The 72,089-nt window shown below is 45.6% G+C and overlaps 1 protein-coding gene across 1 annotated transcript; it reads left to right on the top strand.

Moving 5' to 3' along the window:
• Window positions 1-47,536: 47,536 nt before the first annotated feature.
• Window positions 47,537-54,091, top strand: LOC123137451 (neurofilament heavy polypeptide). Its single transcript, XM_044557212.1, has 14 exons — window positions 47,537-47,949; window positions 48,342-48,545; window positions 48,622-48,803; window positions 49,369-49,495; window positions 49,597-49,797; window positions 50,140-50,190; window positions 50,266-51,000; window positions 51,401-51,505; window positions 51,624-51,706; window positions 52,107-52,158; window positions 52,290-52,358; window positions 52,440-52,471; window positions 53,137-53,208; window positions 53,293-54,091. The coding sequence occupies exons 1-14, from the start codon at window positions 47,842-47,844 to the stop codon at window positions 53,750-53,752; spliced, it is 2,481 nt and encodes an 826-aa protein (XP_044413147.1). The 5' UTR covers window positions 47,537-47,841; the 3' UTR covers window positions 53,753-54,091.
• The last annotated feature ends 17,998 nt before the right edge of the window (window positions 54,092-72,089 follow it).

Here is a 72,089-nt window from a genome sequence, read left to right as displayed (position 1 = left end):
AGGAAAGAGGGTATTGCCTTTGAGAGGAAACTTAATGCTGATGGAACATATTGGAAGCCTGAGCAGTACCCCAAAACCTCATGGGTTGCTGCAAAGGGACCTCCAGTTGATCCATCCAAGTTATCTGGCTTTACATGTGAATCTCCTCATTCTTCTGATGAGTCATTTGACTCCAACTATAAACTGTTCAAAAATCAGAATGGTGAAGTATTTGCTAGATATGTTGGGACTAACTGCAGGAACGGTTCCCCTATGAAGAAAATCTGGGTTCCCAAAAGTTATGTTGAAAGTCTTCAGGTGAATGTCCTCATGACACCACCTGTGAAGAATAGGAACCCCAGAACAAACTCTTCATATGGACCTAATTCTTCATATGGATCCAAGTCCTCATATGGACCAAATTCCTCACGTGGATCAAATTCCTCAAATGGATCAAAGTCCTCATATGATTATCATCGTGCTAACAACTCTGTTTCGCAGGGTAGAGCTAAGGGCTACGAATATGCACATTATTCTTCAAATCATTATGTTCATAAGTCCTCGAAGAATTTCTCTGCTTATTCATATGCTTACCCTAACCCCTCTTATGTGAAACGAAATGGTTTGGCTTCTATGCCACCATTCTCGTATGGTGCTCGCAGAGTGATGAACTCTTTGCCACCCCTTCAGATGTGGGTGGTGAAGAAAAAGAACTAATCTCTTATGCAGGGTCAGGTCTCCAGACGTGCCTTAACGTCTGAAGAATTTGCTGGGGACCTGACAAAATTGCCTGAAAGGACGCAGGCTAACCATGATGAAATGAACTTTCATTTCACACGTCCTCATACTGCTATATCTGTTTACCGCTTGATGAAATTCATCTGATGAACTTGATATCATATTCTTCACTGATGAAGCATATGAGATTGTAAGTTACACTAATTCATCTGCAGGATGATCAACCCAAAACCACTGAATGGGTCCTCGATAGTGGATGTACAAATCACATGACTGGTGACAAGAATCTTTTGATGGATGCTCCCTTATCACCGTCACATCTGAAGCATATCATCTTTGCTGACAAAGGCAAAAGTCAGGTATTGGGTCTTGGTAAGGTTGCGATCTCTAAGGATAAACACATGGACAAAGTCATGCTTGTTGAGTCCTTAGGATACAACCTCATGTCAGTCTCAATGCTTTGTGATCTTGATATGGTTGTTGTCTTTGGCAAGTATCGCTGTGTTGTGATTATGGAAGCTGACAATTCCAAAGTCTTCGAAGGCTTTAGGAGAGGAGATTTGTATATTGTTGATTTCTCTACAGGACCACAACCAGCCGTGTGTCTACTTGCAAAAGCTTCAGAAGGCTGGCTATGGCATCGACGACTTGGTCACGCAGGCATGAGGAATTTGCACACGCTTGCGAAGAAGAAGCATGTCATTGGCATTGAGAATGTCAAATTCCTCAAGGATCACTTATGCGGAGCCTGTGAAGCTGGAAAAATGACCAAGGCCAAGCATCCAGCGAAGACTATCATGACCACTACTCGTCCATTCGAATTGCTTCACATGGACCTCTTCGGACCTAATCATTACTCAGCAGTCTCTAATGCTGCATCTCTATATGGTTTTGTCATTGTTGATGATTACTCTCGATATACATGGGTACACATTGTTACTTACAAACATGAAGTGCAGGAAGTCTTCAAACGATTTTCCTCGAGGGCTTCAACCAACTTTGGTGTGAAGATCAAGCACATCAGAAGTGACAATGGAACTGAGTTCAAGAATTCCGGTCTTGATGACTATCTTGATGAACTTGGTATTACTCATGAGTTATCTGCTCCTTATACTCCTCAGCAAAATGGCGTCGTGGAGCGCAAGAACAGAACTCTTGTTGAGATGGCTCGCACTATGCTTGATGAATACAAAACGCCTCATCGTTTTTGGATTGATGCAATTGATACTGCGTGCCACATCATCAACAGAGTATATCTTCACAAATTCTTCAAGAAGACGGCCTATGAACTCCTCACTGACAAGAAACCCAATGTGAGTTATTTCAAAGTCTTCGGTGCTAAATGTTGGATTAGAGATCCTCACCACAATTCTAAATTTGCACCGAAAGCACATGAAGGTTTTATGCTTGGTTACGGAAAGGACTCGCACACCTACAGAGTCTTCAACATCGCTCTTCACAAGATTGTTGAAACTGTAGATGTGCGGTTCGATGAAACTAATGGCTCGCAAAGAGAGCACCTACCTTCTGTGTTAGATGAACCAGCACCTGAGGATTCTATCAAGTTCAAGGCAACTGAGGATGTCATTCCTACTGAAGAATTTGCTGAAGAATTCATTCCAGTACGCGAAGAACGTCGAGCTGACGCACCTGAAGATAATGCTGAAGACAATGGTGCTGAGGAAAATGATCAAATACCTCGACGACAACCAGCTCATCCTCGCGTTGCAAAAGAAGTACAAGTTGACAAGATCATCGATGACATTGAAGCGCCAGGTCCTCTCACACGCTCAAAAGCTTCACATTTATCTAACTTTTGTGGGCACTATGCTTTTGTCTCTATCACAGAGCCCACTAAGGTAGATGAAGCATTTTTGGAGCCGGAGTGGATTCAGGCTATGCAAGAAGAATTACATCAGTTCGAGCTCAACAATGTCTGGGAACTGGTCAAACGTCCAGATCCTCGCAAGCATAATATCATTGGCACAAAGTGGATCTACCGCAACAAGCAAGATGAAAATGGCCTTGTGGTAAGGAATAAGGCACGACTGGTAGCTCAAGGCTACACACAGGTTGAAGGAATTGATTTCGATGAAACTTTTGCACCTGTTGCTAGACTTGAGGCTATTCGCATATTACTTGCTTATGCTAATCATCATGATATCATCTTATATCAAATGGATGTGAAAAGTGCATTCCTCAATGGTAAGCTTGAGGAAGAAGTATATGTTGCTCAACCCCCAGGTTTTGAAGATCCAAAGAATCCTGACAAAGTCTTCAGACTTAATAAGGCCCTCTATGGCCTCAAGCAAGCCCCTCGGGCGTGGTATGATACATTGAAGGAATTCTTCGTGAAGAATGGCTTCACACCCGGTTCACTCGACCCTACTCTCTTTACTAAATCTTATGATGGTGAACTGTTTGTGTGCCAAATATATGTTGATGATATTATCTTTGGCTGTACTGACCAACGTTATAGTGATGAATTTGCCTATATGATGAGTGAAGAATATCAAATGTCTATGATGGGAGAGTTGAAATTCTTCTTAGGTCTTCAAATTCGTCAACAGCGCAATGGCATATTCATATCTCAGGAGAAATACCTCAAAGATGTACTGAGGAAATTCGGCATGCAAGATTGCAAAGGCGTCAAAATTCCTATGCCCACAAAAGGCCATCTATGCACTGATGAAAATGGTATTGACTTCGATCACAAGGTATACCGCTCCATGATTGGTTCTTTATTGTACTTATGTGCATCTAGGCCAGATATAATGCTTAGTGTTTGCATGTGTGCCCGATTTCAAGCTGCACCGAAGGAATCACACCATAAGGCTGTGAAGCATATTCTTCGATATCTAGCTCACACACCAACACTAGGATTATGGTACCCCAAGGGCTCTGCTTTTGATCTCATTGGATATTCTGACTCTGACTATGCTGGTGATCGTGTGGACCGCAAGTCAACTTCTGGCACTTGTCATTTCCTCGGACGATCTTTGGTCTGTTGGTCCTCGAAGAAACAGAACTGCGTATCACTGTCTACTGCGGAAGCTGAATACATTGCTGCTGGCTCTTGCTGTGCTCAACTGCTTTGGATGAAGCAAACACTCAAGGACTATGGCGTCAACGTGAAGAATGTGCCTCTCCTCTGCGACAATGAGAGTGCCATCAAGATTGCTCACAACCCAGTTCAGCACTCGAAGACAAAGCACATTCAGATTCGTCATCATTTTCTTCGTGATCATGTGTTGAAGGGTGACATCTCCATCGAGCACGTGAAGACTGAAGAACAGCTAGCTGATATCTTCACTAAGCCCTTGGATGAGAAGAGATTTAGCAAGTTGCGGTGTGAGCTAAATATCTTAGAATCTTCGAATGTTCTTTGAAAAGGACACACATCCTAACACTTATGCAAAATTGATGACTTAGATGTGCAACACATGAAGAAACATTTTTCTTCAATCAATGAAGAATAACACTCTAAGTGTGAAGAAATTAATGAAAAAATTGATTCTCAGAACCCTACAACAATTGTACGCGGTGTCTGAAATCATCATTCTTATACGGTGGTTCACGCCACCACAAAAAGTTGAAAATCTTCAATTTGAGTTTTTTTTCAGTTTTGAAGTTCTTCGGTTTTTGAAATTCTTCAACTTTGCAAAATCTTCACTGTTCCCTTCGTTTTTCTTCATTGGCTATATATATATATATATATATATATATATATATATATATATATATATATATATGAGTTTATATCCTCTACAGCATTCACTTATAGCTATTTCTTCAAGTAGTTTTTTCTGCTAAGTGAATGTGATCGGACCCTTCCCCCTCTATGCTATACTCAACCCAGTCTATTCACAAATTCTTCATATGCGTTCTATTTGAAACTCGTTCAAAATCTTCACTGTGTCCTTGTCAGCTGAAGAAATTGCGAACGAAACTTTAAAACAAATCTTATCCAAATTTTCGATTTTGCCGCTCAAACTATTCCGCATCCCACGATGCATTATTCTATTCACCCACGATCGTACACGATCTCCACTACACAGTACGTGGGTGACACATGTCGCGTGAAGGAGAAAGGGCAGGGGCATGTTCGTCCCAAATCTTCGGGCGAACAGTTTTTCACCGTGTCTATAAATACCCCTCTCCCCTTCCTCACTTCATTTACTCCGCTCGATCGCTACTCTCTCACTCGAGCTCCTCAAACCTTAGCGCCGCCGCTACTCCATCGTCGCCGGTGAGGAAGAGCTTCGCTGCCTCGACCTCGTCGCCGTCGTACTCACGCCGACCGCGGAAATCTTCACTCCGCCGCCGCGTAGCTGTCTTCCTCCGCCGAGTTAGGGCAAGGAAGATCTAACCTGACGAACTTCCCATCTGTTCTTCTCAGTTCGTCGTGTTCTTCACTTCGGGTAATTAAAAGTTACTTTTATTACTCACTTTGATTCTCAAGCTTTCTTGAAAATCTTCAAAGGTGTTTATTCTTCAAATCTTCACACATATGAACACCACACACATCATATGATCTTGAACTGTTTCTCTAAGCAATCATTTTCTTCAAGATTCCCTAATTGTGTGGATCTTCGATCTGTACAACTCTGGAACCTAAGACAAGAACGCTTAGTGAAATTCCTCAAGGTTCATCTGGTCAAATTCCTCAAAACTTGTTCTTTTCGAAAAACCTTCTCAGAACGCATATGACCTCTCCGAATTCCTCGCACCTGTACTCTGTTCACAGGTACTCATGTCTGCTGCTGAATCACTAGGTTCTCATCAACTTAACTCATTTGCAGCGTTCCTCGAAGAAAAACTGCATACTTCTTCAGAGAACTCAATTGTTCAAATTCCTCAACTGAAGAATATGGCAGACGGTAAGAAGCCGCAGAAAGGAGGAAAGAAACCTGAGGTTATGACTGCGTTTGAAATCCCTGAGGAAATTTATGCTGACTACTGCACACCTGATGAAGCAAAATTTGGCAAAGAAAACAAAAATCAGCGCAAGGTGCGCATTCAGAAGATTGAACGGAGATGGGCAAGGGAATGGAGGGAATACAGATATGTGACTCCAAAGTACATGAAGAAATTCGCCCTCAATCCTCCATGCCCAAGAGCTCCATTGGCACCTGGCCAAGTAGCTGATCCCACAAGCATCAAACGTGGTGAGGACTTTCCTGAAGAATGGGCTAAGCGCCAAGCTAAATTGGCAAGGCAAGCCAAGGAGGCAGTGAAGAAATTCAATGAGGATTCTGCCACTGCTACTGCTACTGAGGCCTCAGTCAAACCGAGGAAATCCATGCCAAAGAAGCCTGCTCGTAAGCCAAGTGCTTCACCAACAGCGCCCTCACGGCCAAGTTCCTCAGCAGCGCCCCCACGGCAAATTCCTCACACTGCTACTGCTCCACCAAAGTCCTCAGCTCCTGTGCATCTGGCTACATGTCAAAGGACTGCTGGTTTCTCAATTGCCTCTGGTGTTTCAGCAAGTTCCTCAGCTACACCAAAGTCATCATCTGGCCCGACTCTGCTGAAGACCAAAGCAACAGCTGGACGAGGTCCTCGGCCAAGTCCAAAGAAGAAACAGGTCGCATTCCATGTGCCTTCTGATGATGAACTTGCAGAAATCATCAGAGACAGACAGGTGAAGGCCGCTAGAGCCAAAGGCACATCTGTGCCACTGCTGTTGGATCCGAGGAAAATCCTCGATTATATTGATCTCTGGCATAAGGATCCAAACACCCCAAAGCCTGATTTTCATCTGACCCCTGGACAAAGTCATATGTTGACCCATTTCATCACTGAAGAGAAATGGAAGTGTGAAAAGGCAAGAGAGATTAAGAAAGCTCAATACAAAAAGGAGAAGCTCCTGAAGAAAAACGTTGTCAGAATGACACCTGAGGAACTTCTCCAGGCTCAGTCTGAAATTCAAGCCCTCAGCAATGACTTTGATGCCTACTATGCTGATTAGCAAGGAGCCAAAGTCAGATTCGTCAACCTGACGAAGAAATTCACCAATGTTACTGCCCCAACGCAACATGAAATTCCTCAGGCTGGAGTCTCAGCTCAGCCGACTGAAGAACATGCCAGCACCGCTGATGAAGTTCAGGCTGCTGATGAAAATGCTAGTTCCAGGGCTGATGATCCCATTCCAGCCGCTGAAGAAATTGCCAGGGCATCCACTAGTGGTGCTCCTGAAGAAACTGAAGAAGTCAGGGCAACTGCATCAGTTGCGCCTGAAGAAAATCAACCAGATTCCTCAGCTCCATCTTCACCTACACCAACTCCAATTCTTCCATGTGCATTCGATGTGAAGAAGACCAAGGCTGCAGAGCGAGCTGCAGTGAAGAAGAGGAAGGCATCAGCTGCGTCAAACTCTTCGGCTGCGAAGAAAATGAAGCCAACGACCAGCTCACTCAAAAATCCAATTGATGTTGTTCCAATTTCCTCCATGCCATCAAAGGACCTTGTTCCTTTTGGAGAAGACTATGAGATCCCAAGCGGATGTGATGAAGAAAATCATTCTGGTGCTTCGTCAGAGCAGATTGATGAAGAAACTGAAGTGGAAGCAATCCCTTTAACCCCAATCATTTACTCGCCTATGCCTCAGTTCACAACTGAAGAGGCCCGTGTTGAGGAACTTGAAGAAGATGTGGATATTGGAAGCACGACACCAGTAATGAACGATGACTTTTGGGAAAGTCAACATCCAAATTCTCCACTCTTCACCCCACTCCAACAAATACCTCAGCCAAGCAAAATCCTCAAGCCACGGCACCCAGGGTGATGACTGACCATGAGTTACTCCTCAGTCTTCATCAGAAGGTTGATCGCAATCACAAATGGGTCAAGCGTCAGTTTGGTTCAATTCTTCACAACATGACCTCAACACACAATGTAGTGAAGAAAAACCAATACTACCTCCATGAAACCTTCAACCGTACCTGGGCTGTTCTCTCTCATGTCTGCAGCGCTGCAGATCTGAAGAATATGGGTCTCAAGGAAGAATTTGACTGGTCTGCACCTCCACCGAAGAAATTCAAGAAGGTCAAAGTTCCTTCCTTGGTGGCCAGCTCTTATTCTTCATTGCGTGACACTGATGAGTATGAAAATTTGGACGACACTGCGGCAGGCCCTGCTACAACAAACAACCCCGACAACGCTGGCGCTCCTCCATCGACTTGAAATTCTTCAGGGGCGTTAGTCCTCAGTTTCAATCCTTTTGGTCATTTGATGACAAAGGGGGAGAAATCTGAGTTAGTCTTCAAGCGGGTCTATATTAAGGGCATTTTTTTAAGTTACAACTCTCGTTCTTCTGAAACTTTTATTGGGTCGAGTTGTAATCTTAAACCCGATGGTGCGCTGATACTTTTGTTGCATTATGCTTTGCATGCTTATTCCTCGTTAATGACATTGCACGCATGCTGAATCACATCAGGCACCATATTTCATCATGCATTTCAAATTCTTCATATTATATATCAAATGCGTGTATGAATTACAAGATATAGGGGGAGATCTCCATGATTCAACTCTTCAAATGTGCATTGCCTCAAAAGAAAATTCCTCACTATGCACATCTTCAGGGGGAGTTCTACTATATCTTGTAATCAAATTCCTCAATATCAGTGTATACACTTCATATGTTTATCCCCATTGAAAACTTAACCTATGTTGTCATCAATCACCAAAAAGGGGGAGATTATAAGTGCATCTAGTGCCCCTTAGTGATTTTGGTGTATTGAAGACTTATAGGTTAAGGGACCAATGCGTTTGTGAGTGTACATAGGTCTATAAGTCTATGAGGAGTTTGAAATTTACAGAGAAAGTCGAGCCCTAAAAATGAAGTTCTTCAACTGAAGACTTTGATATTCTGAAGACTTTCTGAAGACTTTGAAAGTGAAGAAATTGGTGTGACCTTGAAGACTTGGTATTCATTTGTGGAACATGAAGTGTGAAGACTATTATTTTCGTAGTTTCATTTTCTCTTTCTTGAGTCATAGGAAACACCGTACTGTTAAAGGGGGTCGAGGAAATACTAAGGAAAAATTTCCATGTGATGCTCAACTCAAAATCCTACACCTACCAATCCCTTCGAGTGAAGCCTTTGGAAATCTCATACAGTTCAGTCACTTTCTTCAGTGACAGAGACGAAGTTCTTCTGGTCACTAATGAATTTGTTCTGACTGAGGAGTTAGGAATTCATCAGTACGAATTACCTACACAGTGAGGAACATGATAGCCTTGAGGAATTTGAGAGTCAAATTTCCGACCGTTGCTGTGCTGCGCGCCAGCTGTCCCAAAATATCTTATCCACCTAACGGTCATATCATTGAGGGGCATTTATGTCTTATCATGTCGGGCTGCTCCCTAGGCTATAAATAGCCGCCCCCTACAACCACTAGCTGGTTGGCTGCTCCGAGAGAACTTGACACTTGTCATTTGAGAGCAACCCATCCTCCGAGGACTTTGAGCGAAAATCATCGAGTGAGGAAAACCCAAAACCAAACCCCTACAAACCCAAAGTGATTGAGCATCACTGAAGAAATTGATCCTGCGTGGATCCGACGCTTGTTACCTTTGAAGACTGTGCTTCTTCCAGACGGTTAGGCCTCAAGGTCTAGAGCATCCAAGAGGAATTGTGGATCGCCGAGTGACCAAGTCTGTGAAGGTTTGGAAGTCGCTTGAAGACTTACCACGAGTGATTGGACGAGGTCTGTGTGACCTTAGTTCAAGGAGAATACGGTGAGGACTGGGTGTCCTGAGCTGCGTGCTCAGTGACTGGGTGTCCTCGAGTTTAAATACTCAGCCGCTCCAACCAGACGTACAACTGAGATAGCAGTTGGAACTGGTCTACCAAATCATTGTCTTCACCAACCTACTAGTTCTATTTCCTCAACCCTTTCATTTCCTCTTTACTGTGTTGAGTGTTTGTTCATATCTGTGTTTGAAGACTTTGACTGAAGACTTCCTCAATTTCCTCAGTTCAATTTCTTCAGTTTGTTTGTCTTCATCTTGTGTTATCATGTGATTACGCTTTCTGTACTCTGGGCTAGTCTTCATTTCATCATGATGACCATGCTTGTATTCTGTTATGTTTACTTCCGAGTACTTATTCCGCTGCTAATAGTTCTTCGCTAAGGAATTTCCTCACCGGCAAATTCCTCAGTGAAGAATTCATAAAAATCGCCTATTCACCCCCCCTCTAGTCGACATAACGCACTTTCAAGTCCAAGTCAGTTTTATCTAGCCGGTGTCGCCGCCCACGTAACTCGGAGGGGTAGTAACAGTGAGAACGCACCCGTACATCGGCCTCGTGTCAGTGTCAGCGTCAGCAGTGTCGCCCCTGACGCACACTACAAAGAAGGGGCGGTGGCCTGCGCGGGCGTCGCTGGTGCCCACGATCAAGAGGAAGACACTATCGTCCTCCTCCGAGACTAGCAGGCGGCGGTGATCCTCCAGCGACTCCGGCATGGTGAACATGTAGCACGTCTCGTACTTGATCTTCTCTGCCAAGGGCCAATAGTGACTGATGCACGCATCCGTGAGGTGATGCATGATGTCTACCGGCGAGCCCCAAAACGGCATGGGGCACTCATAGCAGTAGACGAAGGGCTCCTTAGAGGCATCGACCAGGCCGTCCATGAAACGGGAGTGGCTGTAGGGGACGTTGCGTTAGTTGAATATATGAGCAAGTTACTACGATATTTAATCCGAATAAGCACAAAATAAATCATGACGGCTATAATAGAGATGAAACTAATCATGTGGACTAGCATAGTAGTAGGATACAGAGTAGAAACATGAATTCTACCACGATTTCGAACAGGAAGGACAGAAACACATACGGTGCAACGGGAGCAGCGCCGCTGGCGTGAGGTTGTCGCCCATGTCGTTGAGGAAGAGGTTGTCGAGGTCGGGGAAGAAGTCGTCGTCGGTGAAGTCGTGGCTGCCAACAGTCGCGAGAGTGTGCTCCCCAAATTTCAACAGCGCCCGCCGAATGGAGCGCATGAGGGAGTGGCTGTAGGGGATGTTGCGGCCGCCGAATTGGAGCACAGGAGTAGCACACGAAGCAGTAGATGGTGTCCTTACTAGTACTCCCTAGTCTCTACTCTTATAGAAAACCGAGTTGGTGATGATGGTGTGCCTTCCATCTTCTAATATAGAGCGTCCGATCTATATCTGACGGATAGAAAGCCAACTATGACAATTTTACAAAAGATACCCGCACCTCTCTCCACATTTACAGATAAGGCCCTGCCTCGTTCATCCTAATCTCCCACAACCTCGTGCTCCTCCCTAAGTCTCTATCTCTACTCTTATCTCTATCTCTACTACTCTTCTTTGTTTTTATAACAAATCAAATAGTACTGCGCCGTCCGCTGCACGCCCGGCTGAACATGCCTCCTCGCCCCCATCATCACCAACTAAGTCTTTTATAGGAGTAGGAGTAGAGAAAAAAAACGAGTTGGTGATGATGGTGTGTTGTGCAATGCACGGGCATCTTGCTAATTTTTTGCATATAATTCCAAACACCACGTAGACACGGTCTTTGACCATTTTACAACTATGTTAGTATCATTGTTTTTTTTGCAGGATGCTAGTATCATTGTTAGTGGTCAGCCGGTGCAAGTTATAGCCCCGGGTGTTTTAACCTTTTTTTTAGTAATGATATCTGGCGATTGTTCGGCACGAGCTCAATCCTGGCGAATCCCACATAATCGTCAGATTTCCATCTGACGGTGGCCTATTTTTAAGCCATGGTATTTTACAAAACCGCCACCCTTACACACGTACTGTAACTGCGTCGCGGGTGTTTGCAACTGCCATGTCTCCCAGCGAACGTTTGCTGGGGATTGGAGTTAGCACCGATGGTGGTTCGTAGTCGTTCCACGCTCGGGCATTAAAGTTTGTAACTATTTTAGATTAGAATATACTACTCCTTCAGTGCTAGTAGTAGAGCAGAGTCCTACTCTACTACTCTACTCAAGCAAGTTAGGGCATAGTAGTAGGTAATGTAGGGAGTAACAGTACTGTGATCACTCAAGCAAGATGTCTGGCATTGATATGACCCTACGCTGCTGGTATGTGTCTCGTAAGTCAAGTGGCGTGTTGTAGTCATCATCACCTATCTACTTCCCGCAGCACATATTCGCTTCTCCATCTTTGTTCGCACATAATCTCATCCAATCTTCCATCCCTGCTAAGGCGCCTCCCCCCCTCGTCCAAAACCCAAGCACTAACAATGGCAGAACCGAGCAGCATCCGCCGAAAGAGTGGCTGGAATTCGCTCCCCATGGAGGTAATCAAGCTCATTGTTTTGCGTGTGGACAATCTCAGTACCATGCCGCTCGCCGCGTGCTCATCGGGGCTATACCTTTTACTCAAATCCCTCAGTTCGGAGCTTTTTAAGCCAGCTCCTTGCTTGCTGATGCCGCCTGATCTTCAGAAACGGTGTGTCATGCAGCATAACAATCGTAGGGTGGTGAGCATCAACCCCCTTGAATGCGATCCGATCCCTGTCACCCTCAACTACATTAACGGTATGTACTGGGTCGGCATGAACACGTCTTGGATGGTGCTCGTCGACGGTCGTGGTAGCTAGATGCTCGTGGAGGTCTACACCCGGCGATTGATCCCCCTTCCTTCGATTAACACTTCACTGCTTTGGCACCGCGTCCTAGAATACTCGGAATCTTACAGTAGCCAACATGATACCAAGTTTGATTTGCTCAAGGTTGTAATCTGCCAAGTGCCCACAAGATCTGCGAATTATAAAGACTTCAGGCTAATTGCGTTCTTCAACTACGGTCTCGCCTATCTGATAGGTCACTGCGGTAAATGGATAAATCTGCACGTCCATCGCAGGATCATACATCCTCCATGGTTCTCTAATGCCATTGAACACAAGGGCTTCATTTACGCCATCGACTCCTTCTATAGCTGGACATATTGCTGTCCTACTCCAGTCATCGCTACAAACGGCTGTTACAGCAGTATGTTACTTTCCTATGATATCATGATGGCATGCTTATATTACTGTCAACATTTACTAAAAGAATATTCATGCTCATAACATGTTGTTCTTAAGATTGACTACATCAAGAGCCCTTTTTTATTTGACTCCAACTTGATATGATGTTGTAGGCCGCCTGGTGTCCCTACCCTTCCTAATCCCAGAACATTTCAAAGAAAAGCGGCATGGCAGTTGCAGGTGGTTCCTGGCTCGATCAGACGACGATGAATGATTGATGATCGTTCACACGTACCGGACGTGTTGTTTCGCTGAATACAATCACAGTCACTGCAAGGTCTTTGAGCAGGATCCCAGCTTCTCTGGGCCTTCAGGAATTTTTGACTGGAGGCTGGTAAGTAGCCTTGGTACATGCTCTCTGTTTGTCGGACTGAATTACCCGATTAACCAGGAGATAACTGACGGCAAGGATCATGATGGCAGCGTGGTTTCGTTCATCAGGCAAAACTGTGTGTACACAGCATACCATGCGTCTCTGCATGCACCATACCTTGATATGTGCTGCCATGCTCTGCAGCTTAAAGTAGGAGAGAGGGTCGCAAGTATCAGACTTCGACCTGCTGGCTGGAGTTTCCCCCATCAGGCACCCATCTGGTTCAAGCCGCCAGCCAATCTCCACAGCTTAATAAATAGCAACATCTAACTGAGCCAGTTAGTTAGATGCGTACACTTGGTGTAGTAGGATCTTTATTTAGCTTGATGCATACACTTGTTCTTTTTTGGTAGCCCTTTTGTAATAATGGCTGATGTTTGGTTTGGAAGAGAGAGCTGCATCTTCACTCTCCTGGCCTGCTTACTGCTTCTGTTGCACCCCCAGCCCTGGTTGCTGCTGCTGTTGTTTTCAATGTACAATCAGCAGTATATTTCGTCCGTTTGTTGAATAAATGTGTTGTTAGAACGACAAACACAATATTTTGGAAGTCGTTGCATGGTTCGATCCTTAGTGCCCCGTATCGTACGTAACGCATACTATTTTTTGTATGGAACACATTTTCCACTTGTTGATAACATGCAGCCCACTGATGCAGACCCAATAGAGGAGCCCATAATTAACTGGAAGGGAGGCTCTCACATGAATCTGACCCAGGTACATGCTCACGGTCCCCTAAACATAACTAAGTAAATAAATAAACAAAGCTAAATGCTCATGCACCAGTTCTTTAAATTCATGATTTAATAGGAGGATATTATTTCCTATGATAGTGTCATTACATTCAGACGATATTATTCTTACGCAAAGATAGCGACCAATCTTCTTTCTCCCAGCATTTTCTTTCTGCAACGAGCGGACCCATGCAAATCGTAGTCAACGTCGTAAATAGTTCCGGTCCATTTTTATTTTTCAATAAGAATGTCCAACCCAGCCTAGCACATTGGCGACAACACTTTATCCTCCGCCTTGGTGCGCTCGCCGCGGCGCCGCTCTCCGGCCCTGTCAACATAGTTTTTTTTGAAGCGGTCCGTGTCAGCATAGTGAATCAGGAGAGAACTGTAGTTGTGAGTATGACAGTACGTACCCACCAGGTCCACTCCCGAACACAAGCAACCGCCTCTTTTACTACTCAGATGCACCCCTCGTTTTTTTACTCTAATCCACCCTGCTGATATCTGGGACCCACATCATTTTCAATGTATAGTCAATTAACGACAGAATTGCACAACTTTTTTTTGAGTAGTAATTTGGAGGAGCAGGCTATAAACTGGGTTGTGCGGTCTCTGTGGCCCGTCTAACAACATGACCAGCCCAGCAGGTTTTTCTTTGGGAAAATAGGTAGCCCAGTATTTCCTTTTGAAGAATACCCAAGCTAGGCCTATTTGTTTTCTCTGACTTACTGGGCTGAAAATCTTTCAAGACGAGGAGGGATGCATTCCGGCCTGGCCAAAGAGTATAATCAGTGTCTGTTAAAAGCAACACAAAGGGTTGAAAATTCCAAAAAAATATAGCAAATGGGATATTAGTTTCTTTTTTTGTTTTTGTTCTTCATTAATATTTTATAGTATCTCATTGGATTTAACATGACATAGTACTAATTTATTTTTAAATTTGTTTTAGTATGGCTACTAATTTTTGGATTAAGAATATTTTGTTCCCCAGCAAAAAATTGCGAATTTTTAAAATTTCGCACATATTTAGTTGAATTTTTTAACCCTGGTACTAACCAAAAAATGGGCAGCAATTCTAAAAATGGAAAACGGACTGCAATAAATTCCATATGAATTAGAAAATGAGTAAAAGTTATAAAAATAATAGCAAATGGGTTGTAGACGCCATAGATTTCGAGGCTGACTAGTTTACGCAAGGCTTTGTCAGTCAACACATGATTCTATCAGCAGTGACTATTGGATGTCCATCCAACGGCCGACGTGCTTCTTCAATCTCTGATCTTCCTGCTCCAGCCGCCTAAACTAGCACCGGCGGGACTGCCTGTTCCCTCCTCTTGTGGCCCACTATGATGCTGCGCAGGCTTCCCTAGCCCACCCTACTCCATCCGCTGGCCTGGCCGCACGCAATCAACTGCCTCCTTATTACGCAAAAAAAAATTCCTCCAACTGACATCTGGGCCACACTGGTTGGGAGGCCGACATGTGGGCCTACTAAGTTAACGCGTACGCAGGGCTTGTCAACTTAGTCAATAAACGATTCTAGCAGAAGTAACCGTTGGATTTGAATCAAACGGTCCTGCTGCTTCTTCAAGTGTTGCTCTTCTTGCACCAGCCGCCCAAACCAGCACCAGCGAGACCGCCTGCTCCTGCCTCCAGTGGCCGGTTGTGCTACCGTTGAGGCCTCATCGCCCCCTATTACTCCCACTGCTAGCCAGGCCCTATGGCGATGGCAGCCTCACACCGCAGCAAAACCAGTGAACCCTCGTACTCCTCTCCGCATGGGCATGCACTGCCACGTCTTCCCCGGCTCCGTGTCATCCCCTTCCTAGGCCTCACCATCGTCCACCACCCTGGTGCTCTCGGCACAGCGTGGTCAACGTGGTCATGGAGTGACTTTCATCGGACGTGGACTGTATGTGGAGAGGCTGACAGCTGGGTCCATGGCCGCACACAAGGAAATGCCTCCTTATTACGCGCAAAATAATGATTCCTCCAGCTGACATCTGGGACCCACCGGAAGGGACTTTGTATTTCGTGAAAAAAACATTACCCCGCTGACAGGTCGGACCCACCAGCTATATCCTCGCACGCAAGGAAGTGCCTCCTTATCATGGACAAAAAAATGAATACCCCCTGTTAGCTGGGACCCACCATAGTGGGTGGCTGACTTGTGGGCCTACTAAGTTGACGGGGACGGAGGGCTTTGTCAACTTAGTCAATATGAACGATTCTAGCTCCAGTGACCGTATGATGTCCATCCAACGGTCGTAGTGCTTCTTCAACCTCTGGTCTTCTTGCTCCAGCCGCCCAAAGCAGCGGCGGTCGTGCCGCATGCTCCTGCCTCCCGTGGTCTGCTGTGCTGCCGCGGAGGCCTCATCGCCCCCTTCTATTCCCACCACTGGCCAGGCCCTACGGCGACGGCAGCCTCACACCGCAGCCGAACCAGTGAACCCTCGTACTCCTCTCCGCGCGGGCTTCCACTGTCGTGTCTTCCCCGGCTCTGCGTCGTCCCCTTCCTAGGCCTCGTCGTCGTCCACCGCCCTGGTGCTCTTCATGCAGCGTGGTCAACGTGGTCAAGGAACGACTTCCATAGGAAGAGTACTATATGTGGATAGGCTGACAGCTGGGTCCATGGCGGCTGCAAGGAAGTGCCTCCTTATTACGCGTAAAATAATTATTCCTCCACCTGACAGCAGGGACCCACCGGATGGGCCATCGTATTTCGTGGAAAAAACTTTCCCCCCTAACTGTTGGGACCCACCAACTACATCTTCACACGCAAGGAAGTGCGTCTGGGCAAAAAAATGATTGGCCCTCCTGACTGCTAGGACCCACCAGCTACATCTTCACATGCAAGGAAGTGCCTGACAGTCAGGACCCACCTGGTCGAAGCGTACGTAGTGTTGTCATTCTAGTCGCGAACATGTACGTACATACTGGTCGATGTAGAGGCGCACACGTGTCGTAGTAGAGGCGCGCACGTAGCATGTACACGTATGTACAGCGGCCAGTGTGCAAGAAAGAAAATACGGCCACGTACATACATACGGGCGGGGTCTCGAACGCCTACTCGCGCATACATACGGCCAGGGCTCGTGTACATGGCTGGGTCAGAACGGAGAAACTGCGTCGTCATCGTGTTCATGGGGAGGCAAGGGAATGCGTCGTGTTCATTGGGAGGCAACGCAACGCATGGGAGCCAATCGGCTTGGATGGAACAGGCGATGGAAATGAGGCCTGGCGTACCGCAGAACGGAGGAAACGGCCTTGTGTTCGATCGACCATGTTTGAAACAGGATCCTGTTCATCGGGAGGGGTCTGGCGTACCACAAAATGGAGGAAACGGACTTGTGTTGGACTTCCTACGGTCGAAAAGGGGTCTTGTTGATCGGGAGGGGTGTGGCGTACCGCAAAACAGAGGAAATGGACTTGGGTTGGAGTGCAACGGTCGAAACGGGGGTCCTGTTCATCGGGAGGGGTGTGGCGTACCGCAAAACGGGACTCCATGGGATACTGTTCATCTCCATCGTCGACCTCCTCCAGCCTCCATGGGCTGCTGTTCATCCATCGTCGACCTCCCCAGCCTCCACCTGCGACTGTTCATCCACGGGCTCCTGTTCATCCAGCCTCCACCGCGTGCTACTCCACCGGCTACTGTTCAACCACCCCTCTCCACGGGCTCCTATTCAACCACCCCTCCACGGGCTACTGTTCATCCAACCCTCCACGGGGTCGTCCTGTTCATCCAGCCTTCCACAGGGTCCTGTTCATTCAGCCCCAACCGTCTCAATCGATCGGGGTCCTATTCATCCAGAGGCAACACCACAGGGTCCTATTCATCCACCCACACCGGGAACTGTTCATCCACCCCCCCTGCAATGCTCACTTTTCATCTAGAGGCAGCATCGATCGGCTTCAGTTAGCAGCAGTAGCGAAGGAATCACTCGATTGATCGGGTTCAGTAACGCGTAGCCTCCAGTGCAATCGCCCGGGTTCAGTTAGGCGATGCCTCGCTCGGGTTCAGTTAGAGCCCAACGCCTCGCACCCACGCGCGTACGGTACGAGAGAAATGCGCATCGCTTGGCCCCCGACCACCCACCGTAACCGGGAACTCCCCAAAATTTTCCTCGCCCTCGCTTCTACCACGGTTTTTTCCGTCATGGACGACCCAAAGAATGTCATGCAGCTGCGTCTCCGGCCCGCCCAGGACGAAAAGCCCATTTTTTGTCATGATTTTTTGTCAAAGAAGTTAGAGCCCACCACATCTATGATGATACCAGGTTTTTTCATAGTTATCATCATAGAAGTGTCAAAGTATGACAGAAAAGAATTTCGTTCGGCCCAAAATGTCACGGATGTGTCTTTTTTTTGTAGTGCCCTCCGACACTCCGTTTTACCCGAAACTTCCCAGAACACTTGCGTTGTCCGAATAACATGGTCCAATATATTAATCTTTATGTCTCGACCATTTCGAGACTCCTCGTCATGTCCGTGATCTCATTGGAGACTCCGAACAAACTTCGGTCATCAAAACACATAACTCATAATACATATCGTCATCGAATGTTAAGCGTGCGGATCCTACGGGTTCGAGAACTATGTAGACATGACCGAGACACATCTCCGGTCAATAACCAATAGTGGAACCTGGATGCTCATATTAGCTCCTACATATTCTACGAAGATCTTTATCGGTCAAACCGCACAACAACATACATTGTTCCCTTTGTCATCGGTATGTTACATGCCCGAGATTCAATCGTCAATATCATCATACCTAGTTCAATCTCGTTACCGGCAAGTCTATTTACTCGTTACATAATGCTTCATCCCACAACTAAATCATTAGTCACATTGCTTGCAAGGCTTATAGTGATGAGCATTACCGAGAGGGCCCAGAGATACCTCTCTGAAACATAGAGTGACAAATCCTAATCTCGATCTATGCCAACCCAACAAATACCTTTGGAGACACCTATAGAGCATCTTTATAATCACCCATTTATGTTGTGACGTTTGATAGCACACAAAGTGTTCCTCCAGTATTCGGGAGTTGCATGATATCATAGTCTGAGGAACATGTATAAGTCATGAAGAAAGCAGTAGCAATGAAACTGTAACGATCATAATGTTAAGCTAAAGGATGGGTCTTGTCCATCATATCATTCTCCTAATGATGTGATCCCATTCATCAAATGACAACACATGTCTATGGTTAGGAAACTTAACCATCTTTGATTAACGAGCTAGTCAAGTAGAGGCATACTAGGGACACTATGTTTTGTCTATGTATTCACACATGTACTAAGTTTACGGTTAATAAAATTCTAGCATGAATAATAAACATTTATCATGAAATAAGGAAATAAATAATAACTTTATTATTGCCTCTAGGGCATATTTCCTTCACCCATGGCAGCGGGGTCCTATTGGAAATTAAGGGATATTAAGGCCTCCTTTTAATAGAGTACCGGACCAAAGCATTAGCACTTAGTGAATATATGAACTCCTCAAACTACGGTCATCACCAGGAAGTGTCCCGACTATTGTCACTCCGGGGTTTTGCCGGATAATAACACATAGTAGGTGACTATAACTTGCAAGAGGATCAAGAACTCACATATATTCATGAAAACATAATAGGTTCAGATCTGAAATCATAGCACTGGGCCCTAGTGACAAGCATTAAGCATGGAAAAGTCATAGCAACATCAATCTTAGAACATAATGGATACTAGGGATCAAACCTAACAAAACTAACTCGATTACGTGGTAAATCTCATCCAACCCATCACCGTCCCGCAAGCCTACAATGGGATTACTCACGCATGGCGGTGAGCATCATGAAATTGGTGATGGAGGATGGTTGATGATGACGATGGCGATGAATTCCCCTCTCAGGAGCCCCGAAGGGACTCTAGATCAGCCCTCCTGAGGAAGATTAGGGCTTGGCGGCGGCTCCGTATCGTAAAACGCGAGGAATCCTTCTCTCTGAATTTTTTTCTCCCCGAACGTGAATATATAGAGTTGGTGTTGAGGTCGGTGGAGGTCCAGGGGACCCACGAGGTAGGGGGCGCGCCCCGGGGGGTGGGCGCGCCCTGCACCCTCATGGGCAAGGTGTGGATCCCCCTCTGTTGATTCTTTCGCCAATATTTTTATTAATTCCAAAACGTGTCTCCGTGGAGTTTCAGGTCATTCCGAGAACTTTTATTTCTACACAAAAATAACACCATGGCAGTTCTGCTTAAAATAGCGTCAGTCCGGGTTAGTTCCATTCAAATCATGCAAGTTAGAGTTCAAAACAAGGGCAAAAGTGTTTGGAAAAGTAGATACGTTGGAGACGTATCAGGGTGCCGGGCAAAAATATCCCAATTTTCACGCAAGAATGTGCGTAAAGCGGCATCCACTGCCGGATCCAGTTGTGCTCTGATAGACGTTCTCTTGTTGGGGTCCGTCAGGTGCACTTGAAATTTGACTATTTCCTCTGCTAGTCTGAAAGAGGTGGATTTAGGCCTCTTGTCGAGGATCACATTGCCCTTGTCCATCGTGGACCATAGGGTGGTTAGTTCTTCAGCCGCTAGGGCTTTGAATAACGCCTCGAGGGCCAAGGATGCGGTTTTGTTTTCGGCACGGAGTGCTTTGTCCGGGCTGGTCGAGATTGTAATGACTCCGTTGGGTCTGGGAATTTTAAGTTTCATATACCTGTAATGGGGTATAGCCTAAGGCGTCCCGTCCAAGGATGGCGTGATACCCACTGCTGAAGGGGACCACATGAAAGAGCAACTCTTCAGACCTGTAGTTTTCGGGCGTGCCAAATACCCCATCCAGTTTAATTCTCCCAGAGCATCATGCTTCTCGACTGGGGATGATGCCTTCAAAGGTGGTGTTGCTTTGCTCGATGCGTGTTCTATCAATCTGCATTTTGTCGAGCGTATCTTCATAGATGAGATTAAGCCCACTACCGCCATCCATGAGCATATTAGTAAGCCGAAAAATGTCCACGATGGGGTTTAGGACTAGGGCGGCGGGTGCTCAGACCGTCCGAGCCTTTGGTTCGTCTTCAACGGTGAAGGTTATTGCCGCGTCGTTCCATGGGCTCGGTGCGGTAACTTGGTGGACTTCAGCGAGGTCGCAGAGTGCCCTCTTTTGCCGATTATTTGAAGAAAAGGTCTCGAAGACCATGAGGATGTTAAAATCGTTCCTCTCTAGGGAGTATTTCTCTAGAGTGATGGTGGCGAGGATGGCCTCTCCACTCTTTGCTACCTACCCTAGTACCCAATATGATCGAAGGCTTATGGGTTGGGTCTGTGCTCGGGGTTGCATGTATCGGACAAGGCTTGTCAAGGTGTTCATCAAGAATGGATCTATATCTCGTAAAAGGTTTATTTTCTCTGCCGACGGACTGATGATCAGATGTTCCACTAGGGTGCATCCGTTTAGTCCGAGTCGCATACTGCTTAAAGGCCGCGGGCTCCAGTTGAGTTTTTTGGGCCTTCCATGTGCTTTCCATCGCACAGTACTATTGCACTACCTGTGACAATTCCGCGAAGCTCTGTATGTGACGCGATCGAGGGAATTCAATATTCCCTCAATGGTGCAATTGCGATGGAAGATCAAAACTGCATCATGGTCGCAGCAATCTTCGATCTTGCTTTTAACAAGTAGGAATCTGGTCCAAAAGTGATGGATCGTTTCCTAAGGTTGTTGCCGTATATACATCAGGTTTTATATGTCTGGAGGCCCTTGCTTGGAGAGTATTGATTGTGGTGGGTGGGTGGGTTAAAATTTGAATCCCGACCCACATCCATGCTCGGAGCTTGCAAAATCTCTGCGGTGACCAGTTTGGTTCCAGGGAGGTCCAAGTGCTCCCTCGGTCCTACATCCGAGCTAGAGTTTGGGGGACGTGGAGTCCCATCCGAAGGGAGAGTATCTGGCTCTAGGGGTTTGGAGACCCGGGCTTACTTGTTTCTGAATATAGGGGGAGAGGAGTCCTCAGCTCGTTCCTCAACGAACGCTACCAGATGGGTGATCGGGGGGCGATGGATTTCCCTCTGATCAGGTTTAAGCCCAATCCGCCTGTAATCTGTTGAAACCCCAAGTACGGCAAAGCGATCTGGCAGCTTGTTCAGGACGAGACGTCTGTTGGATTCATCTTTTCGGAGTACTTGAGACCAATGCGAGGATGGTGTTCGGCAGTTGTAGGGGGTGTTGTAGGCTTGATGGCCGTAGGGGCGCCTATAATGAAACCACCGAGCTGGAGGGTCTGCCCTGAAGTCAGGCTCCTTCCAGAGGTAATGTTGTCGTTGATGACTAGGCGAGCCATAGATCGCTTTTTCGAGACTACACAATAGAGCTCTCAATGAAAGCACCAATGTCGGTGTCAAAACCGGCAGATCTCGGGTACGGGGGCCCAAGCTGTGCGTCTAAGGATCGATGGTAACAGTGGACGAAGGGACACAATGTTTACCCAGGTTCAAGCCCTCTTAAAGGAGGTAAAACCCTACATCCTGCTTGATTGTATTTGATGAGTATAGGGGTTACAAGAGTTGATCTACCTCGAGATCGTAGTGGCTAAACCCTAACTTGTCTAGCCTATGAGTATTATGATGATAGCCTCTATGAACTAAACCCTCCAGCTTATATACACACCGGAGGGGCCTAGGGTTTGTACAAAGTCGATTCACAGGGGAAGGAAACAATACATCCGGGACTCTAATCTTGTCGTCCACGCACACAGGAGTCCTACCCGAACAAACAGTGATGGCCCTTACCTTTATTCTCACGGCCCAATCAGTCCGGCCCGCATCCTCGAGCCGGACACCTGAGGACCCCCGAAACCAGGACTCCCTCACCCATCGCCGCCCCCGTCTTCATCGCATCATCCCCGGGTCACCGCACCCATCGCACCCGGGCACGTCGCTGCCCCCTATCACCGCCCCTGCCGCCTCGCCTCGCCGATCGTCGGCCCCGCTGTAAGACCCGCCCCCCTGCCGCGCCATGGCTGCCCTCGAGCCCGCACACACACACACACATGCACACACACACATTATTTTTTGTTTTTTTGTTTTTTAGTTTTTTTATAATTTTAGTTATAGAAATGTTAGATGAATCAGCTAGGTATATATAAATGTTAGATTAATGTCAAAGTTTTTGACGAATTAGATTAATGTCAATGTTAGGTGAATTAGTTTTTTACTTTTATTTAGATGAATTAATTAGTTTTTATACTTTTGTCAAATGTTAGATGAATTAGCTAGATATATTTAGCTAGCTCGTCATATGTAAAGTTTGATCATATGTCAAAGTTTAAATTTTGACATATATATGCAACATTTGATCATATGTCAAAGCTAGTTTAATCATTTGTCGGAAGTAACAGGCATATGATGCTATGAAGCTCTTCAAAGTTGTTTTTGGAATGGAGTTCCGGATAGAATAATTCGCTTTTTCGTACGAATTTCAGCAAAGGCCTTCCAAATAGCGATACTCAAAAGGCTATTGTTGAACTTCGTACCAAAAAGCTAATTATCCTATCCGGGACTCCATTCCAAAACAAGTTGGAGAGCTTCGTACCATTATGCGCCTGTTACTTCCGGCTAATGATGAAGCCATGGTTTTCTTGAATCCTTTGACACGACAATATGACATATAGAAGGGTAGATGAGATCAAGAAAATATGGACCATCTTCTACACATCCAGAATGGCGCCATTTTGTTAGATCCCTTAAAGGTTAAGAGAATCCGTATTATGATTCTAAATCCTATTCCTAGCCAAACATTTAAAAAAATCTTACATATTTTCATAGAATTTCTTATTGACGTCAACAGTGCCTGGCCCGCATCCTCGTCATCAACCCGTTCACTACATGGTTGCGTTGGACGTCAGGTTCTCTAATACCTGGCAGGTTCTTCGGGGATATCACTGGAGCTATGATCTTATGGTGGTTCCTTCTCTTTGGGTGTCCACTGCGACTCAACTAGATTATTCGATAGTATTTGATCTGCATTAGCTAGAGTGACGTATTCGAGATCTTCGAGACAGTGTATTCGAGATTATAGTATTCAATAATATTCGAGATGATGTATTCGAGATTATATTCGATGATGCATATTATCTACTATGATTCAGTTTTATCTTTCGAGATGCATATCTATTATCTATTATTATTCGAGATGCATACCAATTATCTAGTATTATTCGAGATGCGTACTAAATTGTTTTATATTTCTTCTAGATTAGTTAAATAAAAGCTATGGCGGACAATACCGACAGAGAAGGAGAAGAGGCTATATTCGAGCTCATACGCTCCCCGAGCCGGCCAGATGAGAATGAAGAAGATGACGGCTCACAATATCTGAACAATACCGGTGAGGGTGATATGATATTCGATGAAGATGACCGAATGGATGAAGTCCAAAACTATGATGATCTTCAAATAAGAACACCGGCGAGGTATATTTATATAAGCAGGCATCTGGCGATCCATCACATGTTTTAATTGATTAGTATATAAATTAACGAATCGATCTTTCTTCTTTTAGCCCTCTAGATCGAGCAAATCAGAAGAAGGCAGCAGGACAGTGTGAGGCCCGGCCAAAAAGTTGAAGGAAGGCATAAAGTACAACATCGATGCCATCAAATGTAATGGCGACCCGATCGAGCCTAAGAAGAATGCGGTCAAGTTCTTTCATCAGTGCGGAGTTCTTGTGAAGGACCAAATCCAGATCTCCATTCAAGAATGGAAGAAGCCAGCAAAGGAAAGTCCACATCTTACTTTTGTGGACCAAAGAGCAAAAGATCAGCTTTGGGAATCTCTCATGTCACATTTCAAACTACCAGATCATTTCACAGCTGAAGATGTGGAGAAAGTCAAGAACACTACTCTTAGGAAGATGGCGTTAGTGTTCAACAACCACAAGAAAACTGTATGGAACAAGTACGTCGAAGGAGGAAAGAAGACCCCAGAATTCAAGGGAACACTAGAGAAGCAAAGAGATCACTGGGACACTTTTGTGAAATTCAAGGAATCCGAATTAGCTAAGGAATGGTCCAAAATAAACAAGATCAATGCCTCGAAGAAGATACGACACCATAAACTGGGGCCAGGTGGCTACGAGGTGGGCCGGCCTATGTGGGATCTTGCTGAGCAACAGATGGTGGAGCCAGGGGTCACTCCAGTTACATTGAGCTGCCCCCCAGGGTCAGGACTTGGTTCTATGCGCATGGGGGGTCGTTGAACCCAAAGACAGGCAAGGTTTTGGAGCGGGCAAGTCTTAAAGAAGCCACCGGCAATTTACTTGTTGCAATCAAAGAGGCACGCATGGGGGTGTTCACACCCAACAGAGAGAACACGAGCTTACGCGCGCCCTGAAGAACCCTTAACACCCGGGAAGAACACGAGGCAAGGTCGTTGTTTCGTGGTTTGAGGGGTTTAAGGACTGGAACACCAACTATAGAAGTCGTGCGAGAAGGAAGATGGCAGAGGAGAAGGAGAGGAAGATGGAGGAGGAGCAGAGGAAGCTGGAGGAGGAGTAGAGGAAGCAGGAAGCAGACCGCCTTCAAGGCCTAGAATCAGCACACACGGAGTTGGCACTCACTTTCCAGCGGCAGCAATAGCAGATCGACGAAATTAGCCAGGGAAGGGGGTCTCAGCAGTGGCAGGAGCTAGCGGATCCAACATTGGGTAGAACTGCCCCATCCATGCCAAGAAGCAGCGTGGGTTCCGCCCCGGGCGATGAGGCACTGTTGGATAGATACCCTGTGGATGACATCATGGATAACACTAATTGTGAGCTACACTTCAAAATGAAGAACATATCCATGAAGGTGGCGGACGGTGTTGCTTATACAAATCCCCCTGAAGCAACATTCCATTGCAATCCGATTCCAGCTAGCTATGCTCATGTCGCGGTTGATGAAGTGGTGGCACAATATTCAGGGCTAGAGCTTGATATTCCTGGAGGTGACGACGAGTGCACATTTGGATAGTTCATTCATCATATCATCCTATGGATAAAGGATTGCATTGTATTTCCAAGGCCACCGACACCGCGTCCACCGGTTCCTCCTCCAAGTCCGCCACCGCGTCAGCAGTCGACTCCAGCTCCTCCAAGTCAGCCACTGCCTCTGCAGACTCCTGCTCCTCCAAGTCTGGCACCGCGTGAGCCCACTCCTTCTCCTCCAAGTCCGGCATCGCATGAGCCTAGTCCTCCTCCTCCAAGTCAGGCACCGTGTCAGCCGTCTCCGCCGCCTAAGCAACAGCGAAGGAGAGTCGCCGCAGCTCCGGCGGCTAGCGGTACAAGTACAGGAGGCAAGAGATTCCAATATTGTCAAAGCCTCAAGCCTCTCTACCTCATCGGCCTTACAACCTGACTGAGGAGAAAAATGAAGCTGAAGTGCGAGCCTAAGTGGAGGCCCATTTTGGACCGAAACCGCCACCGCCGCCAAAGAGATTGTACCTGAGCATATCATTGACTATTTTATTCATATGGCTAGAGCACCAGCCCCCGCATGTTGACTCTAACTATGAGCGCCAAATCAAGAAGTCATATCAAGCACAGAAAAAGGAGTCGAGCTCGAGCTCAAGCCAAGGAGCTGCAAAAAAGGAAAAATTTGAGAACAGGCAGTGCAATCGATCCCCCCGCTCATTGTACCACCAACACATATGAGTACCTACATCGATCAGCTGGCAATAACCGATGCTCATAGAAGGATGGCTGAAGAGGTTGGTGTCACTGTGGAACAACTCCTAGAGCTCGAGCCCATACCAGGGATTACAGAGGAGAAAGTAAAACGGAAATATGCCCGCGACCAACCTATGGTCAAGCCTGAGGAGGTCAAGAAGCTCTCAACCGGAATGTATGAATTGCATCAATGGTACATGAATGAAACCAAGACTACCGATCTAGAGTACCTCATGGTGAAAACCAAGGAAGAGTATTACTATAATGAAATGGTTCTGTATGTCGAGTTTACAGAACTGTTTCAGTTATTCAATCAGGATGCACTCGACAAATCTATCGTCTGTTGTTATTGTCTGTAAGTGGTTTCTTCCTATAATTTAATAATTAAGTCTCTAGCTAGTTGTAGTGCTTGTTGATCATTACCTGTAATTATCCTCACTATATTCTTTTCTGTGGTATTATGCGGAATGAAGATGTGTGAAATAAAAAAAGATGGACGCTATGGCATTGGGTTCATTGACCCAAATACCATTAATCAAGAGACATGGTCACAAGAATGGTCGAGAATAGACACAGAGAAAAGCTTGCTAGAGTTCTTGAAGCACCTAAATACCTGTCCGGGTATACTACTTCCTTACAAATTCGGGTGAGTCACACTATCTTGTACTACAAATTCTGTTTTTGCTTACTAGCTAGATGTTAATAAGTGTATAGGGTTTAGGGTAGTTGATGAGTTATGCACATGCCCATTTAATTATACATGCAACCATGTGCGCATGCAGTTTCCACTGGATCTTGTTAATCATTAAAGTTGACGAGGGAACAGTTGAAGTACTCGACTCACTACTGGAAGAAGTTACTGACTACGTAATCGTGAAGGGGATGGTCAACAGGTAATTTTAATCATTATCGAACTATATGTCGGCCCCTTTAAGTTCGTCATTTCCTGATATCAACTAATTAATAACTCCTTTATTCATTTTTTTGTCGACGGGTAGGGCTTGGGAAAAGTTTATCAAATAGGTTGATGGCCCATGGAAACAAAAGCTGAAATGGTATTGACCCAAGGTAATTAATTAAGTAGTACTAGCTAGCTAGCTAGCTAACATATCTCTTTAATTCTAGTTTCAATGCCATTAGCATGCTTGATTAATTATTATCTAATTGAATTCTATTCAATTAAAGGCCCTTAAGCAAGCGTCGGGGACTGATTTATGTGCATACTACGTTTGCGAGAACATTCGCATGATGACGTGCGAAAGGAGCAGAACTGATAGAGAGCAATTGTTACGTTTGTCAGAACACTATTCACAATTTTTACATCATTATCTAATATATACACACACACAACTAATACATGCATATTGATCTTCTTCTTTAAAGACGAAGGACATGCGGGATCAGCTCCTACCAGAGAATCGCGTATGAGCGATTCAAGAGGAAATAGCGGGATTTTTGCTCGATCAGGTCATAGATTCCAAAGGAGAATTCCATTACCCGCTACCGAAGTAATCCCTCCATGTAATGATCTGCATGCAAATTGTAGGAGAAATTGTATATACCAACTTGTATATATATATGTGTGTGTGTGTGTGTGTGTATGCGTGAATGGTCGTTCGAGAAAGTCGATGATATATATATGATCGATTCTACGAGAATTTCTATTTATATATATGCATAACGTGTACAATATGTAGTAGCGTAAAATATGTTTCAAATGAAAAAGAATTAAATGGAAAACACAAAATTAAAAGGAAAAATAAATCATAAAAAAAACTAAACCTTTTAGTCCCGGTTGGTAACACCAACCGTGACTAAAGGTCTCCCAGCCCCCAGCGTGGGCTCGTGCCACGTGGTGGGCCATTAGTGTCGGTTTGTGCTGAACCAGGATTAAAAGGGGGGGCCTTAGTACCCACCCTTTAGTGCCGGTTCCAGACCGGCACTAAAAGGGCCTTGCGAACCGGGACTATAGCTCTTTTCTGCACTAGTGATACTAAAGTTTTTATCACACAACAAATAACAAGCAATGAAATGAGCTTCAGTTCAACCAATCCTCGGCGTTGGAAATGCTTGCTTTGAACCACAGGTAGCCTCTAGGGAGGGCAGCTATTGTCAATATTGAGACCAATGCATGACTGATCATCCAGGCTGAAGCGGCCTATATCAGGACGCATATTGTGATAGCCAGGGTAGGGAACTATAGCAATGTCTGAGATATAGATACAATTGCTTATCATAAATGGTAGTAACATTGTGTCAATAGCAGCTGGATCGCCTTTCACCATCATTGGATAGTTTGTCCAAGGAAGAGCGAGTTTTCTCCAAGACTATCAATACTGAACCAGGGAGAAGGTGTTGGCACTAGCACACTAGTATTCATCCTGAATACCCTGCAACAGATGTTGGAATAGGTCCGGAGAGTGCAACCATGGGAGACAATACTTGCTTCCTTAGTAGTAACATCAGCAGTGCGCTGTATACAGACAAGAAGAGGTGATCCATCGGAGTAAGTTGCCAGGCACCACTAAGTATATAGGTCCTACTCGTCCTCGTGCTCGTGATCATCACCATCGTCATCTCCCCCTTGGTTATAATTTTTTTCAAGTATAGGTGGTGGAATGTTCACAGGGCCTTGGAAACACAAGAAGGTTAATTAGTAAAGGGAAACTAGATAACCCGCAAGCATGTGGATGAAACAATTATAATTACGGTGGAAGACAAATGTACTGAAACCATACGGATTCCATGCAAAAACAGTGCCACGAGTAGTGGCAGCAAACACAAGAAGCTCGTATTGAATTGCATCACGATACTCATCTATGTATAGAAATTGATTTTTGAGCAATATCCATCAAGGCGTGGAAGTAAGGACGGCAACAAGCTTGTCGAAGATAGCAACAACATGATAGTTCCTGTAATTCCAAGAGCGGTTGGGAACTCGACAAATTGCTATCTTCTGTAGACGACAGTCACCATGATCGTATTTGAACGTACGTAGATCATATGTGTGCTTAACCTCAGAGCACTCTGAGATTTTTGGAAGTGGAATCCGCTAACGAGTGTACACATTCACAAGTTTCCACTCGTAGTTGTACCAAATATAAACAACCCAATCTCCACTTGCGCCTGCCCAGACCTTACTCTTAAGTGATGGCATCTTAACATCACACATATCACTATCAAGCGGCATCAACTTGCACAAAGCGAGGCTTCCGTCGTCCGCGCACCAGCGAGTAGGGTCATGGCGAAGAAGATAGGGGAGGTCAAACCGCTCCTGGACCCTTGGGTTCTTTATAATGATGTTATTAGTTGAGTCGAGAATGGTCTTGAATGAACCTTCCATGCTAGCCGAGGTGATGACGTCGCACCGATCAATGAGTTCCTCCACCACGTCGTCTTTCAGATCGGGGCAAGAATAACGGGGTCGTTTCCATCCTGTTCCCTCCATGGAGAAGATGATCAAACAATGGCGGGAGGAAGGGTGAAGGCAAATGGAGGGAGGAAGAGTGTGCGATAGCAGTTCCAAATCGAGTGGGAAAGGTGAAGAGGCGATGGACGATTGCCACAGGAAGAGGCGCCCCAGCCTACATTGACGTCCGTTTGGAAATTGTACGAAAGGACTCGCCGTCGTCTCACTGACAAGTTGGAACGGGACCACATGTCAACGAAACATGGTGTGTCATTTATCGTGCAAAATGCGATCTGGACGCGTTGGCCTGAGGTGCCCCATTATTTCTCGACTTTATTTTTTAATGGTGTGTCATTCAGTTTTGAAGCATGACTAACTGGTACTGTATGCAGAGAAAATATAAATTACTCTACCACTACTCCACCTCTAGTACTAGTATCAAAAAAGATATATAGGCTGGAGCTTCAACGCTTGCTTGCTAAGGGCTGCCCACTTGCTTCTCACGCTATCACCTCTCTCCAGATCTAAAAAAGATGATGGTGCCCCTCTCTCTCCCTCCACACCGGTGGTCACAGATCCGCCGAGGAATAAAAGGATGTGCAGCATTACAGCACTCGTCGTTGGCGAACGAGGTCACGCACTGACGACAAGGCCGTCCTCTCAGACCTAGCGCCCGCACGGAATGACCTCCGTCCCCAAGCTCGTTGTCATAGTGTGTGCGGAGGACGACTACCACGAGCGAAGCCACTTCCCGCCGACCCTCAGGTATGCTACCTCTCTTCGAACCATACCCTTGTTCTATTGCCCCATATGCCATGTCGCTGCATGTGGATCTTTTTCCACTCCACCATTTTCCCGATTTGCTATCCTCTACTCTGCTGGTCACGCAGACAAAAACCTTAGTTTGCACTATTAAAGGAAACCCTACTTCATGCAGACTAATCCATGTCTGGGTTGAATAAGTAAAGGAAGGGAGAAAGTATTGTCGAAGAGACTAGGCATCGAACCTGCATCTAGGTTGAAAAGGGAAAAATCAGTAGCTAAGGAATGAGTCTTGTCGGGGATATACCCCGCGGTGTAACCCGTAGGATGTATGACCTGGCTGGAGCTTGGCGACCACTCCCGGACCTGGCGGTTTATGGGCAACCCGCCTGAACATTGCGACTCACTGGTGACCCGGTGGGCGGGTCAGACGGATGACAAGGCCCAAGGCCCAGAAGGCCGAATCATGCTATGGTGGGCCAGTTTACGAGGAAAGGCATAAGGAGTTTTCCCTTAAGAGGGCAGACTAGGATTCCACTTGTTATAGAATAGTCCTAGTCCTACTAGGACTCCACATGTAACCTGCCCCTCCAACTTATATAAGGAGGGGCAGGGCACCCCAAGAGAGGGAGAGAAATAATCGTTAAGGCTAGACACAACTAGAGGAGAGCCGGTTATGTCGCGTCTCCCTCATGAGCATAATGGGACCTAGCCACAAACAACATGTAGGGCTATTACCGGATGATGTTTCCCGGGGCCCGAAGCTGTCTAAATCCTTGTCTTGTGTGTTGCGTCTCTCGTCCCGATCAACCCCTCTCAAGCTACCACATAGATGTGTTGGCCTGACGACTAAGTCCTCACACTAGGACATCCGTGGTGACAATTCCATGACAAGTCTCGTGTCTCTTGGTTGAAAAAGGGTGAAAAAGGGTATAAAGGCATGACAACACAATAGAGAACAACCAGGTCGATCGTTTGTTGTCCTCTCATAGGAAAAAGGTGGCTAAAGAGAACAAAAATGGGACGTAATCCACATATGCTACCTGGATATTTGTTGCTCTAGGTAACCTTACCTCCCTCGCCACTCTATGCGTCCATGGAGGTACATTGTACTGGTGAGCCCACTGTCTGAATGGGCCTCTCATGCTCTTATTGCCACTTTTTTGCTGTTAGTATAATGCCAGCGGTAAAGTCAAGGAATGCTACTACTAAAGTGATGCCACATTTAACTAATGTCGCACTCAGTCTAATGCCACCGATAAATTTAAGCAATGCCATTTAATGTCACTAGATTATTTCAGGGTTAGCTGTTGATTGTGGATGTATTAAAAAAATCAGCTAAGGCATTCTAATGTTGTTGCACAACCAGTATACCAACGACGAAACTTGTTACTACCTTCAGATTTTTGCACTGTTAATGCTTATAGATTGCATACCTCACTTTCATGAGATAAGTCAAATTTTTGTACCATGTCACCAAAATGCCAAGGCGTTGATGTCATTTTATTTTGGTTAAACTGCACAAAAAATTATGAAGAGAAGAGGAAAGGTCAAGAGTGGGCACCTCCTCCTCCAGCAGTTTTCTTGATTCGTTCGATCAAGTTTTTATGTTTGATCGATTATCAAGATTGGGATAGCAATTTTTCAAGTTCCCTCAAGTTCGAAATGATATTTACCTTGAAGGTACATGGTTTGCAATTTTTTTATACTATCATTAGTTAATAATGCTAGTTACCTTCAAACTTTTGTATTTGGTTTAATGCTATTGCACAACTAGTATACCAATGCGAAAACTTGTTACCTTTACATTTTGTATTGTTAATGCTTATAAGAATCTTCCAGTGCTAGCTTATGGAATCTGTTCAGTAAAACCATTATATTGTACCCCGTAATAAAAAAAACTACTCTACTGTTGCACTAGCCACTGGATTAGTGTATATTTGTACTATTCGAATGGTGTTGCATTAGCCTATGGACATATATAAAGTGTGGCAAGCTTTCCAAGATATGTGCTCAAGAAAACTGCCATCTATTTTTCTAAATACTAGATGTTTGGGTACTTTAAATTGAACTGCGAAAATGTCTTATATTAAGGAACAGAGGGTGTAGAGTTCACTCAAACTATCCCGGTAAAGCTAGTCACACCTTTGTTAACATTAATGTTCACTATGTTATCGGAGGAGGTCTGTATGTTTGTCTCTAATGCCTGTCGATTACATACCTGACATGATGATGTAATGGTAAGTCATTTCTTTTTGTACAGTGTCAGTGAATTGTCAAGGCGGTGATGGCATTTTATTTTAGTTGAACTGCACAAAATATGCTTAAAAGAAGAGAAAAGGTCAGGAATGGTTTAGTTTTTAAGAAAATACTATGTATGCCTTCCTGACATCAGCTGATGTTGCCTTATTTCTTCCTTCAAACAGGTGGTTAGAAACAGTCTTGCTACCTTTTCCCATTAAGAAATTGGAATGCTTATATTTGTGAGTCTATGCTTCCACTAGTGCCACTTTTATAGTAATCACACTTTCAATATCTATGCAAATAGGGATGCTCGATTTTAGTGGAACTGCACAAAAAGTCCAAATGGTTCAACATTAGGAGCATGTATTCTTCCAAACTGTTATATCCAATTGGTGGCACTATGAGATGTTCATTACGAAGGAACATGGTTTGCTACTATCTTGCTACTCTTTTTGTACTATCTTTACTTCATTAGATAGTAATATTAGTGGTTTGCATGTGAATTTATTGGCAGGGTGGACCTACATTGGAGGTGCACGACATGATTCAATGATTGTATGCTCAATTTCGGTTGTATAGACTTCACCTCTTCCATCACTGCGGACATGGATATCCTTGGTCTAATGAAGAATAGGCGCTATATTTCTGCTTTGTACCAGCAAATCAATTCAATACGAAATTGTCCAAGGCAAAACATGATAGTATCAGATTGTCCAGTGCAAAACATGACAGATGCTAAGCGGAAGAGATGTGTTTAAACTGAAAATACAAGGTGGGGTATATGTTTACTAGCTGCTTGATATTTATGCAGACAGATGTCTGCCGGTTGCTATTTTGCAAACAAACAAAGTGACGCAATTTTGGTGGAACTGCACAAGGGAATAGTATAGTCACTTCATGCAGTGTCATTTGAAAATAGACACAGAAAGATTGGATAGTCACTTCATGGACTGCACAAAAGTAGTACTGTACTATTTATTGGCCAACACTAGGTACTTCATTGCTTGGTTCTGATTATACAATGGGCATCATTTTGCCTAAGTTAAAGTTTGTATTCGGAAAATAGTCTCGCCATGTGATCGAGAGAAGACCAAATCATATTGCAGTGGATGTTCCTCCATCATTTGTGGTTCGTTCTCATGGTTCCAGCTATTGGTGAAACCACTTACGTTTGCATGAGGAATTGTACACTTCACAAACAAATTTGTCTTTCACTCTGTACTGAATTTTGGCCCAGAGAAGCATCCATGTTAGTAGGAAGAACATATGTTTTTTCTAGATCTTTGCTTTTGGAGCTACATATTTGTATATGATTTGTGAATCATTGAGATGCATTAACATGTTGATCTTATGTATGGGAATCGTACGAGTTGGTTGTGAATTTGGGCTACTAGTGTGAACATATTACAATGCCAGGCCTGTGAGTCTCGTGTGAACATTTCAAACTAACCGGCTCTTACTACTGTGCACAACATGATCCTTATTTTGTTCTTAGTGTTTACTAGTTACTAGCAGTTCCTTATTTCTGTTTGCTCAGTGTTTACAAGTTAATCGATCATTACTATCCTACTAATACGCTCCTGGCAGTTTTAGTTGCGATGCAAGACCTGTAGGTTGCAATTTTTGGAATAAAAATGCCTACCTCTAAAGAAACTGACATGTTGTTCTGAAGAAAATGCCAGCAAAAACGTTCGCAAATGCCTTATCTCCCAGCGAACGTTCATCAGCTATTGCGATCCTACACATACACTATCCGACCGACTCGATCCTACATGAATAACCACTTGATCACGCACGTACCTCATCTGGATGAATCGAGCGCCCTCGTTTGATCATCATGCCGACATGCGACCCAACACGGACGGGACGCACCACTGACGGGATGGGACGACATAGTCATATTTCAGTTTTTCTAGTTTCCCATGGCAAACTGGCGCGCTAAGCCATGCCTGCTTGTGCATTGAATTTCGATGACCGTCGCGTTTCCCGTGATATGCTGGTTCACCTACCTTCCGCCTATAATTACTGGTTCCCGGCATTCTCTGGTGAGACCATCACCCAACTCGCCCTATCCTCATAAGCCCCCACCGGCCCAACGTCGCTTGCCACTTGCCCTCGCTCTCGCCACGTCCATCATGCCCCCGCCCGTCCGCAATAGGTGACGCCAGAGGCGTCACCACCGGACTAGTGTTCAGTTTTTCACCGGAAGACACACGGAGGGAGGAGGCATTCTATCGGTCTTTAGATGGCAATGCGAGTATGAGGACTTGTTGGAGCGCGACCGTCTGGCGGAGGAGCAGCGTATCATCGATTTGCACCGCCAGCGGGGCATGGAGCAGCAGCGCACCGACGCTCTGAGTCGCGAACAGAGCGCCCACAACTGGGCCAATGACGTGGAGACCGGTGCCCGTCAAATAGCCCTGGAGGTTGTCGGGCACACACACATTTGCGACGCCAAATTTTACTAACAGCTCGTCAAGTGGGTTTCTCGCTTAGAAGCCGAAGCTTCGGTGGACCACGCCGGCATGGAAAGGGCCAACGCGCGCGAGCAACATGCCCTATCGCACCTCTGGCAAGTCCAAGGCAAGGAGGAGGACGTCGGTGCTGGCGTTTAGCGTGTACCGTAGATGGCGGCCGACATCGTCTAGTTAGCTAAGAGTAAGTTAGTACTTGTACACTACTAGAGTATTAGTGGGAGTAGATAGTTAACTTGGCTATGATGGTTGTCAACATGGAAGTTCAATACCTTATATCTGGATCAGACCTGTTACTTTGCTCTGAATGTTGAACTTTCTATTTGTACGTACGGAATGGGTTGTTATTTTTTTTAAATGGGTTGTATTTGTCCGCCACGGGTTTAGAGGCTGACTTGTGGGCCTACTAGGTTGACATGTACACAATCAAGAGATGATTGTATGTAGAGAGGATGACAGGAGGGACCCACTAGGGTCATGGCAGTACGCAAGCAAGTGCCTCCTTATTTCAAGCAAAAAAATGGTTCCTCCCAATGGATTTCTAACATCTAGGTCCCATGCCATTGTCAACGTAGTCAATAAACAAGAGAATTGCACAACGAGCGGCTGACACCAGGAACCGAGCAGCTCGCCCAGTTATTTTTGTAATTGAGACAGATGCAAGGTGTCAACTGGGCTATGGGGGGCACTCTAGCCTGTCTAGTCAGCCTTTTCTTTTATGTACCACAAGACCAACCCATTAGTTTTTTTACTTTCTGAAAATGGCTAGACAGTTTTTTTGTTCTTTTGCAAAATACCGCCTACTTGCTTTGTCAGCCCTGCCGGGCTGCAAATCTTTCAAGACGAGGAGAGCTTCATTTGGCTTGCCTAGAAAATGGGCTATCAGTAATGAGAAATGGGTTGTACATTTTTAAAACACATCGAACCGGCAATTAGTTTCAAAATTCTTTTTTTTTTCATTTCAAGATTTTAAATTCCATTGATTTTTCTGTGTGGACAATTATTTGGATTTTATATGGATATAAATTTATTTTTCAAATTAGTTTGAATGTGACTCGAAATTTCATAATTAAAAATAGTTCGGACCGCACTGTAATATGCAAAAATTAATATAATTTTTTAATAGTGGCCATAATATGGGTTGTAATGCTAACAAAAATAATATGGGCTCCAAAAAACCTTAAGGGTTAGCAAATGGGCTGTAAATTATTAGAAAAATGGCAGATTGGTTGTATGTTGTTTTCCATAGATTTGAGGCCGACTTGTGCCCCTACTATAGGTTGACACGTACGCTTTCCTAAAAAAAGGTTGACGCACACGCAATGTCGTGTCAACTTAGTCAACACACGAGAGAAGTGACTATTGGATGTCCATCCAATGGTCGTCGTGCTTCTTCAATCTCTGCTCTTCCTGCTCCAGCTGCTCAAACAAGCGCCGGTGAGAATGCCTGCTCCCTCCTCCTGTGGCCGGCTATGCTGCCGCGCGGGCCTCATCGCCCCACCCTACTCCCATCGCTGGCCTAGCCATCCCTCTTACTTGCCCACACCTGCTGTTATTCTCCGGCGATGGCAGACGAACCAGTAAACCCTCGTAGCCCCTCCGCGTGGGAAACAACTACCGAGTCTTCCTTGGCTCCGTGTCGTTCCCTTCCTTGGCCTCACTGTCGTCCACCGCCCTGGTGCTCTCGGCGTGGCATGGTCAATGAACGACATACATCAGAAGAGGACTATACGTGGAGAGGCTGACAGTTGGGTGCACGGCCGCACGCAAGGAAGTGCCTCCTTATTACGCACAAAATAATGATTCCTCCACCTGATAGCTGGGACCCACCGGAAGGGCCTCTGTATTTCATGAAAAAAAACATTCCCTCCACTGATAGCTCGGACCCACCAGCTATATCTTCGCACACAAGGAAGTGCCTCCTTATTACGCACAAAAAAATGAATAATCCCCTTGCTAGCTCGGACCCACCATAGTGGGAGGCTGACTTGTGGGCCTGCTAAGTTGACACGGACGGAGGGCTTCTTGAACTTAGTCAATACGAACGATTCTAGCTCCATTGACCATGTGATGTCCATCCAACGGCTGTAGTGCTTCTTCAACCTCTGGTGTTCTTGCTCCAGCCACCCAAACCAGCGCCGGTCGTGCTGCCTGCTCCTGCCCCCCCCCCTCGTGGCCGGCTCTGCTGCCACGCAGGCCTCACATCCCCACCCTACTCCATCCTCTGGCCAGGCCATCCCTCTACTCACCCATAACCCATGTTATTCTGCAATGACGACAGCCTCACACTGCAGTTGAACCAGTCAACCCTCATACTCCTCTCCGCGGGGGCATCCACTGTCGTGTCTTCCCCGGCTCCACGTCGTCCCCTTCCTAGGCCTCCTGTCATCCATCGCCGTGGTGCTCTAGGCGCGGCGTGGTCAATATGGTCAAGAAACGACTTCCATCAGAAGAGGACTGTACGTGGAGAGGCTGACAACTAGGTCATCGGAAGAGTACTATACATGGAGAGACTGTACATTCTTTGGGTCCTTATTACATGCAAAATAATGATTCCTCCACCTGACAACGGGGACCCACCGGACGGGCCACCATATTTTGCGAAAAAACGTTTTTCCCTAGACTGCTAGGACCCACCAGCTACATATTCGCACGCAAGGAAGTGCGTCCATATTATGGGCAAAAAATATGATTCTTCCCCTGACAGCTGGGACCCACCAGTTATATCTTCGCATGCAAGAAAGTGCCTCCTTACCTCCCTGACAGTTGGGACCCACCCGGTCGAACCGTACGTATGGTTGTTTGTCTGGTTGCGAACGTGTACGTACATACTGTCGATCGGTCTGTCTGTAGGCTGCAGCCATGAACCGTGGCCGAGTAAGGAAGGGCACGTGTCGTAGTAGAGGTGCGGACGTAGCATGTGACGCAGTCCCGTCTATATCGTGTATATGTACATACAACCAGGATGCAAGAAAGTAAATGCGACCACATATGTATATACGGGCGGGGTCTCGAATGCCTACTCCCGCATACGTATGGCCAGGGCTCATGTACATGGAGAGGCAGCGGAGGGCAGCAAAGGCGTCTTATTCATCGGCAACCTATCGGCTAGGTTGGAATGGAGAAACTGCATCATGTTCATCGGGAGGGAACAAAATGTGTCGTGTTCATAGGGAGCCAACCGGCTTGGACGGAACAGTCGAAACGAGGCCCTGCGTACTGCAGAACGGAGGAAACGGCCTTCTGTTCGACCACCTACGGTCGAAGCGGGATCATGTTCATCGGGAGGGGTCTGGCATACCACAAAACGGAGGAAACGAACTTCTCTTCGACCTCCTACAGTTAAAACAGGGTCCTGTTGATCGAGAGGGGTGTGGCATACCGCAAAACAGAGGAAACGGACTTCTCTTCGACCTCCTACGGTCGAAATGGGGTCCTGTTCATCGGGAGGGGTGTGGCGTACCACAAAACGGGACTCCATGGGCTACTATTCATCCACCGTATACTGCCTCGCTCGAGCCTCCATGAGCTACTGTTCATCCACCGTCGACCTCCTTCAGCCTCCACCTGCGACTGTTCATCCACGGCGTCTCCCTCTTGCCTCCACCAGCTACTGTTCATCCACGGGCTCCTATTCATCCAACCTCCACCGGCTACTGTTCGACCAGCCCTTCTAGGAGACCTATTCATCCAGCCTTCACCTGTTACTGTTCAACCAGCCCTCCACGGGGTCCTATTGATCCACCCCCAAGCGGCTCGATCGGGGTCCTGTTCATCCAGCGGCAATGGCCTCTACTACCACGGGGTCCTGTTCATCCAACCCCCACCGGGAACTGTTGATCCAACCCCCAACAACAGTCATTGTTCATCAAGAGGCGGCAGGTTCAATCGGCTTCATTTAGCAGCAGTAGCGAAGGAATCACTCAGGTTCAGTTAACAGCCAAGGGATCGACAACTCGGGTTCAATAACGTAGCTAGTGCAATCGCTCGGGTTCAGTAAGCGAACGCCTCGCTCGGGTTCAGTTAGAGCCCAACGCCTCGCACACATGCGCGCAGTGTACAAGAGAAACGCATAAACCTCCGTGCATCGATCGGTCCCGACCACCCACCGTAACCGGAAACTCCCTGAAATTTCCCCGCCCTCGCTTCTACCATGGTTTTTTCCGTCATGGACGGCCCAAAGAATGTCATGCAGGTGCGTCCCCGGCCCGCCCAGGACGAAAAGCCAATTTTCTATCATGACTTTTTGTCATAGAAGTATGAGCCCACCACATCTATGATGATACGTGCTTTTGTCACAATTATCGTCATAGAAGTGTCATAAGCATGACAGGTAAAAAATTCGTTCGGCCCAAAATGTCACAGATGTGTCTTTTTTTGTAGTGGGTGCTCTTGGCCCGGCGTGGTCAACATGGTCACCAAACAACAACCATCGGAAGAGGACTATACATGGAGAGACTGATAGATGGGACCTAACAGCTACATCTTCGCATGCAAGGAAGTGTTTCTTTATTACGTGCAAAAAATGTCTCTTCCCCTGACATCTGGGACCCACCAGCTATATCTTCGCACGCAAGGAAGTGTCTCCTTATTACGCAAAAATGCTTTCTTTCCCTAACAACCGGGACCCACTAGCTACATGGTCGCACGCAAGGAAGTGCCTCCTATTACACAAAAAAAATGATTCTCTCCTGACAGTTGGGACCCGCTAGGTCGAAGCATTATCTGTGTAGACACAAACGTGTACGTACATACTGGTCGATCGCTCTCTCTGCAGTGATGAAGCGTGGTCGAGTAAGGAGCAACACATGTCATAGTAGAGCCCCTGATATAGCATGTCAAGCAGTCCCATCTAAATCGTGTACACGTATGTGCAGCCACACTGCAAAAAATACGGCCACATACGTACATACGGACGGGGTCTCGAACGCGTACAACAACGACGTCATGTTCATCGAAAGCCAACCGACTAGGTCAGAATGGAGGAAACAACATCGCGTTCATCGGGAGCCAACTTGCTTCGACGGAATAGCCAAAATGGGGTCCTGTTCATTGACCCCCCACCGGCTGGGGGTGTGGCGTACCGCAAAACAGATGAAACAGACTTCTGTTCAAACCACCTACGACCGAAATGGGGTCCTGTTCACCAGGAGGGGTCTAGCGTACAGCAAAGCATAGGAAACATACTTCTGTTCAATCACTTGCGGTCAAAACGGGATAATGTTCATCAGGAGGGGTCTGACGTACCTCAAAACGGACGAAGTGGACTTATGTTCAACTGCCTACGGTCGAAATAGGGTCTTGTTCATCGGGAGGGGTGTGGCGTACATCAAAATGGATTGATGGGCTACTGTCCATCCACCGTCAACTTCCTCCACCCTCCATGGACTACTGTTCATCCACCGCCAACTGCCTACGGCCTCCACGGGGTCATGTTCATCCACCCCCAATCAGCTGGGGTGTGGCATACCACGGCACGGCCTCCTCTAGGTCTTGTTCATCCAGCGCCAACCGCCTACTACCATGGGGGCCTATTCATCCAACCCCCACCGGCTGGGGTGGTGCGTACGAGCCAACGGCAGCAACGGGAACTGTTCACTCACAACCAACCAATCGGCTCGATCAACTCGCCACGTCTTGCGCAAGGGGCTCGATCGATGCAAGTCTCGACTCGATCTACTACGTATCGTGCGCGTGGCAGCAACGGAAACTGTTCATCGAGAGGCAACCAACTGGCCAGGTCAACTCACGTACGTCTCGCACGGGGGCTCGATGCAATGCATCGATCGACCGGCTTGAGTAAGCAGCAAAGAGATCGATCGCTCTAGTTCAGTTATCAGTGAAGGGATCGATCGGCTTCAGTTAGCTGCAGTGAAGGGATCGATCGGCTTCAATTAGTAGTGGGATCCATGGAAGTGTCACATCCATGACAGACAAAGTTTTTGTTCGGGGCATAATGTGATGGAAGTGTCTTTTTAGTGTTTACTCCTATTCTTTGCAATTGATAGGGGGTTTACGGAGAACATTAGAGAGGCCGTATCCATGAGGAAACCCTTAATTACCTTAGTTGTAACCCGCATGGGGAGACTACTGTAGTGGCCTGCGTGGCACGAAGTCTATCTAGAGTAGAATGTGTTCTGTACCCGGCTCCGCCATATAGTCGTCAAGAGTGGCTTAAATATCTAGACTACACCTACCGATACATGGATCGAGATAGAAACATACCAATGTGGATTCCAGAATCCTGAGAATGCCTTTTCCCCCCTGTTATTTCACTTGTTACTTGTGCTACTGTCCTTCATTTACTTTTATGTTATACTTTTAGTTCATTCTTAAAAAATAATTATTACTCATTTCTGCCCTCTCTTTGTCTGGAGCATACATTTACTTGCAGGAACAAATACATAATTCATTACAAGCGGCAACACCTAGTTCTTGTGCTCCCTGTGGGATTGATACTCTTACTTCGAAGAATATACAACTGAACCTTGTGCACTCGTAGGACATTAGGAGTATTTTTCTTCAAAACAGTAAGGGCTATGATGGACCTAAAGCTATGGAAGGGAGAAAAGGATATTTTGGAAGAAAATATGGAGGGGAGATATTTGGGGAGTAATTAATAAAAGGAGAGACAGTTTCGAGGCTATGTAATGTAGGGTAGGTGGAAGGACCTATGTAAGGGTCGTAATGGGTCGAAAGCTTTGGAAGGGAGAAAATCTGATTTTTGAGAAAATTATGGAGAGGGGATTACTTGGTAAGAATTTATAGAGGAGAGAGAAATATGGGAGAAATTAATAGGGGAGAGAGATTTGGGAGAAATTAATAGAGGGTAGGTGAAAAGATATGTGTAAGGGCCATAATGGGTCGAAAGCTATGAAGGAAGCAAAGGAGATTTTGGAGGAAATTATGGAGGGGCGGATTTGGTAAGAAGTTATGGAGGGGAGAGATTTGGGAGAAATTAATAGAGGTTGGTGAAAAGATATGTGTAAGGGTCATAATGGGTCGAAAGCTATGCAAGGGAGAAAAGAAGATTTTGGAGAAAACTATGGATGGGGGGATTTGGTAAGAAGTTATGGAGGGAAAAGATATTGGAAGAAATTAATGGATGAGAGAGAGATTTGGGATAAATTAATAGATGGTAGGTGAAAAGATATGTGTAAGGGCCATAATGGGTCAAAAGCTATGGAAAGAAGAAAAGGGATATTTTGGAGGAAGTTATGTAGGGGAGGATTTGGTAAGAAGTTATGGATGGAGAGATATTTGGGAGACATTAATAGGGGGAGATATTTGGGAGAAATTAATAGAGGGTAGGTGAAAAGATATGTGTAAGAGCCATAATGGGTCGAAAGCTATGAAAGGGAGAAAACAAGATTTTGGAGGAAATTATGGAGGGCAGAGAATTTGGTAAGAAGTTCTGGAGGGAGAGAAATTTGGAAGAAATTAATAGGAGAGAGAGAGAGAGATTTGGGAGAAATTAATAGAGGGTAGGTGAAAAGATATATTTAAGGGTCATAATGGGTCAAAAGCTATGAAGGGAGGAAAAATGAGATTTTGGAGGAAATTATGGAGGGCAAAGATTTGGTAAGAAGTTATGGAGGGAGAGAGATTTAGGAGAAATTAATACAGGGTAGGTGAAAAGATATGTTTAAAAGCTATAATGGACCAAAAGTTATGGGAGGACAAAAGGATATTTAGGAGGAAATTATGAAGGGCAAAAGATTTGGTAAGATGTTATGGAGGAAAAGAGATTTGAAAAAAATAACAGGGAAGAGAGAGATTTGGGAGAAATTAGTAAAGGATAGGTGAAAGATATTTGTAAGGGCTATAATGGGTCGAGATCTATGAAAGGGAGAAAAGGAGATTTTTGAGGAAATTATGGAGGGGGATTTGGTAAGAAGTTATGGAGGGGAGAGAGATTTAGGGAGTAACCAATAGAGGAGAGAGAGTTTTGAGGTTATTCAATGTAAGGTAGGTGGGAGGATATGTGTAGTGGGAGGATATGTGTAGTGGAAGAAGAGATTGAGATCTAGATCTACAGATGATGTGGGGGCGGGGATAGAAATATAAATCTAGATCTATAGGGGTGTGGGTAGAGGTTTGGATTTGGATCTAGAGAATGTGGGAAATGCCAATGTAGAGATTTAGATCTAGATCTACAGATGGTGAGGGGGGGGGGTTCTAGCGACGGTGTAGGGAAATGGTCAGGAGTAGATATCTAGATATAGGTTAATAATGAGAGATGTGTAAGTAGGGGGAAAGAGGAAGCTTGGAGGGGATAGTGAGGTAGAAGGCAAGCTCATTGCATATAAGACGTGAACGAGTATGAATATACAACTGGTATTCTAAATACCGGGCACACCACTGATATGTGGCACATCATCGACAAATATGAAGAAAGGAGGGTGGAAGAGCGAATGAAGTTGAGCTCATGTAGATCAATCAAGATAAAGAAAGACAAGAAAAACAAAATGTAAATCCAAACAAGGAAAAATGCAAGAGTTTTCCCCCAACAATCCAAAATCCCAAATATTTAGCTAAAGATACATTAATACAACTAGCACACAGGTCACCCAACCTAGGGTTTATGTTGCCTCCTCCTGCGTAGCAGCTAGACCGCCTCGTCTCCTATGGCCTTTGGGCCATGGAGGCGCGATGGATCCAGTCTTGGCGGTGGGAGTGCTCCGTTTTTAGGCGTTTCTTTGAGTTTTGCTAGAGTTTGTGGCATACTTAGGAAGACATGGCTGCGACGGCTCCCTGCAGATGGAATAAGTTTCTCGTCGCCCAGCCCCCGCCCCGGTGATACTTCTAGTGTTGCCAGAGGGCGTGTGGAGGTTTGTCTCAGGTGAATCTTGTGGGATTCGGGCGATGTTTGTCTTCGGTAGATCCGCTTGGATCCGATATTCGTTCATCTATGTTCATGTGTCTACATGTTGGATCCTTCCGATCTGCGTTTCTCTTCATCGGCAACGGTTGCTGTTATAGTGCACTGGTCCTCTAGGCCTTAATTAGCATGACGACTTCCCGACTGTCTATTGCAACAAGGTTTACCCGGCTCCAATGATGGAGGCATGATGACGGCGATGTGCCTTTGACATGCTCTAGTGCTTGTAGTCGTCGTTAGGTGGTCTATGGACCTGGATGTAAATTTTACTTCTGGTATTTTTTGTACTACCTTGATAGTTAATGAATAGATTGGAAGTTTTTCCTGCAAAAAAGATACATTAATTCAACTCAAATCAAAATGCATGAAAATCCCAAAAAAATGTTGGGGACCAGTTCGCTGACAAGGATGCGTGGAGCCGGCCATCCAACACCATTCGCATATATCCGGGCCCAATGTTTTTTAAGTCCACACGGTTAAATAGCTGCATATATAGTCTAGAATAGTTCAAATGCTCAAATATTATGCTCCAACATTGTTGTCCCCCTTAACCGCCCACAAATGCTCAATCAGATCTTCCTTCAGTTGCTCGTGAGTTGCTTGATAGCGAATTTGTTGATGCATTTGAACAAAACTCTTCAACTATGGTTGGATTATGGTCTCGAAGTTTGATAGGATCACACATGTTCTCAAATTCAAGAGTCGCGGCAACATTCTCACCCTCATCCTCCATGATCATGTTGTGCATGATTAGACAATAGGTCATCACCTCCCACAAGGTCTTCAAATCCCATTGTTTAGTAGGTCCGCGGACAAATGCAAAACATGCCTACAGAACTCCAAATGCCCTCTCAACATTCTTTCTTGCCGCTTCTAGTCGTTGGGCAAAGTGAGACTTTTTCTAGCAATTGTGTTAGAGATGGTGTTGACAAAGGTAGCCCATGGAGGATAGATATGTACCATCAACCAAATAGTAGCCCAGGTTATACTCATGCCCATTGACAGTATAGTGCCAAGGATGCCATTTTGCTTCGGTCAGCCTAGCAAACAATGGTGATCGCTGCAGCACATTGATGTCATTGTGAGACCCGGGAATGCTAAAGAAAGCGTGCCAAATCCAAAGATCATGTGATGCAACTGCTTCAAGAATGATGATGGGCTTCTTAACACGACCCTGATATTTTCCTTTAAAGCTTTCAGGTAGTTCTTCCATTCCCAATGCATACAATCAAGAGATACGAGCAAACTTGGCCATCCTCTTACTTTCGAGATTGCTAAGATCCTCTCGGTGCCTACCACCATTGGTTCTCTCAGGTACAGGGGTCCAAACACCTCGACCATGGTAGTTGCAAACCTGACCATGTCATCTCCGTATGTGCGCTCAGACACTCGCAGGTACTCGTCCCATGAATCAGTGGCAGTGCCATATGCAAGCATCCATAGTGCGGCCTTGCACTTTTGGTAACCAGAGAACCCAATCCTTCCCACGGTGTCCTTCTTTAGTATGAAGTACTCATCAAAGGACCAGACGCCATGGTAGAGACGATCAAAGATATTTTTGCGCTTCCGAAAGCACCGGCTAAAATTGTCCGAAGAGGGCATCAGGGGGCAAAGAAGTCATCCATCAGCGTCAAATGACCGCACACCCCGTTGCGGTTGAGCACTCGATGACCCTTGATCGATCCCTTGCAATTGAGAACATGCTCCTCCGCACGCTCCGCATATGTAAGCACCGTCTGCATCATTGCCGTCTCACCCATGTAGTCCTCCTTGTCGAATGAGCCGTTGGATGACTCAACGTAATGCTCGTATATGTACTCCAAATCCGAATCCATTGCTTCAAATAAGAAGCGACAAAAAAATTTAGCTTGGACAATTCACCGAACAATTGCTAGGCATGGTGAGTATCATAGGAGCGGATGGTACATGCACATCGGTCGGCGGAGAGGTGTGGAACGGTGGCGGAGGAGAAGCGACATGAAGCCCGGGTGCACCGTTGGAGGTGACGGGCCCGTTGAGTTCCTGGCAGGGGTGTGGCATGGCGGCCGGGGTGGTGGAGCGGCGGCAAAGGCAAGAGAGAGAAGCTGAAGGAGAGAAAATGGGAGGATGGAGGCGCGGGGTTCGGGAGGGGTTTTGGGTGGGCCGGAGGTGTTGAAGTCCTACATGGTTGCTGTCCGGACTCCTGTAAAGCTCTCAATTTATCTCGAGCTTGCCGAAAAAAGTATGTCCAGACCGCTCGACGGACTGATACATGCCCGTGTTGGACGGCTAAACACGTCCGAACCGACGGTTGCGGGCAGTTTGATGGTCCGCTTTGGAGTTGCCCTAAAAGCGTCGTCTTCTCTTCTCTTTCGTGCATAGATCAACCGATATATCGTGACATACTAGGTATCTTACATACCGCATGTTTTGTACGAGACGCGATTATAGCGTGTCATTACTTCTCACGCCAAACAATAGCAATCGTTCGATGCGACAATCCCGTACTCGCGCCTCACCCCTCTATGTACATATATTCATCGAACCGTCGTCTTCCATGTCTCGCCACAATCCTTCTCCTCTTAGTGTTATTTCCGCCTTTCGCCCCCTCCGCTTTATCTTCTTCGACGACTTCAAGATCGATTATCACTTCCAGTTGGCGAGAGCGCCACTGTGATGCCACAGCGGCCCCGCCCCGCTGTGGCTCGCACTTCCACCCCCATGGTTGCACCTTATGCCCCCTCTGGTTTGGGAAAGAAAAACATTTTTTTGACCTTTCTTATTGTTGATTGATGTGCAGGATGACCGAAAACCTAGCGGAAATTGCCAAATCGGCCAGAGCGAGAGGCGTGGCAGTCGTCGGACCGCCCGCTCCAAGCAACCTTCCACCCCCATGGTTTGCATCTTGTGCCCCTTGTTTTTGAGGAAAGAAATTCACATTTTTGCCCCTTCTTTTTGTTGATTGATGGTTTGGTGTGCAGGAGGGCCTAAAACCTAGCAAAAATTGCCAAATCGGCCAGAGCGAGGGGCGTGGCAACCATCGGGCCGCCCGATCCAAGCAAGCGACGGCCGAGATCTCCCCAGGGTGCTGCGTGCACTGCCCCGCGGCGGCGGCGGCTTCGGCTCGGACGCAAGGCCGCCCAAAAGCGGAGCAGGATCGCCCCCGACGCGTCCGTGGGCAAAATTGGCAGGCCGCGCCCGCGCCGAAGTGGCCCAAACCCCCCATAAATCGCCCGCCGATTCCAAACACCGCTCCACTCCACCACCCCGTCGCAAGGCCGAGCCACAGAGAGCCGCACCGAAATTGCGTCCCGTCGTGCAAAGGGAGCGGGGGGTTGGGAGCGGGACAAATCTCCCTCGTCACCACCTCCACCACCACCGTCCACCGCCACCCCCCTCTCGCCCCCTCCAGTCTCGCCCCTCGCGTGGGAGGGACGCCGTGTCCTCCTGCCCCCACCGCGCCGCGAGGGGAAACCCTAGCGGCTGCAGATCTCCGGGCAGGCGCCCCGATCCGGGCGGCCCGCGCTCCGATTCGGCCCTCCCGGCGCCTCAAATGGCGGCGGACGGGGCGGACAGCGACCTTGAGGAGCAACTCAAGGATGTCGGCGCCCGCCTGCAGGAGGCGCCCGACGACTCCGACGGCCTGCTCAAGCTCCTCTACGTGAGCCTTCTCTCTCAACTTTGTGTGTTTATCTTGTTTGGTTTTCTGTGCCCGTTACGGCTGTATGTAGGGTTTGTCGTTGTGGTTGTATCGCTTTCGGATGATTGTAATAAGCTTTATGTTTACCTTGTCGCTGCTTCTCTTAATTTTGTCCAATTCTTGGTTCTGGCAAAAAAGGAGATTGTTTTCAGTCATTGGTAGAGCGTCATCTATTGTTGGGTACTGATATGTACATGATTATGTCTATCTGTTGTTTGATAGAGGTGTTAGCTTCCTTGAAATCCACCCTGCTCTTCTGAATTGGAGTAACTGCCGAGTCTGATTATGGCAGCGGCTATTATAGCTTAAACTTGCTCATGTGATTTAACAAGTTTGATATTTTCTATATGCAGGATGTCGAGAAATATCTGTTGAGAGTGGAGCAATCACCTGCAGCAAGCACATTTGCTGCTGTTCGCCCAGCAATGGATGCCCTGATCAAGAATGAACTTCTGACTCACCCTAACGCCGAGGTCAAACTTGCTATAGCATCTTGTATATCTGAGGTTACAAGGATCACTGCACCCGAGGCTCCGTATGATGACAATATTATGAGGGTACTGTGTCTTTCCTGATTATAAGATTTATTTATTCTCTATCCTGTATCCTGACCTGTGCTGTCTACTTTGTCAGGATTTGTTTTCCATAATTGTGGGGACTTTTCAGAATTTAGATGATATTGAGAGCCCGTCCTTTGCAAGGAGGATTTCAATTCTTGAGACTGTGGCAAAGGTCCGGTCATGCGTGGTCATGTTAGACCTTGAGTTGGATGATCTGATTCTGCAGATGTTTAACCATTTTTTCACAACTGTGACGTAAGAAGCCACTTCTCGTTATTCACCTTAAGTTTATCTATTTCTACTTCTTGCTAGTTTCTGGGTATGTTTACTAAGTTTTGCTAAGCTATGTTGCTATTCTCCTGACATGTCTAAGGTGTTATTTTACTTGCCTAAAATGGTTTTTTCTTATGTGATTTTAATGGACAAATTCTTAGATAGTATGCTGTACCTGTCCTGTACATTTTTTCTTAACAATCTAGCAGAATTATCAGATCCTGGTATCTTATTCAATGTTTTTGCTAAAAGAAGATTTTAACTTTATGTATTTAAACTCATTAAACTAACACTAAGCTGCCAATATTATAGCGGTTGTTGTTTTGCAAGTTGCTAGCATTGCCTTTTTATGTTGGAAAAATGCTGCATTCCCCTTCCTGGTAATTGTAATAGTTGTTAAAAGAGATGCACTTTCTTTTACATTGATATGTTTGTTCAATTAAATTAACATGGCGATGGTACGTGAGACGTTATCATTTTAGATGTACCCATCGTATTTTTCTGGACTGATTCTAATGGAATTTACCTTTTGTCATCCTGTGTTCAGATCAAACCAACCAGAAATTGTCATATCATCTATGGTAACAACAATGAAACTTGTAATAGATGAGAGTGAAGAAATACAGACAGCGCTTGCATCGTATCTTCTTCAAAAGGCTAGAAATGAGGAGAGGGTATATCATTTCAACTTTCTTCATGCTGATAGTATGGATTTACCTTGCCCAAGCAAGGAGGGAGGTTCACATATACTATTTTTTTTGTTTTATGTTCCCAGGAAACGTCTCCAGCATCTTTTGAACTTGCAGAGAAGGTGATCAGCTCATGTGAAGATGGGAAGCTCAAACCAATATTCCTGCAGTTACTTAAAGTTCAAGGCACTCCCTTGGATGAATACAGCAAAATTGTCACGCTGGTTTGTGAAGGTGATAAGGTTGTCAGGGAAGACAACAATGTTGATCCTTCTGGGAAGGACACGGTCAGTAATATTACTTGCATGTCATAACTATTATTACGAGATACTTCCATTTTGTTAGATTTTGGATTGTCGTATGATTATTATCGGTGTAAATCATCATGCTTATAATAATATCTTAGATGTGTCTGTAATTCATAAATGTTCTCAGTTCTCTTGAATAGACTGAGAGGGGTCACATGGATGATGAAACTGTGATTTGTTTTAGCATGTACGATGAATTTAACAGCCTGATCTGAGTAATACTTAACAAATAGTTCATTTGATCCCTGAAAAGGACAATATGTTGGCTGTATGGTGTTTGTGTGGATGCACCTGTTCATACTTTTGAGTTTTTACATTCAGGTGGATGATGGCAAACTTTCGGAAAGGACTATTTCTGATGAACTGCCTCAGGTATGTTTCTATATCCATGGAAGGGGATCCCTTGTTGAAATGATTGATAGTACAGCAACACATCTCTATTTCCAGGAATCTTCAAAACTGGAGCAAGATGGTACTCCAACTACTGCTATTAGTAGTGGTGCAACTCTGGTTGATAATGGTGAGGCTAATCAAGGACCAGTGTCTCCAAAAGGACCAGCGTCTCCAAAAGGACCAGCGTCTCCAAAGGGATCAGCGTCACCAAAAGGACCAGCATCACCAAAAGAGAAGCCTGAACAGCCTGAAGACACAAAAGATGCTGATCAGTTGAAATCTGCTAATGATGAAGGTGTAGAACCTGTTGATGCAAAGCCCAAGAAGCCATCTGGTCTTGATTCAGACAAAGACCTGAAGCTCAAACCCTGCAAGTCTGTGGCTACTCCACACTCTAATGTTGATGTTGACAAAGAAGCTCATGTAGTATCCGGAGAGTTTTCTGCAGACAAGAAGGTAGTCAATGGAGTGGCTGATAATGTACCAAAGCGTGCTGATACCACACCCGATGTAGTTAAGCCAAAACGAGGCCGACCTCCTGGACCAAAGTCATCAGAGAAAAAGGCTGCTAGAAATAACCAATCTTCAGATTTAGATTTGAAGAAGACTGAGGAGGCTATGGATTCAACTGGGAAGTTAACAAAGCGATCAGCTAAGGATGATACCAAAGCTTCCACAAAAAAGACTGGTGAAGGAGAATCATCAAAGAAGCAGCAAAAACCCAGTTTGAAACAGCACAAGGAAGAAATCCTCTCTGAGGAGGACACCACCAAGGATATGACTCTAAAGGTTATTTTCTTATCAGTTGTTGATTTTTGTACACATATTCATGGTGTCTGCTGTTAACAGTTCTTTGCCTGCATTATCCAATCTTTATAAATTTCTTTGGATTTATATTTTTGTGTATCCTGCAACTTTAATTTCATGTATGTTCCTCAAAACTGTCCTTTACTAATATAATTAAATTACCTGTACTTAAGTTAATGCTAGTATATCATATCAGTAATTCGTCGTGGTTCAATGGCTGGTATGATATGCTCTCTTTGCTGGAAGTTCTAATCTAGAGCTCAGTGGCATGAGAAATCAGCAATTCATGTGACCCTTCAACTTGAATTTAGTAAATGTGATATCATACTTTAGTTGTTTATAACAGTCTGATTCATATACCAGTTGTTTCATTGCAATACAGGAAATGGTCTCTCCAAAGTCTCTGACCAAGGGGTCAGGTAGAACCAAGGGTCAAAGTGGGCAGAATAATGTGATGAAGAGGAAGCGTGAACAAGATACTGAAGAGGTATTTATTCTTAGTCACATGTGCAAATGGAATATTATAATCCACCGCAATTCTAAATACAGCTTGTGTTTGTTTTATCTAAATGATTTGATACTTAAACCTTTTACGCTCTTGTTAGACTCCTCGCTCAAGGAAGGACAAAGGTCTGGATGGAAGTCTAGTTGGTGCAAGGATCAAAGTATGGTGGCCAGACGATGAGATGTAAGTGGGGGTGAATATTACATGCGTCTGAAATGTAGCCTGTCCTTAAGATGATCAATTCCTGGATTCTCCAATTGTAGAAGGCTTAGTTGTTGTTACTAGTACACTGTTAACCTAGATGAAATAGTTGTAGAGATACTACATGCCATTATTAGCTCAGTTCTTATGACTACAGTATGCCTTGTTATGTTGAACGCTTCTAAATCTACAGCATAGATGCTTCGACTTCCTTCCATCAAATGACACATAAATTAATATTCTCATTCAGATTTTGGAAAGTCTGTTTGCTGTTTAAACTTGAGCCATCTCGGCTCGTTGTTGATGGATCTGCATTTTGGTGCCCTGCTATTTTGCTATTCATTTTAGATTAGGTTTTGAAAGCCTTTATTTATATTTGCAGGTTTTACAAGGGCGTTGTTGACTCATTTGATACCCATTCCAAAAGGCACAAGGTCAGTACACTGTTTTATCTCGCTGCAGTGGCTATTTGGTTTACATGGATCACTAATGTTTGATTCAAAGTCCCATCACTCAATTTCTTTTTTCCTTTTCTCTTTTGGCTCTCGTGCTTTTTGGAGCATAGGTTGCATATGATGATGGAGATGTAGAGGTACTGCTGCTTAGGGATGAAAAATGGGATTTCATCAGTGAGGTATGCACATGTTATTCACCTCATGATAATGTTAGGACAATGTTTTATTCCCTTGTTTCTGAGTAACTGTTATTTTTGCAGGAAGAAGGCCAAACTCCTGATGCATCTGAGATGTAAGCAAAAATCATTTTCATCATTCTTGTATACCTGCAGCTTACAAACTGCCTGTCTAATTTGCCAGTAGCTAAGTTGATTCATGCATCACTATTGTATTGAGAACCAATATGCACAAGTGCACTTAAAGTGGCTAATAACTCAAACCTGACAGGGTCACTATTGTAGGCGTTGATGTCACTATGTTGAGAATACTGCTCATATGCATAATTTCATAATCTACCAAGCTTCGCGGGCATGGTGCAAGTTCTTATATTCACTTATATAGAACCTGGTTCCTGTCTATCGTGTCTATCAATGCTGAGCATTTGTTATTCTGTGTTGATTTGATAGTATCACTCCAGTGCTAGCGGACTTCGCGAAGTCGACTAACAATACAGTGTATAGTGGATGCGGTACTGGCAGCATGATAATCAGATTCCAAATCTTCCATTGTGGAATTGCTATTGATTTCAGTAAATCTTAAACAATCAGGGAAAGTTTTGTCCTTGGCCAATTGAAACCACAAACCTAGCTCACCTTGTTAGTTATTACTGGCCAGTGGCCCCAGTTCTGAGCACTGTTAATTTTGATGTGTTTGACCAAAGCTAGATATGTTGTTGTGCACTGCCCTAATCCCAAGGAGGTCATTTGTTAAATTTGTGTTACTGATTTCTCCAAGCAGGCGCTGTGGCAGAAAAGGGAGAGGAATCACGCTGCTGCCAGTGAAGGAAGAAAAAATAGAAACACCTAAAAGGTTAGTAATGGACACATAGAAGCCTTGTTTCTGAGACTTGTTTGTGTAGAGCTCTTTTGAGACATGATTTTCTCATGGTGGCAGTGATGGAGTGGAGCTTCCAAAGAAAAGGGGCCGTCCGAAAGGTTGGCGCCCCAACAATGGTGGCACACCGTCAACAACTCCAAGCAAATCAAAGGGGAAAACTGCTGTCAAGGATGCCAAGGGGACACCTAAAAGTGCCAGCGAGATTAAGAAAGAAGGCAAGGAGAAAGCCACTGGATCAGCTAACAAGACGAAGGATGATTTAGCTAAAGACAGCAGCAACCAGAAGGTGAAGGAGGTTGGGAGCAAATCTGGCGATGGATCTGTGAAGGGTAGGCCTGTGCGGAAACCAAAAAGCGCTGCCACTACCACTCCAGTGGCGGCTAGCGGATCTGGATCTGTTCAAGAGAAGCGGAAGGAGAAGGAGGAGAAAGAAGAGGCCGAGGCATCTGAAATGGAGCAGGAGGCATCCGGCAAGGGGGCGTCTTCAACTGGAAAGAAGCGCAGAAGGAAGGCTTAGGCTTGAACCAACCAACCAACCGTGAACTTCCCCTGTAAATGGGTTCGCTCTCATCATGGCACCGTTGTATGGATTGTAAACTCCATGGTCGTCGTTGTTTTTACCTTACCTATTGAATTTGTCTGTCTGCTGACTGGGCACCGTCGTCATTGTCTGTGTCTGTTGTAGTTAGGGGGCTGTGGCAGGAAACATCTGCAGTAGCTGTAATGTTTAGTCGTGACTTTGTGTTGTGGGATGCATGATGTGATGCTGCAGAGCCTCAAGGGAACATCTAGTTTGTGTCGGATGTTGTTGTAGCCAGCTTATTCATGTTCTATTTATATAGGCTATATTTGGTCATCGACTCGTTCTTTTTTGTGGCAGATGTTCCCGTTTCTTATCTCTGTCTATCCTTTGTGTGTATGCAGGGTTGACCGTCCCGACCGGAGCACAACGAACGGCATGCTTGTACCATCATCAATTCATCAGTGGTACTCCTATGTTTATCCTTGCCTTTCTTATGTTTTGCAGTGCCTTGCTAACGACAGTGGTTCACGTCCATGTCACGCGTGCATGCTCTCCAGCACTTCTTTGCTGCCTATCTCTCTATCTTCAGAGACTTTCAGAGCCGACGGATGTTGGTGGGCAAGCGCACGTTTTGCACTTTGAGCATCGCCCACTGACTTGCACGGATGTCTCTACAACGTGATTCAACAAGGCCTCCTCCTGCCTTGCAAGTATGATCTCCCCTCCTGCGCACCTGTCAATTTTTTATCAGAGTAGAGACTACTATTTCCTCGTGTACCCAGTCAATTTACAAGCGATGAAGTAGTACTAGTACTATAGACTTGGTCGTCCCTTCTCACGTGACTTCCGGCTCAACAATTCCACCATCGAAACATATCCAAAGTGCACTAGTGGTCAACTCACACTTGCAAAAGGTAACTGTAACATCATCCCATCGCTTTCCATTGGTCACCAAGAATTTGGAACGCATCGAGGGTTGCTTGCAGTAGTTTCAGTCTCCTAATCGTTCAAGCAGACAAAATAGAATTACAAACAGAAGAATCAACTGGATCCCTGTACATAACGAGTTGTGGGACTAGGCCGCAGCCCTCGTTTAACCTATGCCTGCGTGGTGGTCGTTTTATAAATTAGCGCTGCTCTGCACCTGGTCAAAACACTCGAAATTCCTCTTTCAAAGAAGAAATGACGTGAAGGTTACCCGGCACTAAGAGTCGACCGAGACGAGCCCTAACCGCGTGGCCGGGTCAGCTCAAGGCCCTTCTGCCTCGTCCAGCCATTGTCTTTGCACGAACTTCCGTATCTCTCTCATAGTATCTCGCATGTCTCACACAGGCTTGATTGTTTGAAAGACAATAATTGTTTGCTAGCATTTTTGTGTCAAATTGATAGTCTATTGACTCTGTTGAATATATGGCCCATCTCTTATTCTTTGTATAGCTGAGGTTGATGCCTACCTTGTACATTATATATACGTGCATCTGCACCCGATCAATACAGTGTGAGTTGCATTGCCAAACCTATTTCTCTACATGGTGTCAGAGCTTCCGATCCTGCCCTATCCCTTAGCCGTCGCCACCGCGGCCGCCGTGATTACCATCGCCACCGCCGCTCCCAGTTGCCGCCGCCACACCACGCCGCCGTCGCCGCGCCTTCACTAGCCGTCACTGTCGCCCCGTGTAGCAGCCGCCACCCTACCCCCTAGCTTCCGCCCCTGTCTCCTAAACCCCTAATGCCGCCACCACTGTCTTTGCATCCATCGCCGCCGCTGCCCTCTGCTATCTTGCACCGCCGTCGCTGCCCTACATCGCAGCCGCCGCCATCCCTCCCGTCGCCGCTGTTTTTCACCACAGCCGCCACACCTCCCTCCCTCTCGCTGCACCATGTCTTCCCCCTGCTCCTCCGGCTCCATCCGCACCAACCCGTTCGCCGGTCCCGATCCCGTCCTCATCCGCGACATCAACATCCTTGGTCGTGTTCCCATCATCCTCGATCACCACACCTCCACCTACTATGCCTGGAAAACGTTTTTTCTCTCTCGTCTTTCGTGAGTACAATCTCGGGGATCACGTCGATAGCTCCGTGGACTCCAGCCTCATGGTGAACGATGACGAGTGGACGACCATCGACGTCACTCTCATCCGCTGGTTCTACACCACCATCTCGAAGGATCTTTTTCACACGATGGTATCTGATGAGGATGACGCTCACGCTGTCTGGACCACAACAATCTCTTCACCGACAACAAGCTTCAGCGCAAGGTTTCTTGCACGGCGAGTTTTTGGGTGTCAGCAGCACGACTCGTCCATCGACGACTATTGCATGCGCCTCAAGAAGCTCTCCGATGAGCTCCGTGATCTCGGCGAGAAGGTCTTCGATGAGCTTCTTCTCAGTACTCTCACCGCCGTCCTAAACGAGGAGTTCGGGAATGCCGCCTCCAACCTCACCCTCATCCCCAACCCGACCTTCCCCAAAGTTGTGGCGTATCTGAATCTGGAGGACGGATGAAGATGGCGCGTACTCGGGCTACCCACACTGCCCTCGCCGCAGGGACATCTCGCGGTGGTGCCCCACCCGCCCCGGCTCCTCTCCCACCATCGCTGACCCAGCAGGCGGCCCCCGCTGATCGCCGCCGAGGCGGTCGCCGTGGCCGCCAGCAGCAGCCGGCGGGCACCCAGGGAGGGGCGCCCCACCAACAATAGCAGCAGTACCAGCCAACGCCTTGGTACGCTATGTAGAACCCGTGGACGGGTGTCGTCCATCCGTACTCTATGCCGGTCCCACATGCTCCCATCCTCGGCTCCTTGGGCGCTCGTCCGGCGGCTCATCAGGCGCTGCATGCTGCTCCATAGCAGTACGCACCGTAGCAGTTTGGACGTCCCATCCATGCGTTGCAAACAGACAATGGGAAGGGAATTGATAACCTTGCTATCCGCAACCTTCTTACCAGACATGGCACGATATTTCGTCTCACTTGCCCGTATACTTCGCAACAAAACGGGCGCGCCGAGCGTGTCCTTTACACTCTTAATGACTGCGTTCGCACACTTCTCTTTCACGCCAACGTGCCACCACGTTTTTGGCCGGACGCGCTCGCCACCGCATCACTTCTTCTTAACATTTGCCCTTGTCGCACTCACGGGAATTTTGCACCTCACCATCTTATGTTTGACACTCCACCGACTTACGATGAGCTATGCATCTTCGGCTGTCTTTGCTACCCTAGCATTGCTTCCACTACTCCTCATAAGCTAGCTCCTCGCTCATTGGCATGCATTTTCCTCGGCTACCCACCCAACACCAAAGGCTATCGCTGCTATGATCCTATCTCACATCGTGTGATCACTTCACGACACGTTTACTTTGATGAGAAGGTCTTTCCGTTTCAGCAGGTGCCTACGGATGTTGCATCGTCGCTGATCCCTAGCGGTCCTTCGGCGAGCCTCTCTAGTGATGGCCGCTCGAGAGCGTCTCTCGGGCCGCCTCCTGGATTTGAGACTTCACCTCACGCCGCAGGTCGAGTCCCTCCCCGCACGGCTGCCTTTGTGGATTCTCCCCTCCTTGGGTCGGTCACACCAACCTCGATGCCCATGGCGTCACCGGCGCCCTCGACGCCCTTCGCGTCATCGGCGCCCTCCACGTCGGGTTCACCGGCGCCCTTCGTGTCGGCGCCCACGGCGTCTCCGGCGCCCACGGTGTCCATCTCTACCAGTGTGGCCTCGCCCGGCGTCTCGTGTGCGATGGGTTCTACATCAGCATCATCCGTTGCCACCCCAGACCCACTGCCCCGCCCCATTACTCGGTCTCGGGCTGGTGTCCACTGCCCGAGCTTGCGGTACAACAACAATGAGTATCTTCTCGCTGTGTCCACCTTCGAGCCGTCCCCTCTCCCATCGTCAGCTCGAGCCGCCTCCGGGATCCTCATTGGTTCACTGCGATGTAGGAAGAGTTCGACTCTCTCCAGCGGAACCGCACTTGGCAGCTGATACGTCTCTGTCGTATCTATAATTTTTGATTCTTCCATGCCAATATTCTTCAACTTTCATATACTTTTGGCAACTTTTTATACTTTTTTTGGGACTAACATATTGATCCAGTGCCCACTGCCAGTTCCTGTCTGTTGCATGTTTTTTGTTTCGTAGAAACCCAATATCAAACGGAATCCAAATGGGATAAAAACGTACGGAGAATTATTTTGGAATATTTGGGATTTTCCGGAGGAAGAATCAACGTGAAACGGTGTCCGGGGTGGCCACGAGACAGGGGGGCACGCCCTCCCCCTGGGTGCGCCCTGGGCTCTCGTGGGCCACCCGTAAGGCGGTTGACGCTCTTCTTTTGGCACAAGAAAGCTAATTTTACGAGAAAAATCTGAGCGAAAGATTCACCCCAATCGGAGTTACGGATCTCCGGATATTTAAGAAACGGTGAAGGGGTAGAATCTGAGAACGCAAAAACAGAGAGATAGATCCAATCTCGGAGGGGCTCTTGCCCCTCCCAAGCCATGGGAGCCAAGGACCAGAGGGGAAACCCTTCTCCCATCTAGGGAGGAGGTCAAGGAATAAGAAGAAGAAGGGGGGGGGGGGGCTCTCTCCCCCTTGCTTCTGGTGGCGCCGGAACGCCGCCGGGGGCCATCATCATCACCGCGATCTTCACCAACACCGCCGTCATCTTCACCAACATCTCCATCACCTTCCCCCATCTATATCTAGCGGTCCACTCTCCTGCAACCCGCTATACCCTCTACTTGAACATTGCTTTATGCTTCATATTATTTTCCAATGATGTGTTGCCATCCTATGATGTGTGAGTAGATTTTCGTTGTCCTATTGGTGATTTATGAATTGCTATGATTGGTTTGAGTTGCATGTTTTATTATTGGTGCTGTCCTATGGTGCCCTCCATGTCGCGCAAGCGTGAGGGATTCCCGCTGTAGGGTGTTGCAATGCGTTCATGATTCACTTATAGTGGGTTGTGTGAGTGACTGAAACACAAATCCGAGTAAGGGGATTGTTGCGTATGGGATAAAGGGGACTTGATGGTTTAATGATATGGTTGGGCTTTACCTTAATGAATCTTTAGTAGTTGCAGATGCTTGCTAGAGTTCCAATCATAAGTGCATATGATCCAAGTAGAGAAAGTATGTTAGCTTATGCCTCTCCCTCAAATAGAATTGCAATAGTGATTACCAGTTTAGTAATGTAGTCAATTGCTTAGGGACAATTTCACAACTCCTACCACCACTTTTCCACACTCGCTGTATTTACTTTATTGCATCTTTATCTAAACAGCCCCTAGTTTTTATTTACGTGTTCTTTATTATCTTGCAAACCTATCCAACAACACCTACAAAGTACTTCTAGTTTCATACTTGTTCTAGGTAAAGCGAACGTCAAGCATGCGTAGAGTCGTATCAGTGGCCGATAGGACTTGAGAGAGTATTTGTTCTACCTTTAGCTCCTCGTTGGGTTCGACACTCTTACTTATCGAAAGAGGCTACAACTATCCCGTATACTTGCGGGTTATCAAGACCTTTTTCTGGCGCCGTTGCCGGGGAGTCATAGCGTGGGGTGAATATTCTCGTGTGTGCTTGTTTGCTTTATCACTAAGTAATTTTTATTTGCTGTTCTTAGTTGTTCTCCATCTTTAGTTATTGATATGGAACACGAAATACCAAAAAAATTAGGTGTACTTGCTACTCATGGAGATGGGGTAACTCCTAAAACCCTCGATTCTCATTATGTGAAAGATATTATGTACTACTTTGATAATCCTGAGAAAACCCCATTCAACTTTATAATGGGAGACACGTTGGATCAACGTGAATACTTTAGGTATTATCACTCGACACAAAAAGGGAAGCTATTATGGGATCAATTTATCATGTTGCGTTGGTATGCCTGGAATCTATGCTTGAGATATGGTATTACTTGTTGCTCTAGGATGAAGGCTCCACACCTTCCCTTTTCATGCAAATTTAATGATAATGAAACCTTAGCTTCTTATGCTAATGGTATATATGATTACTATGATGTGGAACAAATAGAAGAATTTGTTGCTTTTAAGGCTGCTTATGAAATTGAATCTTTGTTTGAAAAGTATGAAGCTTTTGATGATGATGGTTATAGGCCTGAAAATCTTGCTATACTTAGATATTGCTATGAAAATTATGAATACAATTACTATATTAATGCATTTATTGAGAAAGTCTCCGCTGTCCAAGAAGAGACTAATATTTTGCAGGAAGCTATGGAAGAAGAAATTGATGAAACTGTGAGCTCATTGGATGAAAAAATGATGAGGAGAGCGAAGAACAAAAGGAGGAAGAGCGGATTAGCTACCCGTGCCCACCTTCTAATGAGAGTAACTCTCCAACTCATACATTATTTAATTCCCCTTCGTGCTTACCGAAGGATGATTGTTATGATGATTGCTATGATCCCTTGAATTTGTTTGAAATATCCCTTTTTGATGATGCTTTCTATGCTTGTGGCCAAGATGCCAATATGAATTATGCTTATGGAGATGAACTTGCTATAGTTCCTTATGTTAAACATGAAATTGTTGCTATTGCACCCACGCATGATAGTCCTATTATCTTTTTGAATTCTCCCAACTACACTATATCGGAGAAGTTTGTGCTTATTAAGGATTATATTGATGGGTTGCCTTTTACCATTGCACATGATGATTTTGATGAATATAATATGCATGTGCTTGCTGCTCCTACTTGCAATTATTATGAGAGAGGAACTATATCTCCACCTCTCTATGTTTCCCATACGCTAAAATTGCAAGAAACTGCTTATACTATGCATTGGCCTTTACTTGGTGTGCATGAATTGTTCTTTTATGACATGTCGATGCATAGGAAGAGAGTTAGATTTTGTTGTTTCATGATATATGTTACTTTGTGCTTACTACTAAATTATAAATCATTGTTAATTAAAATTGGCTTTGATATACCTTGGGATCCGGGTGGATTCATTACTTGAGCACTATATGCCTAGCTTAATGGCTTTAAAGAAAGCGCTGCCAGGGAGACCACCCGGAAGTTTTAGAGAGTCATTTATTTGTGTTGAGTGCTTTTATATAGTTTAAAAACAAAATAAAATAAATAGGGGAACCTAAAAACTTTTCAAAAAAGGAAAGTGAAAGTGAGAAAGACAAGCATTGTTGAAGTGGGAGAGCTCCTTGAACTTTGTTCATGCTCACGTAAACTTTGTGAATCTTGATTACAGAAACTTTTCATCAAAATTTTTTTACCCCTTTGTACAATTCCTTTGTATTATAAAAACAATGTGCCAAGGTTTGCCTTTAGGATGTTTACAATGCTTGTTGGTTTGTACGGTGCAGGACAGAAACTTTGGCTGTAGTACGCAATTTTACATTTTTGACTGGAATGTCAATTGATTCTGATTCTTTTTGCACTGTCTTTCTATACAACTTGTTTATTGTTCCTAAATTTGGTAGAATTTTTGGGGTACCATAAGTATGGTGGATGTTCAGATTTCTACAGACTGTTCTGATTTTGACAGATTCTGTTTTTGATGCATAGTTTGCTTGTTTTGATGAATCTATCAATTTATATTAGTGGATTAAGCCATGGAAAAGTTATATTACAGTAGACACAATGCAAAAACAAAATATGAATTGGTTTGCTACAGTACTTAGAGTGGTGATTTGCTTTATTATACTAACGGATCTTACCGAGTTTTCTGTTGAAGTTTTGTGTGGATGTAGTGTCTAATCGAGGATGTCTCGATATGAGGAAAAGGAAGAGAGGCAAGAGCTCAAGCTTGGGGATGCCCGAGGCACCCCAAGTAAATATTCAAGGAGACTCAAGTGTCTAAGATTGGGGATGCCCCGGAAGGCATCCCCTCTTTCTTCAACAAGTATCGGTATGTTTTCGAATTCGTTTCGTTCATGCATTATGTGCAAGTCTTGGAGCGTCTTTTGCATTTAGTTTTCATTTTTTTTATGCACCATGCTGGTATGAGATAGTCCTTGGTTGATTTATAGAATGCTCATTGCACTTCACTTAAATCTTTTGAGTATGGCTTTATAGAATGCTTCATGTGCTTCACTTATATCATTTGAAGTTTGGATTGCCTGTTTCTCTTCACATAGAAAACCGCCATTTGTAGAATGCTCTTTTGCTTCACTTATATTTGTTAGAGCGTGGGCATATCTTTTGTAGAAAGAATTAAACTCTCTTGCTTCACTTATATCTATTTAGAGAGATGACAGGAATTGGTCATTCACATGGTTAGTCATAAAATCCTACATAAACTTGTAGATCGCTGAATATGATATGTTTGATTCCTTGCAATAGTTTTGCGATATAAAGATGGTGATATTAGAGTCATGCTAGTGGGTGGTTGTGGATTGTAGAGACACTTGTGTTGAGGTTTGCAAGTCCCGTAGCATGCACGTATGGTAACTGTCGTGTGACAAATTTGAAGCATGGGGTGTTTCTTTGATTGTCTTCCTTATGAGTGGCGGTCGGGGACGAGCGATGGTCTTTTCCTACCAATCTATCCCCCTAGGGTCATGCGTAGTAGTACTTTGCTTCGAGGGCTAATAAACTTTTGCAGTAAGTACATGAGTTCTTTATGACTAATGTGAGTCCATGGATTATACACACTTTTACCTTTCCATCATTGCTAGCCTCTTCGGTACCATGCATTGCCCTTTCTCACCTTGAGAGTTGGTGCAAACTTCGCCGATGCATCCAAACCCCGTGATACGATACGCTCTATCACACATAAGCCTCATTATATCTTCCTCAAAACAGCCACCATACCTACTTATCATGGCATTTCCATAGCTATTCCGAGATATATTGCCATGCAACTTCCATCATTATCATATACATGACTTGAGCATTCATTGTCATATTGCTTTGCATGATCGTAAGATAGCTAGCATGATGTTTTCATGGCTTGTTCGTTTTTTGATGTCATTGCTACGCTAGATCATTGCACATCCCGCTACACCGCTGGAAGCATTCATATAGAGTCATATCTTTGTTCTAGTATCGAGTTGTAAGTAAATAAAAGTGTGATGATCATCATTATAGAGCATTGCCCCATGAAAAAAAGAAAAAAAGGAAAAAAAAGGAAAGGCCAAAGAAGCCTAAATAAAAAGGGGGTCCAAAGAAGCCCACCAAAAAGAAAAAAAGGAAAAAAAAAGAAAAAAAAGAAAAAGAAAAGGGGCAATGTTACTATCCTTTTTCCACACTTGTGCTTCAAAGTAGCACCATGTTCTTCATATAGATTGTCTCCTATGTTATCACTTTCATATACTAGTGGGAATTTTCATTATAGAACTTGGCTTGTATATTCCAACGACGGGCTTCCTCAAATGCCCTAGGTCTTCATGAGCAAGCAAGTTGGATGCACACCCACTTAGTTTTTTTGTTGAGCTTTCATACACTTATAGCTCTTAGTGCATCCATTGCATGGCAATCCCTACTCCTCGCATTGACATCAATTGATGGGCATCTCCATAGCCCGTTGATTAGCCGCGTCGATGTGAGACTTTTTTTTGTCATCTCCACATAACCTCCATCATTATATTCTATTCCACCTATAGTGCTATATCCATGGCTTGCGCTCATGTACTGCGTGAGGGTTGAAAAAGCTGAAGCGCGTTAAAAAGTATGAACCAATTGCTCGGCTTGTCATCGGGGTTGTGCATGATGGGGGCATTTTGTGTGACGAAAATGAAGCATGGCCAAACTATATGATTTTGTAGGGATAAGCTTGCTTTGGCCTTGTTGTTTTGAAAAGACATGATTGCTTTATTGGTACGCTCGAAGTATTATTGTTTTTATGTCAAATGATAGACTATTGCTTTGAATCACTCGTGTCTTATATTCATGCCATGATTAGACATATGATCAAGATTATGCTAGGTAGAATTCCACATCAAAAATTATCTTTTTTATCATTTACCTACTCGAGTACGAGCAGGAATTAAGCTTGGGGATGCTGATATGTCTCCGTCGTATCTATAATTTTTGATTGTTCCATGCCAATATTCTTCAACTTTCATATACTTTTGGCAACTTTTTATACTTTTTTTTGGGACTAACATATTGATCCAATGCCCAGTGCCAGTTCCTGTCTGTTGCATGTTTTTTGTTTCGCAGAAACCCAATATCAAACGGAATCCAAACGGGATAAAAACGGACGGAGAATTATTTTGGAATATTTGGGATTTTCCGGAGGAAGAATCAATTCGAAACGGTGTCCGAGGTGGCCACGAGACAGGAGGGCGCGCCCTCCCCCCTGGGCGTGCCCTGGGCTCTCGTGGGCCACCCGTAAGGCGGTTGACGCTCTTTTTTTGGCACAAGAAAGCTAATTTTACGAGAAAAATCTGGGCGAAAGATTCACCCCAATCGGAGTTACGGATCTCCGGATATTTAAGAAACGGTGAAGGGGTAGAATCTGAGAACGCAGAAACAGAGAGATAGATCCAATCTCAGAGGGGCTCTCGCCCCTCCCAAGCCATGGGAGCCAAGGACCAGAGAGGAAACCCTTCTTCCATCTAGGGAGGAGGTCAAGGTATAAGAAGAAGAAGGAGGGCTCTCTCCCCCTTGCTTCCGGTGGCGCCGGAACGCCGCCGGGGGCCATCATCATCACCGCGATGTTCACCAACACCGCCGTCATCTTCACCAACATCTCCATCACCTTCCCCCATCTATATCCAGTGGTCCACTCTCCCACAACCCGCTGTACCCTCTACTTGAACATGGTGCTTTATGCTTCATATTATTTTCCAATGATGTGTTGCCATCCTACGATGTCTGAGTAGATTTTCGTTGTCCTATCGGTGATTGATGAATTGCTATGATTGGTTTGAGTTGCATGTTTTATTATTGGTGCTGTCCTATGGTGCCCTCCGTGTCGCGCAAGCGTGAGGGATTCCCGCTGTAGGGTGTTGCAATGCGTTCATGATTCGCTTATAGTGGGTTGCGTGAGTGACTGAAACACAAACCCGAGTAAGGGGATTGTTGCGTATGGGATAAAGGGGACTTGATGCTTTAATGCTATGGTTGGGTTTTACCTTAATGAATCTTTAGTAGTTGCGGATGCTTGCTAGAGTTCCAACCATAAGTGCATATGATCCAAGTAGAGAAAGTATGTTAGCTTATGCCTCTCCCTCAAATAGAATTGCAATAGTGATTACTGGTCTAGTAACGTAGTCAATTGCTTAGGGACAATTTCACAACTCCTACCACCACTTTTCCACACTCGCTATATTTACTTTATTGCATCTTTATCTAAACAGCCCCTAGTTTTTATTTACGTGTTCTTTATTATCTTGCAAACCTATCCAACAACACCTACAAAGTACTTCTAGTTTCATACTTGTTCTAGGTAAAGCGAACGTCAAGCGTGCGTAGAGTCGTATCAGTGGCCGATAGGACTTGAGAGAGTATTTGTTCTAGCTTTAGCTCCTCGTTGGGTTCGACACTCTTACTTATCGAAAGAGGCTACAACTATCCCGTATACTTGCGGGTTATCAGCAGCTCGTGCCTCGGCCGCCACATGCCAATGTCATCACTAACAAATGGGTCTTCCGCCACAAGACTCGTCTGGACGGCACTCTCGAGCGCTACAAGGCTCGTTGGGTGGTTTGTGGTTTCCGCCAGGGTGCCGGTATCAACTTCACTGAAACATTTGCGCCTGTGGTTAAGCCAGGCACGATTCGCATGGTTCTTCATCTTGCGGTTTCTCGTGTTTGGCTTGTGCATTAGATGGATGTCTCCAACGTGTTCCTCCACGGTCATCTCGCCGAACAGGTGTATTTCTAGCAGCCCACCTGTTTCATCGACGCCACTCATCCCGACTATGTGTGCTTGCTTTCGTGGTCTCTCTATGGCCTCAAGCAAGCGCCTCATGCCTGGTACCAGCGGATCGCCGGTTTTCTTCAGCAGCTTGGGTTCACCATCACCAGATCGGATGCCTCGCTGTTTGTTTATCATCACGGCAATGCGACTGCTTACCTGCTCCTCTACATCGATGATATTATCCTGACAGCCTCATCCGCCGAGCTTCTCCAGCGGATCACTACTCAGTGGCGTGACGAGTTTGCTATCAAGGATTTGGGCGCCTTGCACTATTTTCTTGGCATTGAGGTGATTCGGAGACCAGATGGGGTTTTCCTTCATCAGCAAAAGTATGCACACGAGTTGCTTGAGCGCGCATGCATGCTCAATTGCAAACCCGTCACTACTCTTGTTGACACCAAGGATAAGCTCTCTGCACTTGATGGCTCTCCTGCATCGGATGCTCCATTCTACCGCTCTATTGTTGGTGCTCTTCAGTATCTGACACTCACCAGACAAGACTTACAGTATGCAATACAATAGGTGGGCTTGAAGGAAATATGCCCTAGAGGCAATAATAAAGTTGTTATTTATATTTCCTTATATCATGATAAATGTTTATTATTCATGCTAGAATTGTATTAACTGAAAACTTGATACATGTGTGGATACATAAACAGAACACAGTGTCCCTAGTATGCCTCTACTAGACTAGCTTATTAATCAAAGATGGTTAAAGTTTCCTAACCATAGACATGTGTTGTCATTTGATGAACGAGATCACATCATTAGGAGAATGATATGATGGACAAGACCCATCCGTTAGCTTTGCATAATGATCGTTAAGTTTTATTGCTATTGCTTTCTTCATGACTTGTACATATTCCTTTGACTATGAGATTATGCAACTCCCGAATACCGAAGGAATACCTTGTGTGCATCAAACATCAGAACGTAACTGGGTGATTATAAAGATGCTCTATAGGTATCTCCAAAGGTGTTTTGTTGGGTTGGCATAGATCGAGATTAGGATTTGTCACTCTGAGTATCGGAGAGGTATCTCTGGGCCCTCTCGGTAATGCACATCATGATAAGCCTTGCAAGCAATGTGACTAATGAGTTAGTTGAGGGATGCTGCATTACGAAACGAGTAAAGAGACTTGCCGGTAACGATATTGAACGAGGTATAAAGATACCGACGATCGAATCCCAGGCAAGTAACATACCGATGACAAAGGGAATAACGTATGTTGTCATTACAGTTTGACCGATAAAGATCTTCGTAGAATATGTAGGAACCAACATGAGCATCCAGGTTCCGCTATTGGTTATTGACCGGAGAAGTGTCTCCGTCATGTCTACATAGTTCTCGAACCCGTAGGGTCCGCATGCTTAATGTTCGATGACGATTTGTATTATATGAGTTATGTGATTTGGTGACCGAAGGTTGTTCGGAGTACCAGATAAGATCACGGACATGATGAGGAGTCTCAAAATGGCCGAGAGGTAAAGATTGATATATTGGAAGGTAGTATTCGGACACCAAAAGTGTTCCGGAATGTATCGGGTACATATCGGAGTACTGGGGGGGGGGGGGGTTACCGGAACCCTCTGGGCAAGATATGGGCCATATGGGCCATAGGAGGGATGCACACCCGCCCACAAAGGGGTGGCGCACCCCCACCAGGGAGGAGTCCGAATTGGACAAGGGGAGGGGGCGGCGCGCCCTCTTCCTTCTCCCCCTCTCTCTCCTTCTCCATTTCCCCTCCGGTAAAAGGAAGGGGGGGGGGGGCAAATCCTACTAGGACCCCAAGTAGGACTCCTCCTACTTGGAGGCGCGCCTAGGGCCGGCCTCCTCTCCCTCCCTCCTTTATATATGCGGGGGGGGGGGGGGGGGGTTGGGGAACGTATCAATACTTCAAAATTTTCCTACGAACACCAAGATAAATCTAGGAGATTCTAGCAACAAGAGAGAGATGATGTGCATCTTCATACCTTTGAAGATCACTAAGCGGAAGCGTTACTAGAACGCGGATGAGGGAGTCATACTCGTGGCGATTCAAACCGCGGAAGATCCGATCTAACGCCGAACGGACGACGCCTCTGCGTTCAACACACATACAACCCAGGGACATCTCCTCCTTCTTGATACAACAAGGGGAGAGGAGAAGTTGAGGGAGAGCTCTGGCAGCACGACGACGTGGTGGTGGAGCTTGCAGTTCTCCGGCAGGGCTTCGCCAAGCACTACTACAGAGGAGGAGGTGTTGGGGAGGGAGAGGGCAGCGCCAGGGGAAGGGTGCGGCAGCCCTCCCACCTCCCCTCTATTTATAGGGGCAAGGGAGAGGGGGGCCGGCCACCTCCAGATGGATCTAGAGGGGGCGCGGCGACCAAAGGGGGGAGGCTTGCCCCCCAAGCCAAGGGGGCGCCCCCTTTAGGGTTCCCCTTCCAACCCTAGGCGCATAGGCCATAGGGGGGTTGGCGCCCAGCCCACCTAGGGGTTGGTTCCCCTCCATATTCATCCCATAGGGCCCTCCGGGGCAGGTGGACCCTCTCGGTGGACCCCCGGAACCCTTTCGGTGGTCCCAGTACAATACCGATAAACCCCCGAACACTTTCGGTGACCGAATAAGGACTTTGCATATATAAATCTTTGTCTCCGGACCATTCTAGAACTCCTCGTGACGTCCGAGATCTCATCCGATACTCCGAACAACATTCGGTAACCGCATACTAATTCCCATAACAACTCTAGCATCACCGAAACTTTAAGTGTGTAGACCCTACGGGTTCGGGAATCATGTAGACATGATCGAGATATCTCTCCGGCCAATAACCAACAGCAGGATTTGGATACCCATGTTGGCTCCCACATGTTCCACGATGATCTCATCGGATGAACCACGATGTCGGGTATTCAATCAATCCTGTATAAAATTCCCTTTGTCAATCGGTATGTTACTTGCCCGAGATTCGATCGTCGGTATCCCAATACCTCGTTCAATCTTGTTACCGGCAAGTCACTTTACTCGTTCCGTAATGCATGATCCCGTGACTAACTGCTTAGTCACATTGAGCTCATTATGATGATGCATTACCGAATGGTCCTAGAGATACCTCTCCGTCATACGGAGTGACAAATCCCAGTATCGATTCGTGCCAACCCAACAGACACTTTCGGAGATACCTGTAGTGTACCTTTATAGCCACCCAGTTATGTTGTGACGTTTGGTACACCCAAAGCATTCCTATGGTATCCGGGAGTTGCACAATCTCATGGCCTAAGGAAATGATACTTGACATTAGAAAAGCTTTTAACAAACGAACCACTAGATCTTGTGCTATGCTTAGGATTGGGTCTTGTCCATCACATCATTCTCCTAATGATGTGATCCCGTTATCAATGACATCTAATGTCCATGGTCAGGAAACCATTACCATCTATTGATCAACGAGCTAGTCAACTAGAGGCTCACTAGGGACATGTTGTGGTCTATGTATTCTGATACGTCTCCAACGTATCTATAATTTTTGATTGTTCCATGCTATTATATTACTCCTTTTGGATGTTTATGGGCTTTATTTTACACATTTATATTATTTTTGGGACTAACCTACTAACCGGAGGCCCAGCCTGTATTGCTTTTTTTTGCCTATTTTAGTATTTCGAAGAAACAGAATATCAAACGGAGTCCAAACGGAATGAAACCTTCGGGAGCGTGATTTTTGGAACGAACGTGATCCAGAGGACTTGGAGTGCAAGTCAAGAAGCAATCGAGGCGGCCAGGAGATAGGAGGGCGCGCCCACCCCTGATGGGTGCGCCCCCTGTTTCCTGGGCCCCTCGAGCGGCCACCGACGTACTTCTTCCTCCTATATATACCCACGTACCCCGAAAACATCCAGGGAGCCAACGAAAAACAATTTCCACCACCGTAACCTTCTGTATCCACGAGATCCCGTCTTGGAGCCTTCGCCGGCGCTCCGCCGGAGGGGGAATCAACCGCGGAGGGCTTCTACATCAACACCATAGCCCTTCCGATGAGTTGTGAGTAGTTTACCACAGACCTTCGGGTCCATAGTTATTAGCTAGATGGCTTCTTCTCTCTTTTTGGATCTCAATACCATGTTCTCCCCCTCTCATGTGGAGATCTATTTGATGTAACTCTTTTTGCGGTGTGTTTGTCGAGATCCGATGAATTGTGGGTTTATGATCAAGTTTATCTATGAGAAATATTTGAATCTCCTCTAAATTCTTTTATGTATGATTGAGTTATCTTTGCAAGTCTCTTCGAATTATCAGTTTGGTTTGGCCTACTAGATTGATCTTTCTTGCCATGGGAGAAGTGCTTACTTTTGGGTTTAATCTTGCGGTGTCCTTACCCAGTGACAGCAGGGGTTGCAAGGCACGTATTGTATTGTTGCCATCGAGGATAAAAAGATGGGGTTTATATCATATTGCTTGAGTTTATCCCTCTACATCATGTCATCTTTCTTAATGCGTTACTCTGTTCTTATGAACTTAATGCTCTAGATGCATGCTGGATAGCGGTCGAGGTGTGGAGTAATAGTAGTAGATGCAGGCAGGAGTCGGTCTACTTGTCACGGACGTGATGCCTATATACATGATCATGCCTAGATAGTCTCATAATTATTCGCTTTTCTATCAGTTGCTCGACAGTAATTTGTTCACCCACCGTAATACTTATGCTATCTTGAGAGAAGCCACTAGTGATACCTATGGCCCCTGGGTCTATCTTTTATCATATAAGCTTTCAATCTACTTTTATTTGCATCTTTACTTTCCGCATCTATATTATAAAATACCAAAAATATATTTATCTTATCATACTATCTCTATCAGATCTCACTTTCGCAAGTGGTCGTGAAGGTATTGACAACCCCTTTATTGCGCTGGTTGCGAGTTCTTTGTTTGTGTAGGTGCATGGGACTTTTGAGGAGCCTCCTACTGGATTGATACCTTGGTTCTCAAAAACTGAGGGAAATACTTACGCTACTATTGCTGCATCACCCTTTCCTATTCAAGGAAAACCAACGCAAGATCAAGACGTAGCATATTCACACATGTATTAGGTTTCCGGTCAATACAATTATAGCATGAACAATAGACAATTATCATGGACAAGGATATATAATAATAACCATTTTATTATTGCCTCTAGGGCATATTTCCAATAGTCTCCCACTTGCACTAGAGTCAATAATCTAGTTACATTGTGATGAATCGAACACCCATAGAGTTCTGGTGTTGATCATGTTTTGCTCGTGGAAGAGGTTTAGTCAATGGATCTGCGACATTCAGATCCGTATGCACTTTACAAATATCTATGTCTCCATCTTGAAAATTTTCACGAATGGAGTTGAAGTGACGCTTGATATGTCTGGTCTTCTTGTGAAACCTGGGCTCCTTGGCAAGGGCAATAGCTCTAGTGTTGTCACAGAAGAGAGTCATTGGGCCCGACGCATTGGGAGGTCGGTAATGAACTCCTTCATCCAGATTGCTTCATGTGCTGCCTCCGAGGCTGCCATGTACTCCGCTTCACATGTAGATCCCGCCACGACGCTTTGCTTGCAACTGCACCAGCTGTCTGCCCCACCATTCAAAATATATACGTATCCAGTTTGTGACTTGGAGTCATCCAGATCTATGTCGAAACTAGCATCAACGCAACCCTTTACGATGAGCTCTTTGTCACCTCCATAAATGAGAAACATATCCTTAGTCCTTTTCAGGTACTTCAGGATATTCTTGACCGCTGTCTAGTGTTCCATGTCGGGATTACTTTGGTACCTCCCTACCAAACTTATGGCAAGGTTCACATCAGGTCTGGTACACAACATGGCATACATAATAGACCCTATGGCTGAGGCATAGGGGATGACACTCATCTTTTCTCTATCTTCTGCCATGGTTGGGCATTGAGCCGTGCTCAATCGCACACCTTGCAATACATGCAAGAACCCCTTCTTGGACTGATCCATATTGAACTTCTTCAATATCTTATCAAGGTATGTGCTTTGTGAAAGACCGATGAGGCGTCTCGATCTATCTCTATAGATCTTGATGCCTAATATGTAAGCAACTTCTCCAAGGTCCTTCATTGAAAAATACTTATTAAAGTAGGCCTTTATGTTTTCCAAAAGGTCTATATCATTTCCCATCAATAGTATGTCATCCACATGTAATATGAGAAATGCTACAGAGCTCCCACTCACTTTCTTGTAAATGCAGACTTCTCCATAAGTCTGCATAAACCCAAACGCTTTGATCATTTCATCAAAGCGAATGTTCCAACTCCGAGAAGCTTGCACCAGCCCATAGATGGAGTGCTAAAGCTTGCACTCCTTGTTAGCATTCTTAGGATCGACAAAACCTTCCGGCTGCATCATATATAATTCTTCCTTAAGGAAGCCGTTAAGGAATGCCGTTTTGTCGTCCATTTGCCATATTTCATAATCATAGAATGCGGCAATTGCTAACA

Source organism: Triticum aestivum, chromosome 6B (assembly GCF_018294505.1).
Source record: "Triticum aestivum cultivar Chinese Spring chromosome 6B, IWGSC CS RefSeq v2.1, whole genome shotgun sequence".
NCBI classification, from domain to species: domain Eukaryota; kingdom Viridiplantae; phylum Streptophyta; class Magnoliopsida; order Poales; family Poaceae; genus Triticum; species Triticum aestivum.
This window is presented reverse-complemented; position numbering and strand designations above follow the sequence as displayed.

Coding starts and splice junctions, on each gene's coding strand:
- LOC123137451 (XM_044557212.1), top strand. CDS start 47,842: ATGGCGGCGGACGGGGCGGACAGCGACCTTGAGGAGCAACTCAAGGAT. Junction 47,950..48,341: donor GCCTGCTCAAGCTCCTCTAC/GTGAGCCTTCTC, acceptor TTCTATATGCAG/GATGTCGAGAAATATCTGTT. Junction 48,804..49,368: donor CATTTTTTCACAACTGTGAC/GTAAGAAGCCAC, acceptor TCCTGTGTTCAG/ATCAAACCAACCAGAAATTG.